Raw genomic sequence first — 72,089 nt, 5'->3', positions numbered from 1 at the left:
ATTTCATTGAGGGCTGCATCAGGGTTGTGTTTGACCTTGGTGGGCCAGGGTGGGTATGGCCACCTCAATGTCACTCATGGTGGGAGCACCTGTGGTGGCCCAAGCACTCTTCCAGGGAAAACGGACTCCTGAGCTCCTTTTTCACTGGTAGAAGCACCACGGGCCAATCCTTCGCTGTTTCTAGGGAGGCCCCACGGGCCAGACCTAAGTACCCTGTGGGCCAGATCTGGCCCACAGATCTTGTGTTTGACACCCCTGTCCAGTTGGTGATTATTGAAGCAGAGAGATCATCCAGGTACACATTCTCCTGTGGGGTATTGCAGGGTAAAGCTTATAAGGGAAGTCATCCACTGACAAGACTTTATATCATCAAACAAGACAGGCAGGAGATAGCAATAGCAATAGCACTTAGACTTATATACCACTTTACAGTGCTTTACAGCCCTCTCAAAGCAGTTTACAGAGTCAGCCTATTGCCCCCAACAGTTTGGGTCCTCTTTTTACCCACCTCAGAAGGATGGAAGGCTGAGTCAACCTTGAGCCTGGTGGGATTTGAACTGCCAAATTGTAGGCAAATGGCTGCAGCAGAAGTAGCTTGCAGTACTGCATTCTAACCACTGCGCCACAGATGCTGTCAATGTCTTGAGGCTCTAAGAGTCTAGGTGCATTTAAACAGATTGAAACTGAATCCCGGAAAGATGTTCATTAATCTAGACATTTCTATGGCTATAGTATTATCTTTTGAGGGATTGGGACTGGCCTGAAAATGCAGGTCCAGGATTTGGAGTTCTCTTGGACTCATACTTTCTGTACCATAGACAAGTGGAGTGCTTAGCCAGGAGGGCCTTCACCCAGAGCCAGTTGTAGCTTCACCTGCGATATAAGGGTCTTTTATATCAGTAACTCAAATCCTCATCAGCACTCAGCTGGACTTCTTCAATGTCCTGGACATCTGGTTGCTCTTGAAGATCATTTGTACTTTCAATTTGTCAAGAACAAAGCAGACATTTGTCTCCATGAACATATACCACTGCTCCGTGAACATATTATACCACTGCTCCGTGAACATATTATACCACTGCTCCGTGAACATATTATACCACTGCTCCGTGAACATATTATATCACTGCTCCAAGCTTCCAATTAGCTTCCTAACGTAGCTCATGGTGATTATTTTGGCCTTCTGGAAATTATTTAAAAACAGAGGGCTACGGTGATGCATAATACCTAGAATGATGGCAATATGAAAGGGAGGGAGGAGGAGAGAGAAAGATGCTAACCATTTAACTGCCTCTTCTTTTGAAACTTTAAGCAGGTTGATCAGTATTTTATCTGAGTTTATTGGTATTTGGCAGCTGGCCACTTTTTAGAAGAGTCCTTTCCTGAATATATTTTTTCTCTGAAAACCTTTCTGTAATTTTATAATCCTGCTAGCAAAAAGTTTCAGTATATATAAATTTTCCCTCTTCCTTTAACCTCATTGGACTATATTAGACATTTTCCATGCTGATTCTCAAGTATTATAACTAAGCTGTAATTTTTTCTGTTATTTGGTTGATTTTTTTTTTAAAAAGCCTTCTCTCATTTTTTTCTTTTTAGAGTCTCAATTTACCAATTTCTTGGCTTAGATGTCTTTTTCTTACTTTCCTTGCTTAAAAGAAGTCTGCATTCAACATTCATGTATCATCTGAAATGTTCATCCTCTGCCTTTTGTTCTGTAATAGCTTATTTTGAAAGCCCCTTGAATTTATCTTCTGCTTGAAATTTTGGGCATATTTTTTCACTTTGTTTTTCATAATGTCTTTTATTTCTTCCCTTAATTTATCACATTCTCTTTTACAAAGGTTAAGCAAACTGAACCCATTTATTACATTGATCTTTATATTCTGATCGTATGTCCTCCAGGTCAAATTTTCCTAGCACACCAAATCTCTAACTTTAACCGATATGTTTGATCCCAATAACTCAAGTTCTGTTCCAGACTACACATAGAAAGGTCCTAGCTGACTCAATTGCATTTCTTGATTTTCTGTTTCCTATTACATATTTGATTCAGTTCCAATGCTGTGCATCCAATGATATCCATATATAGAATCTATGTTTATGCTATTTGTTAGTCATTTCACTCTTTCCAACAAATCCAGGTTTCTCCATATTTCCATCATCTACATTCCAGTCATTCTTAGTAATAGTAACTGTCCTTACTATTGCATTTAGCATCTCTTGTAATTTACCATTCATTTATAGACATACATGCACAGATTTAACACTAATATTAACTCAATATCATTAATTCTTATAAATATGCTCCTGCCATTGATTTTAGTCAAGCCATATATACTTAGTAATGCCCTTTTTGAGTATTATTGCCACTCCATTCCTTCATATGGCCTCATGTTCTGAATAGTGTATTATAATCTGATTTAAAGAAATCTATTTTAGACCACCTAAGTTTATCTATTCACCAAACATGAGGCATATTGTGCTTCATATCTATTTAACAATGACACATTTTTATTTGTTCACCTTTGTTTACCTTCCATATTCCAATTGTGAACAGAAAAGACTCCTGTTTCAATATCAGCATCAGTGATGGGATCTCCTTATTCTGGAGTCACCACATCTGAGAAAATATTTTCCTCAGACTGGATTATCTCATCACAGGCACATAATTTGTTTCAGCCACATCTCCTGACAATAGAGAATCGATTTGCCATTGCCTTTTTCCATGTATGATTGTATAGCTCCTTCTCATAGATGGGTTGGCTACCTTCATATTTGTAGAAACTCATCTCCCATTTTCCACTGTAGATTATTTTGAGATATGACGCTTTTCTTTTGACCTAATCCACAAGAGTGGATTTTATCAGAAATCATCCTCCTGTTGCCATCAGTGATTAGATCACTGGAGTTAGTGAGTCCCTCTACCATATCAAAATGGTAATCTCATGAGAGATCATAGATAAAAATTATATTATTATTTTATGCGCCAACAATATTAAATTTTGTTTTTGTTGTATTTTATGTCACTGTTATTCATTGTAGAATATAGTCTTGTCCAACCTTTCCTACTGAATTCCATTATCCCCTAACCAGTAGAAAAATTAAAGTCTAATATATTGGAAGATGTAACACTGAAGAAATCTGGCTAGCCAGTGCTAGTTAGCATATTTTGAATCAAAATTGATTGAATGTGATCACCAAGAAGTTAGCTTAATAATTAGAATTCAAGTCTTTACAAATGCTTACCTTTATCTAACCACATATATTTCTATTATTTCATTCATTTGCTGAATATAAAAATGTACCAAGTGAATTTCTGAGGAATTCAGAAATTATTCCACATACACTGATAAGAAAAAATGTTCTCTTTTGCTTGACATATTTTTTTTGAAGATTCCATTTAGCATTTTCACTTTTTGATACAGGTGACATACATAGGGTTCATATGTGAATTCATACACATCATTATGTATGTGTGAGAGCTTTACAATCATAATTTGTAATCCTTTATCTTCATCTTCTATGGCATCATACACCACAGACTGACACAATTTCAACCATCATTTATCTTATCAGTCACATTTGATCTTTTATGTTATTCCATTCATGCAAATCTAAATGTCTGTTTCTCAGATTAGCTCCTTACTTTACATTTTAATTCTGTCCAGAAGAAAGTATTATTGACAAATGCTTGGAATAGTTTTACCTACAGGATTGTTTTCCTCTGCCTCTAAGAAAAAACAGAGGTAAGAACAGTCTAACTATTAAGCAGAATGAAGTGGTATTCAGGATTTTCTTTAATTGTTTAGCACAAGACTTCAAAGTACTGTCGTTTCTATGTAGAAATACAAATGTGTATCTAAACTGTTATTTCCAGATGTGGTAAAAGATGTGCCCCACCATCAAAACAGTTTGATAAATCCTTCAAAACAGATATTTGAGAACCATGGATGAGCTCAGGCAACAGGAAGGAGAACAAGAGAATTGTTGCACAATCAAAAGTTCTGCTCACATAATATTGGATATTGTTATAAAAACCGAATTGTTAAAAATGAACACTTATAGAGAAGAAAGGGGTAAGAGGCAGAAAAAGCAACATGTGAGATATTGTTAATTAAGCACTTTTCCAATGAGGTTTTTTTAAAAGCACAAGCAAAATAAGCATCTTGGTTTCCCCATCACATTTGGATGTTTTTCTTTCTTAATTGTTTTGCAAGTACTTTATGAATTGTAAAAATAATAATAATCTAGTTTTACCCAGATGTGCAAAACCATGATAAATAAATAAAAAGAAATTTTAAAAATCTCAGGACGCCTAAAAAAAGGGATTTCTCCCATTTTTATTTGACTAATTCTACTAATTAAATGAATGCACTGGAGGGACATAACCACTCCTTGAAAAGGACTATACCATTTAGAAACAAATAGTCTAAAAAGCCCCATCGTATTTATTACATTATGCATGCAGCGAAATAATATACATAATTTGTCTATGGATTTTCCCCACTAGGAACCATGGTATAAGGATGCTTTGACATTTAGGGGGAAGGGACATTTTCCCCATGAGGTTGGCCTCATCTAATTCTCAGCTCATGAATGACAGAGCCGTAAGTTGTTCTTATCTATAGAAAACCACTATAAATGACAGTATTGCATTATTCTCCCTCTTATTCTGGCAGCATTCAAGGGCAGTGTCCAAGTGTACAAAATCTGTTTACGCTTTGTCACTCATTACCTTGGAGGGAATTGCAGCTTTGTATCTACAAGGCCCAAATCCACTAGGCAGGATAGGAATTAACAGCAGTGACAGCAAATTTCATGCCAGTATAGTTTTGTACCAACCCAATTCAGAGGTAAAAAGGCCCACGAAGCAAAGGCCAGGGAAATCCAGTAACATGTGTAGTAGCATGATCATAATGTAACTGGGAAACAGAACCCCCAATACATAGCAGAATTTCCATGAAGGAGAGCATTGAATCTGAACCAAGAGATTAATTATGAGGCCGTTGTGCAGGGCATTTCTTTCATACTAAGAAGAAAAGGACAACCCAAGGCAAGTGTTTGATTTATATGAAATAATTCAAATGTTTTTTTTAAAGAAAGAATGCACTGAAGAGCTTCCTTCCAAACAGCATAGTTCCTCCAAGTGATTGATCTGAAGCTTTTGTCTGTGAGTCAAACGCAGCAGAGGGCTGCAGAAGCAGGAAAGAGATATTTCTGAATCTGTTTGAAGAAATCTCATCCATGAAGAAACCAAATTACCATGGTAATTATCGTCTTACTTATAATTGTAAGTATATCCTTACATGGTTCATACAGCTCTTATTCTGAGGGCCTTAATCCTCCCTGGAAAGAGATTATCTTTTATGGAGTAGCTGAATTAAGTGTGTTCTTTCAACCAAGAAACTATAGTGTATTTGGGCTCTGTGTGGGTACAAAGCTACTTAACGCATATTTATAAGTTTCTTTTCTGCTTTAGTACAATGATACATGAGACAAAGGAAGACCAGAAAAATACATCTACATATAGTCATCTTAAGAATTCCTTACAGTAGTGGCATGTTAGCTATAAAATGCTTCAGCAAAAGTCATTTTACACTAAGTTCTGGAACCAATTTAATATCTGTGTTTTTAACCTTACAGCCCTAAACAGAATCTAGATAATCTTAAGCATGTACTCTCTACATTCTCTTTCATGTGCCCTACTCAACTTCTGAATTTCCATTCCAAACAGATGAAAATAAGAGAGTGCCTATCTGAATGTCTATCTGCCCCCATCATGATTAATTTTCCAGATTAAAACCTGTTTTTGTACAAATGGTTCATAATAATACCTACTGGCTGTATTTCTTCATATAGCTATATCAGTTTTCCTTGATTGTTTTTTGCTTATTTTTACCTGCTACAAAGGTAAGGTTTTATTGACATTGGTTGATTGTAATTTATTTATTGTTTTTTATGTTATGATACCATTTTGATTATTTGCCATTTAGTTGCCTTTATTAGAAAGACTTTTTAAAATAAAGAATTTTGTGATAGTGCTAGGCAGAGAATAGAAAATATTTGTTCCATGGTGTGAGGTCTTCTACAGTGTTCATGTTTGCATGATTAAACTGTGGTCCTAAACATGCCAGGTATAGGTTGAAGTGTTTCACTCTAAAAACATATTTGAGAGTTTGAAGGAAAGATTAATATTTTTTATTTAAAAACAAGATTTTAAAATACTTTTAAAAGATTGAACAGAAATTCCTCTATTATTGTTCATTACTTAAAATTATAAACCGATCAAAGCTCTGTAAGATAGTAATGCCAAGGCTTTGGAAATATTCTGCTTCTATTTAATAACTTGTGTTCATTATTGAAGGAATAAATGGCAATTTTCTTACCTACAGTTTGATATTGTACCATTATAAGGACTTATGACAATGCTTTAGGCACTTAATTGACATAGTGCAATTGAAAAAAAACATAGGGAAACATTTGATGATTTTCAGCATGTTTGAAATATGACATATTTTCCATGGTAATTGCTGCAAACAGGAATAATGAAAAGAATGTGTTTTTAAGATAACTCATTAGCCATCAGGAAGAGACAATCTATACATACCTCACAGGATTTAGTCTCTTGTTTAAATTAATTGTAAAATACTACATCTGAATCAATCAGTTCTTTTTAAAAAGTATTTTAAAATAGTTTATATGTTGCAAATAGGCCCACTTTCCTAAAACTAATAACTACCAGATAAGTTGAATTACAGTTCCTATCATTCCTATAATGTTTGTGGTTGTACTGTACCAGTTCAGGTGCATAACTAGTTGGAAAAAAACTAATTTCAACAGATTGAAATGACAATGCATTAAAATATATTTTAAAATTATTAGGATGATGTATCATTAAGTGAACAAACAACCACAAAAATTATTTCCAAGGTGAAAAATGATAAAACCTCCCAACTCCTACAGGTAGTCTGTAGACTAACAAGCTCTCCTGTAAGGTCTATTCAGAAGTAAGCACTCTTGGCCCATTGGGATATGCTTCCAAATAAGCAAGGGGGAAGGGTAATCCGTGTTATTTGCAAGTTAGGATGCAATGTTATGCATACTCTAAATTTATGAGATTCTTTATTAAAATTCAAAAGCTTCCTGCAAATGGTCAAATGGAAAAGCATATGTCCCCATCCTTTGCAGTCATTTTTGGAGAGGGAGGCACGGATATCACAGAGGGATAAAAAGGAGTGATGCCCCAATAGATAACTCCTAAGAGAATACAATCCACAATTGTCTACCTCAGATACCTGTTTTGATTGAAACACATATTCCAAAAGTTTAGTAAACAATATCAGTTTTCACAATACCTTTCACTTTTGTGAATTCCTTCCCTACATTCAGGTTTTTTTATTATATGGAAGATACTCTCACATCTTGTTCATCCATTTCATGATTTTGGTCCTATTCTTCTTTTTTTCCTGCTATTATCAACCTCTTTATAAGCATGGTTTTATAATCAAAAGCAGAAATAGACACACTGGTGCCCTACAGATGCTCTGCATTACCTTTTCCATCAGCCATAGCCAGCATAATCTGTGACAAGGGATGGCGAAAGTTGAAATCCAAAACATCTGGAGGTTATAAGGTTCTCTGGTCAGTCCATAAAGCAAGAAGAGAAATAATTTGTTCTATTTCTAAATGCAAAACCTGAAAATGGGAGCCAATCCCTAAAGAAAGAAAGTGAAGCTATCTGCCAAGTTCATGTTCTCCATTTTTTTAAATCAGCAACAAAGCTAAAATATCTATTTCTATTTCTCTGACAATTCCAGTTGCTAATTAGCATTCCCTCTCAGAGTTAAATCCTCTAGCCTCACTCAAGTCAATGGGAGCTTCATCTGAATAAGAGCTGATTGACTTTAGCCCTCCAGGATCTATTATTTTCCATTAAAAACTCCTAGCTGGCAACGTGGTTCTTGTGAGAATTCAGTGCTGTGCCAGGGCAGTCGGCACACTGCTTTCCAGAAGCCATATTCATGGCCTCTAATACCTTCACATATCATAATCATTTTGAAAGCTTCAACACATGTCTTCTAATGGTGTCACTCTATATAATGAGATATGCAAATCAGAGTGTTATAGAGAGTCTTAATTGCATTATATCATTCAGAGCTGTAAATGTTCAGCTAGTTACTGTCCAGGTAGAGCAATGAAGGGGGGTGGGGGGAGGGTAGACTGAAAAGAAGAAATATTCGTTTTTGCTTCCTGACCCCCAAATTAAATAGGCTTCCATTCCTAATAGGCAAATTTATATGTTCCACAGATACTGATGCAATAGTAGGTAAATAGTAAGAGCCTGGAGAGAGAGATTCACTTTGGCTCAGAAATGCTTTCTGAAACCTGACTTCAGGGTTTGGGGGTTCCTCAGACCCCTATTTCTTAAGCTTTTAAAAGCTGGTCATCACACTCTGAGGAAGGAAGCTTAGATTAAATACAGTTTGCAGGAAAAAGGCATGAGGGAACTCTACATAGAGTTCATAATAGAAAAAAACTTTTCCTTGCTGTGCAGATTAAAAACATTCTTCACAATAGGTATTTCTTTTTTCTCTGCTTCCACGATAAATATCATTTGACCGCTAACTAATTTTAAATTTCTTAAAATATATTAAATATACTAATTAGTGCACAGACCCATATGAAAGAAGCAAAGGAAAAAAGGCAAATCACAACATATTAAACAATAAAAAAATATATATAGGTAAAACCTTAAGAAAGTAAACAGAACTATATATGAAGATTTAGTTATGACATACAATTATACTTCAATCTGGAAAGGCCTCTTAAAAATTCAAAATGTTAACTATGACCTAGAATTCAGTCAAATGTTGCAATACTAATATTGGTGGGAGGTTATGAAGCTGCGAAATATTAGAGCTGCTTCAATATATTATTATCAAATGTGGAAGGAAGTCTCTTTGCGCAGTGCTTTCCAGGGGGTATATTTCTTTCTTTTTTATTTAAAATCCAATGTTAATTTTTTTGCAGAAAAAAATAGCTTGAGTAGTGAATAAGTAGAGCTAAAATAAAGTGTTGCTAGTGGGCAAAGGAAGTAACAGAAAATCTTTCTTGTAGAACAGCCACTTCCAACAGTACCATTGGCCTATTGAACAGAACAACCACTTCCAACAGTACCATTGGCCTATTGTAACTACAGTATATTCTCATCAATATTGCCTTTTGTTTTGTTATTGCAAACCAGGATCTCCAAATCAAGGAAAGGGAATTTCAGCCTTTATCTTTCCCAGAATCCCATCTCTTATTTCTCTTTGCTGCTTATAGTAATTAGCTAGAAGGCCATTTCAGTCAAGTCCAGTTGTGATTTAATTTTACTTCATCTCTGATCACTAGCTAATAAAAAGCCAATCTAAAGATAAGGCAGGATAAGGCCACCAAATATTATTTCATCCCCTCCCTCAAAAATTGGGGCCAGCTTTCATCACTTTTCTACAAATATTCCAGCTTTCTTAATTGAGCAATAAGGTACACTGAGAGCAATAAAACCAGTTACAATGTTTAAAAAACCTATTGATGTTTGCCATGAAGATACAAATTTAACATAGATACAAGTTTTTAACACAGGGAAAAACTCATGGTTCCCAGAAGAGCCCTGTGAGCCTCAATTTGTTACTGATGACCATTTCCTTCTGGGTTTCAAAGATACATCTAACTATATATAGGTTCAAAGATACACCTACTAAATATAGGTTTTTGTTTGGATCCTAAAAGGGACATTAACATTGAAAGCATGTTTCCTATTGCTTCTTCTCCCTCTTCACAGGACATTGCATTTCCCCCAAAAAATTCTTCAGAGGATTTCAATCACTTCGGGGCATTATGGCATGGGCAAAAAGAGGAAGAGAAGGCAAGAAACCTCTTTAACTCAAATTGAATTAAGGCCTAAACCCATATTTCCAACTTTCATCCTTGGACTGATGTCTGGATCTCTTGATAAATACAAGCCTTAGACTACAAAATGTTTGGATTTTCATCACAAACTAAACCAGGGGTCTCCAACCTTGGCAACTTTAAGACTTGTGGACTTCAACTCCCAGAATTCCTCGGCCAGGTTTGTTGAGTAAAAGCTGGCTGGGTAACTCTGGGAATTGAAGTCCACAAGTCTTAAAGTTGCCAAGGTTGGAGACTCCTGAACTAAACCATGCAGGGGTGGGCTTCTACCGGTTCTGTCCACCTCTGTAGAACCAGTAGCTCTGAAGAGCAGCAGACATAGAACCGGTTCTATGTCTGCTGATGTTTTTGCCCACCCGCCCATCCGGGCTCTTACCTGATCTTTATTTCCTGATTTTTCAACTTCAGCTGCCAAATGAGGCACAGCTGCAGTTAAAAAAACAAGAGGGCTGTTTCAAAGGCTGCTTCTTGGTAGGCAGCATGCTAATGACGTGCTAATGACAATTAACAGGCGCATGGCTCACAGTGGGCAGGGAAGCTTGTAAATCCCGAACCAGTAGATAACCCTGTCGTATCCCACCCCTGAAACCATGGCTTACTTAACTATTAAGCCATAACTGACTAAGTTGACACACTGTGCTCAAGAAAATCTCAGCCCACCACATTATACTTTAAGTGTCAACAACCTATATTATGCACTTTTTAAACTGCCTGAGCAGAGAACACACAAAGTGTTTAGGACATGGAACATCTACCCTAACTTTGTGATAACTTTTGCCTTTGGTGTTATATATAGTCTGATGCTGATATTTTATTATCTCATGCTATATTTAAATTATTATTTATTCTCCTAGTTTTTACTTCTTCTACTTAGTTGATGGACCGTAAGTGGTCGCAAGATCTTTGGATAATAGGAGGGCTATAAATACATAAATGCTGCAGAGTTCTGTAATGGCACTAGTTTTGCACAAGGAATAACCAATGATGGCATTGATTGTGCACATGCAGTCTCTTCTAAAAATGAAAGATCACAACAGCAAACTGAACTCACTGAAGTCATGGATGTGAGCAATATGTGGAGAGGGAAGACATATCCTAGAATTGAAATAGATCTGATTTTGATAGACTGGTTTATTTTCCAAGCTTCATAGATACACATAGCTTGGCAAGGGAAGCTAGAAGAGACCTTTTTCTACAAGCAAACTTAAAAGTAGACAATGTCATAGCACTATGTGTGAATAAGTACTAGCAGTTTTCAAAAGTAGGCATTGCCAAATGTTACAAGTTCACTACATGCACTCTTAACATTTTATAAAGAATAGCTTGAATGCTAAACCCTGTATTCTCATACAGGGAGTATAGCATGAGAAGCAATGTCAAGAAGCCAGATAGGAAGTAGGAGAAAATATACTAAAAGTCTTCATACATAGGAACTTGTGTCCACAGACACAATTTAATGGCATGTATGGTAAGAGAGTTATAAGAGAGTTACATGCTATGTACTGAAAATAATGAGAAAGTTATGAATGGGGTCTTACATAGATGGATGGATGGATGGATGGATGGATGGATGGATGGATAGATAGATAGGATGATCGATAGATAGATAATGATAGATAGATAATGATAGATAGATAATGATCGATAGATAGATAGATAGATAGATAGATAGATAGATAATGATAGATAGATAGATAGATAATGATAGACAGATAGATAGATAATGATAGATAGATAATGATATAGATAGATAGATAGATAGATAGATAGATAGATAGATAGATAGAAAGATAGATAGATAATGATAGATAGATAGATAGATAGATAGATAGATAGATAGATAGATAAATAATGATAGATAGATAGATAGATAGATAGATAGATAGATAGATAGATAGATAGATAGCTAGATAATAAATAGATAGATAATGATAGATAGATAGATAGATAGATAGATAGATAGATAGATAGATAGATAGATAGATAGATAGATAGATAGATAGATAGATAGATAGATAGATAGATAGATAGATAGATAGATAGATAGATAGATAGATAGATAGATAGCATCCTGATGCTTTGGTTGTTTTCTTTGACTAAAATCCCTATTCCCAAAATCTGCTGCTTTTCCCCCCTTACATAGATGAGCAGGTATAAAAATAGTGGAGCTGTTTACACTTAGCTGCAGGTAAGGCCCACTGAACTCAGCAGGTCTTACTTCCAAGTAAACATACATAAAATTGTGCTGGAGGATAATTATTCAGCTCAGGAAACAGGACAAGGATATTTTCACAAGACCTAAATGATAAGCCCAGGAGCCGCTATTAACATTTCTTACAACTGTGGGAGATCTGATTCATGTCACTCCCTCATTCTGGCTACTTTGGTTATTAGTACAACTTGGCAGGGGGATCGGGGTGGCTGGAAAGGAGTTTCTACTTGGTTCTGCACTTAGAGCAGCTTAATGTAATCTCACAATTCATGGCCATTTGCAAATCCATTGTTTTCCCTCTGGTCCTGAGGTTCTCGTGGGAAGTTTTAAAACTGCCTAACAATAATGCCATGCTCTGACAAAATAGATATCATTAGTTTATCTGTTATGAAACTGTAGTAGGCAACACGGAGCCTTCGGGGCCAAATGCAACCACCAACATATTGTATATTTCTCAGAGTCCTTCTCTAAGGGAGATGGGCAGGTAAGAAACAAGATGCAAAATAAATAAACGCCCTTCTGCCTAATTTTAGGAGTAGAAAGTGCTTGCCTGATAAAGCTACATATGCATTGACAGAAGCACATTGTATATTCCTTCTCACCTAGCATATTTGGGTTCCTACATTAACATGCACACAAGAAACTCTCCATATGTGATACAGTTTCATTCCAAGGGAATAATCATAGCATTGGAAAGGATTCTTCTACCCCAGTCCTACAAGCTTGGAGTGGAATGTGTAACCTAGCCATTACCTTATCCTCTAAAACAAGGACAGACAATGCTACTTTCTTTTGGGGACCGCATTTTCTCAAAAGAAATCTTGTGTGGATCACATAGTGGTGATAATGGGCCAGTCCAAAACCTGGGATGAGTGAAGAAAGATCTAAAATGTACAGGACTATCCCTTCTCCTTTTTCTTCTACCTTTTTCCTTTGCCCAGAGCTCTGAACTACTTGCTTGCTTGCTTACAGGTCTCTTTAATTTGACTAGGGGCCACATACAGCCTTAAGGGCATAGGACATCCATCCCTTCCCACAGTGTGGCAAAATGTTTATACTGGAAGTTAAACCAGAAGCTCATTTCCAGGAGAACACAGCACCGAATTTTCAATTGTCCTGGAGCCACACACAGTTATGCAGCATCTGAAGCAAGTATTGGAGCAACCATCTGGAATGAGGAAGGGCCAAAACACAATCTGTAGTTGGATTGTGTAACTTTAACAAAAGCCAAGTTGCATCGGGCCAAACTAGAGACTCCAATACTAATAACATTTCCAAGAAGAAGAAAAAATAAGGAAACTAAAAGGAAACAATCAAAACAACAGCATTTCACCCAACTGTGCTGCTAACTTACACTTACCAGACATGAACAATCATTCTCTATTATACTTTCCCTTACACAATACATATTACATTCAGTCTTGGATACCACTGGACATTTAGAACACTTAGAACTGAAGTTAGTGCTGCCCTTTCCACAGGAGGCCACAGCTGAACTACAGATTAAACTTGGGTTGAAAGCAAAGCACGGAACTTATTGAACAATGTTGTGTTTCTTCCTCTGTGGAAGACAATACTTTCTCAGAAAAAAGTCAGAATATAGCTGGAAGGGACCTTGGAGGTCTTCTAGTCCAGGCTTGTGCTCAAGCAGGAGAAGCGATATCAGGGGTGTCAAACTCAAGGCCCAAGGGCCGGATCTGGCCTGCAGGACGATTAGATCTGCTTAGACTCTAGAAACAGCAAAGGACTGGCCTGTGGTGCCTCTACCAGTGAAAACAGAGCTCAGGAGGGCCGTGTGGAGAGGACACCCCCCCTCCAAGCTGTTTTCATGGGCAGAGGGCGGCAGGAGGCCATCGCACCTGAAAATGGAGCTCTGAAGCCTGTTTCCATGGCCACACCAAACGCCTCCAACACGAGTGATGTCATGTTGGCCGCGCCCACCCTGACCCCCAAGATCAAACACAACTCTGATGTGGCCTTCAATGAAATCGAGTTTGACACTTGTGCCGTATATCATTTCAGACAAATTGTTGTCCAGTCTCTTCTTCAAAACCTCGAGTGATGAAGCACTTGCAAATTATGAAGGCAAGCTGTTCCACTGGCTAATTGTTCCCATTGTTAAGAATTTCCTCCTTAATTCCAGGTTGCTTCTCTCTTTGATTTCTTTCCATCCACCGTTTCTTGTCTTGCCTTCTGGTGCTTTGGAAAATAAGTTGCCACCTTCTTCTTTGTGGCAGTTCCTCAAATACTGAAGAGTGCCATCATGTCCCCCCAGTCCTTCTTTTCTCTAGGCTGGTCATACCCAATTCCTGCAACTGTTCTTCATGTTTTTGTCTCCAGGCTTTCAATCATCCTAGTTGCTCTTCTCTGCCGTTTTTCCAAAAGTCTCAACATCTTTTCTGTAATGTGGTGATCCAAACTGAATGCAATATTCCAAGTATGATATTACCAAGGTTTTATAAAGCTTATACTCTTTGCTGCTATAGAATAATAACTCACTAAACAAACAGGTCTTTTTAATATCTGACTTCCAAAATGTAACAAGTACCAGTTGGCAAATAGTCATTGTGAAAACTGACTTGACCTACCAGACCACTAGTGCCATACAGAATAGCCCCCTCAAAGGATAACCTTGCAAAAGGAATTGAAAGTGAATGATACAATTTTGCCAGGATGATAAGGAACAATACAACTTAGTGTACCATGGATACTGCCTGGATGCTTGACACTTAGAAGAACAAAAAAAACAGTCATTTTAAGTAGATAAAGTAGACATTTACTAATTTGGCATTGATTGATTTGAAGTGTCCTGGAATTCTATGCTAAACACAGACTGTGGTTTATTATTGCATTAAAAAAACACTTGCTTTCATTGACCAAGGATTCAAATTTAATCACTGACATTAGCAATTAAAACAGGGTGGGGATGGTGGGCTGATTGACAAGCTGGTGGACCAAAAAGGGGGTTCTGGTAACATCATATTCTGTGCCTTGTTTGTGAAGCTTGGATGATAGAAAGGGTGAGGATGGAAATGGGGGCACTTGAACTACAAGAAGGTTTCTGCTGTGGTCCTCAATTTTATTTTCCCAGTTTCAGCTGAGAACTACATTGCTACAGCCAGTCAGAGGATACAGTACTTTGGCTTGAGTGGGGAAATATTGTAATCTGATCTGGTGTGAATCAGCTTCTTACATGGTTGGTTCATCCACATACCTGATAATTATAGCCAGTTTTGGCCATAGGCTCTTCCTGGGGGAATTGGGAGGTGGGGAGAGAATCCCTTGACTAAACTGTTTTGGTTGCAAAGAAGAAGAAAAACTGTCTGCAAACAAAAGGTCCACAGTCTTGCATTGTTGGGAAGAAATAATCCCAGCCAACTGGTCAATGAATATGTTATTTTAAAAGAGAGGACCAGGGGTGGGATTCTATCGGTTCTGTCGACTTTTGTAGAACCCGTTGCTATGAAAAGCAGCAAACAGAGAGCATACATAGAACTGGTTCTATGTCTGCTGCTGTTTTGGACCACCCGCCCGCCCGGGCTCTTAGCTGACCTTTATTTCCTGCATTTTCAACCACAGCATCCTTGCGTGACACAGCTGCGGTTGAAAAAGCACAAAAAAAGGGGCTTTTCCAACCTCTGCATACCCACACGCAGCACTGCACAGCTGTCCAGGCAGTTAGATGACGATGATATACACACTAAAATCACCAAACCGGTAGTTACATCGGTCGGATCCCACCCCTGGGGGAGACAATGTAAATAATTGAAATGCTATCCTTAAGAACCAGGAAATCTAAGGCACACCAAATTTAAGGCAAGAAATTCAAGGAACAAAGCAAGCAGTTCTGAATTATAATGAAAAACAGAATGAAAAAAGCAAGACATCAGAAGACTTGTGAACAAAGTCAGATGCTCCCAACATTCTTAGCATGGGATTTTTTTTTATTCGCAAGCCAAACAGGGTATGTACATGTGACAGCTACTGTAATGTGTAAACCATAATTTATAACTTAATGTACAATGCAAAACAGCCAATATGGCTTATTCAGCAAAGTGGTTGTTTCCTGGTGTTGTTGTTTTTTAATTTATTTGTTTATATTTATGAGCTGTCCAACTTCAGTGGACTTTGCCCATAAGCTCCAACAAAATGGGTGTGCTTTAGTTCCTTTCTTTAAAGCAATGTCATCTGATGGGCCCTAGGATGCTTGCCTTTTCTAGGTTGTGGCTGCCAGGTGGGATGATCTTTCTCTCTTTCCTGGAGATTCAACTGTTAGCCTTCAGGAAGGCTTTTATAAGCTGGCTGTTCCTCGGGTACTGGTGCCAAGATGTTAGATGAGCTTGTCCTGGGAGACGTAATATTCATCTGTATGTTTTGTTTTCGTTTTTCCTTTGTGGCCATTTTTGCAATTGGCCAAAATAATTAATTATTAAAAAAATTAATTATTCCTAATTTGTTTTTATCACTGTACACCATATCCGGGGTCACATTTTTATGAGGCTACATAAATTTATATAAATAAAGATAAACCAAGGATTAGCATAACTTAATAGTATGTTAACTGCTCTATAAGTTAACTATGATTGGATCGTATCCATAGTTTATGATGCTTTGTTTGAAATATTTTTTTTTCTTTAACAGGCACCACAAGAAGCATTTTGTTATTATTTCTCATGGGTCTCTAATATCTAAACTCTACTTCATGCACCATTACTTATAGATCTATTATAAATGTTAATGTTAAAAAAAGATAATCCCAGTCCCTGGTTAGACTTCTAAGAGTCTCAACGTTTTTTCTTGTTTTGAAATTCCTATAGATTTCCTAAGGAAAGTTAGTTGCAAGCCAGAAACCCCACTCGATATGTAACCTCACATTATCGGACATTTTATCTATAAGAAGTATCACTAATTTTGTGATGACATTAGAATCAGAATCAATCTCCATTATGTATTGTGTCACAAAATAAACAATAATTTTGTATTAATTAAAGTTCAATAGGGCAGATGAAAATTTGATGTTGGGCTTTACAAGGAAGAGAATCAAGATTGATAAGACACTTACCCCAGATATGTGTAGACGAATTGTCATTATCCTTTGAAATCTTACTTCTAATGACCAAAGAAACAGCTTGAATGCTTCCTAAAATTCAATGTCTATTTACAACACTGCCAGTACCTACCTGTTAAAAAAGTTAAATGTAACTTGTCGCTCTTAGCATGCATATAATTTGTTGTAAATTCTAAGAACTGTTCAAGAAGGAAGAATTGGGGGTCTATAGAATGGCAACAAATAAGAGACAGAGGATGAAGAGGCTCCAAGTAGGTAGTAGGCCACTTCGGTTGGCAAGATTTTGTCAATATTGTCAATAAAGAGACCTGCTTGGAAGAATAACCATGATTCTTTTTTGGTTTTGGGAGCCTGACATCAATCTTGCCAAACTGAAACAGCCTACTACCTACATCAAGCATATACTCTGGGAAATATTAGAAAGGAGCTGTCTTCATCCTCTTTCTCTCTCACAAACTACCTGAACTGAGTTGCCTCTTACTCCTCTGGAATGCACCAATTCCCTCCTGGAAATCCAGCCAAGGTATTATTCCACCACAATAATACCTTTTCATATATTCATACTTTATTCCCTGAAATATTACTGATATTCTATATTCAAGGTTTTTTTAATTGCTACTTGACAAAAGCCATTTATGATGCAGGGGAAATTATAAGTACTTATATTAGTCATTAGGAAAAAAGCAAATGTAGCAGATAAGTAGGCGTCAACAAGCCTCTAAGTTCTTCTCAAATTCTTCATCAGGACATATTAAGCAAAAAGAGGAGAGAAGACAATGGGGAAGTTACCCCCAGGTTTTTCACTATTTCTTTATTTTTTTTACTTAATATTCAAATTAATTAAGAATTCTGTTCTCTACTTTGTGACATTTAAGTTGGATCCAATAGAGGTAATTACTCTACTATTACTTTTGGATTTATTATTTGGATTATCACCTATCACTTTTCATTTGAGGTTTTTAAATTTGATTTCATTCTGCTAAACTTTTCCATTAGACCATACATATATTATAAACTGAAATGAACAAAATTGGCTGGAGATGGAGGAGAGGAAGACAAAGAGCATATGCACTGTTAATCCTGCAAGAAGGCACAATAGGCCTTACAATACAATCCTGCAGTCACCTTCAGAAATGTAAATGCCAGAGAAAAACAATCCCAGATAAATCCCAGACATAAGATTACAGTTTTAGGATTCCTTCAAATGAAGTGGAAGGTTCCTGGTTCTTGGATAATTACCATCTTTAAACATGGATGGGGTTGCACTGTCCCAGACAGACCTGGTTCCATAATCTTAGGATTCTCATGGACTCGTAACTCCTGTTCAAGGAGCAGATGGCAGTCACGATCAAGAGGGCCTTTGCACAATTGTGTGCTATGTGCCAATTGCACCCATTTCTGGACCAATAGGCCCTTTCCCACAGGGCCCATATTCTGGTCACCTCCCATTTGGACTATTGAAATCAGCTCTCCATGGGCTTCCCTTGAATACTGTCCAGAAGCTTCAATGGGCTCAAAATTCAGGAGCCAATTGTAAATGTGATCGGAGTGAGGCAGCCCCTCAAATACCCACCCTCATGCCATAGTTCCCTCATAATGGGATTTTGGGGATAAAAGAAAATAGTAGGAATTAATGGGTGAAAATATGAACATTCATGGTAGAAGATGAACGATATGTTAAAATTTCATATCAAGGGCAAGGCAGTCTTGGAAGCATTTGTAGAAGACATGTTGGATTAGTACAGATACTGAGGCTATTAACTAAGCGCAGGTCTTTTTATGTTTCAAATTATTGTGAAACAAGATACATTACAATAGCTACCTATAAAATTCAAAGACAATACATTTCATAGACAACTGTGTATTTCTATTAATTTGGGACACTAATACTAAACACATCATAATAGCATTATGCTCAGATCTGGGGAGGGAGTGCAGGCAAAACTGATCATGGAACCTCCATGAAGCAAAACAATCTTGACATCACTGACAAAGAAAAACATGCAATACTCTTTCCACCTGGAAGTAAGGAGTTATCGTGGCAGCTGACAACAAAGGCAGAGAAATAAGAACAGACGAAAGATCTAGGACAAAGTAATGTCAAACCCTGCATGGCTTGGAATATTGCTTAAAGAGAATAGCATTTAAAATGACCCCAGAGAATTAGTATTATCAGGGTTAAAAGAAATAAATATAATAGAAGTACATCAGTGGGCAAGGAGTTTTTCCCAAGGCTGGCTAGAAGTTCTAGCAGAAAGAAAAATTGCAGTCTGTCTGTCATGCCCCTGTAAGAATCTGACTCGGAGGGAGAGGAGGAACAGCCAACAGGGAGTGGGAGTGTGGTTCCAGAGGTTGTGGAGGAAACTAGGGAAGGGCACAGGCCAGCTGGGCATTCAGAGGAAGACCCAGGCCCATCCCCTCTTCATCCTAGGGCACGCAGGGAGGAGTGGATAAGGGAGAAATGTGAATGGCATGGTCTATGGGGGAGGAAAGGGCCTTGATCCCCTTCATGGGCTACAGCTGTGAGGACTGTTTAAAAGGACAAACTGCACATGGGCCAGTGCTGGAAGCAAAGCATGAAAATATTTCTAGTCTGTCAGTTCTTATCTGATTCTGGCGTCCTTCCCAGTGTGTATTTTTATATCTGTGGACGTCTTCAAGCCCTTATCCTGCCTTGTCTCATAATTATTCAGTGTGGTTTGTGTTGTTTTTTTGCTATTTATAATTTATATGTCTTTTGAGTTTGAACGGAAGGTCTTCTTTTTCGCAACTATTTGAGGGGGAGCTTTTTCTCCAGTCAATGATAATTGGACCTTTAAAGCCAAGTTGAAGGAATTAAAAGGACTTCACCTGTTTTTGTGACTTCGTTGCTTTTGTATCCCACCCTGGGTCATTACACTGTCTGTCTGTCAGGGACATGTTTCAATATATGTGACAGAATATCACTGTAACCTTTAACTGAAGGGAATCTCAGCAAATGAGAAAACAACTTCTTGTATTATTATTTAAATTGTTTATAAACATGTAGAACAGCATTTCAACATGGCGGTCAACATAGGTTCTCATTCCATATTGACAATGAGCCATGGATGAACCTTTAGCTAGATATGGTTGTTCTAGATACAACCACTTAATACAGTAACATGTTTTAGGAGAGTGTCAATGGAAAATTTAATTAAACAATTTAATGAAAATAAAATATGCTATATTAGCAACTCTGACAAAGAAATCTCATTATAAATTTCTATTTCTGATCAATAAAGTAGGGTATTAGGTACAAGTAGTCCTTGACTTATTACCACAAATGAGCCCAATATTTCTGTTGTTTAGTGAGAAATTTGTTAATTGACAAATTATTAAGTGAATCACTGCAGTAGATAAACTAGTAATCCAATTGTTAAATAAACCTGGCTTCCCTTTGCTTGCCAGAAGGGCATAGAAGATGATCAGATGACCTTGGGACATAGCAAAAGTCATAAATAAGAATCAGTTGCCTGAATTTTGATCACATGATCAAGGTGGTGCTGCAAAGGTTGTAGCTGTGAAAAATGGTGATAAGTAACTGTGAAAAACAGTCATAAATCACATTGTAACTTTGAAGGGTCACTAAATGAATTGCTTTAAGTAAAGGAGTACCTGTATCCTTCTTCCAGTTCATACCTTTATTTTAAAATGCTCAAGAGACAACTGATGAAATGCCAATCTTTCTACTTCTACACCTAGAGCTTTCACTACAATCAAAAACTGTTTTGTGTTCATGCGTGATTATAGATTTACTGGATAAAGCAGCCTTCTCCAACCAGATCTCCTCAAGATGTCTCAAAACTTACAATCGTCTGGGGAACAATGTCCCAACACATCTGGGAAGCAACAAGTGAAAGTTAAAATGGGACATAGTGAAAACAAGGCAGGTTTCCATTCCTCAACTTTGTCTTAAACCACAGTATCTGGCGGCAAAAATGGTGGACCCCACTGAAATGTAAATCACCCTGAAGTAAGACAACACTGCTTTCTCCATTGCATTTGCTACATCACTGCAGGGAAAGGATAAACAAGAAAGTGATTTTATGTAAAGGAACTGTTAATTCTCAGTGTAGGCAGATTCTACATGCTATCTGTCTTGCTTTCTGTCATGCTTTCTGGTTCCCTAGAAAGAACAGTCCGAGGGTATCATACTGTCTCATGATATTGTAGGAAGTTAGCACCCACCCCTCTCCTAGAAGAATGAAATATTCTAGGAAATATTAAAAAGGCAGAATGTTATATTTCCCTGGATGAAGAAAAGGAGAAACATGTTTTAAAGACAAAGCAACTTCCTGCAGTCCCTACCCCACCCCCTTCAGCTCCCGGGTGATGGGATTGAGACACGGCCCTCAGGACAAGATAGAATTACCCGTCTTACCACATGACACCTGGGAAGATTGCAGTAGCCAGCACTCAGGTGAAGCTGTCCAAAGTCTACAAAGTTAGCTAAGACCCCCCCCCACCCCCACTCCTGGGAGTCTGACATCCAGTGGGATACATTTCTTACACAGGAAAAGGAAACTCTAAGATGGGGCCCAACAGAGGGTATGAAACCAAGGGACTCTCAGCAGCCCTGCCCTTTTTCGCCCAGTATCTCCCAGACATGTGGTCCTGTCCACCATTAAACCTTCTTTCCAAGCATCCAATGTCTTTTTCCCCACTTGGAACTGAACCCAGAAGGATATTTCTTCCAACAATAGTTATACATGAGCTCCATGTGTTCCAGATACTACCAGACACTTAAGACTAGGATTCAATCACACACATTTTTGATCCAGAATATTCTCTAATACTGTGTTGATTGTTAAGGCAGAGCACAAGATATATCTGTTTTCCCAAAAGCTCTTTCTGGACTGGTCAATCATCCATCTTTACTGGAAGTCCAACTGGTATAAATATAAGCTACCCATCCCTAAACAAAATCCAGTGACTTAATAAGAAAAGATCTCTCAATTTCCTTTTGTTTTCAACTTCTTTTGAGAAAACAGCTATATAAACGTATCTGTTCATATCTGAGTCATATAAACTCAGTTCCCTTGTTTGAAAATTGAAAAGTTTCAGTCCAGAAAGCTCTTTCTGGACTGAAACTTTAAAATTTACAAACAAGGGAACTGAGTTTATATGACTCTCCTGGGTTAGGAAGAGTCCCAGAATAACCCCAGAAGATCTTCATAGAGTAGCAGTTTGCAAGGAGACTCTGAAGTAATGTTCCAAAGTAGCTGGGTGAGTTGTATATGAGCTTCATTGTTGAAAAAGCAGTTATTTCGAAATTTATTTTTCAAACAGACAATGTCATGCCTTTCACTTCCTAAACAATTTGATGATTATCTTTGCTAAGCTAAAAGAGACACTTTTCAGTCACAGCCTGTTACTCCTTTTTGAAGATCTGCACCTTTTGGGGGACATGGTTATTGTTGAACAACAAGGAGGAGGGTTGCCAGAGGTGAGCTAAAATAAGTAATTTTTATTTCTTATGATGATGGAGAATCATAAAGATTTAAAAAGTTGTGATTTTATTTTGTCATTTTCATGAAATTGTCCCTTTATTTGTTGCTGAGAATTATAATTTGCATTTTGAATTGTTTGTTATGGAAAGCTGCAGTCTTTTTATTTTAATGGTTTCTGATTGGCCAGGAGATACCAGCTGATATACAAAAAAGCATTTAAAAATTCTTTGACCACAAGAGGGAGTTAAAAAACAAAAGAAGCTGAAGAAACATAGAAGGCATCTAACTCAGATCAAGATTACATACATTATTTTAGAGAAGGAGTTAAATAAAACAATTCACTTTATAGATCAAACTATGTTCCAAGCATGTCATGAAAAGGAGTAACAGGAACAAATTACTGAAGTAATTGGAAGAAAGATAAGTAATCCGGAGACACAACCAAGTACAGAAAGTTATCAAACCCCTAAGAATTTGACAATACAAAGGACTTAATTGTAATTTTGGAATATAAATCTCACACCTACTATGAAAATCGTTTCATTATAAGGCAATTGAAAGAAGAATTGCAAGCAAATCTACAATCCTTAAGAGAATAAGTCTGGAATCTCCACTTCAAAATCAAAATGGAAATTGACAATATTGATATAATTGTTTTAACAATCATATTGGAGAATATCTTGAGAAAAAGAGAAGTTTATTGATACAAGGGATTGTATTTTAGCTGGAGAGAGTGACTTAAATTTAATAAGTTGATTGGAGTTGGGATGGATTTTCTATTGGTTTGGCATACATAATTAAAAGAAAGTGCCAATGCATTGTTTTGTGCTTATAAAATGATTTTGGAAATGGATTGTTTATATATATTATTTCTAAAATTTGTATATATATTAATTCCTAAAGTTTGAAAAACATTACTGAAAGTAAATTTGAAAGCATGTGTGTCAAAAGGAAGCTTAAAAGGATGCAGTAGAATTAACTGATTTTAACTGAAACTTTAAAAGAAATGTTTGCTGTCTTAAAAAGAATATAAAAGAGTTTTCCCTTTAAAGTTAAATAATTTGTAAGCGTATAGTATTTTTTTTAATATAAATGATGATAATTGGCTAGAAAGATTAATAAGTGCAAATAGAAATATATATCACTTCCCACAACAGGCAAAAAAAAGGAAAATGGATTTGGTTAAGATGACGATGTAAAATATTGTAAACAAAGAGATTTTATTTAGTCTTGTTTGAAGATGTAATAGTTGTGCAGTTATAGAATTGGCTCATAATAATTATAGGTAATGTAAAAAGTTGAAGTTATAAATGTATTAGTATTTTGCTGTGTTGAAAAGAGTGGGAAATCAACATCTTTTTTCTTCTCTTTTTTTCATCCTGTACTCTTCGACCATTTTTTAAATTTCATTGAATTTTATGCTATAATAAATCTTAATACATTTTTAAAAGAAAAATTATATTGTGTGATTTGTACATATAAATTTAACAACTCCCAAAGATTTGGATTAGAGAGCTGTATTTAAGAACTAGATTGAGACTGTTCAGTTCTATTCACTTAACTAGAAGTTAGTGCCAATGAATTTGACAAGATTTACTCTTCAATAGACATAAATAAGATTGCTCTCCGTGTGATCCATTTGTATTATGCTTTAAACTGTGATAGACTCTGACAGACTTCGATGCAATATATAGAAAGGACACCACTCCTTCACCTTCATGTGAAGAAAAAGCCAATAGTCCCTTAAGAATGAATGGAAGACACCCTGGCAACAGTTTAAGATTTCATCCAAGGTTCAAAATCACTCAGTGGTGATATCGTAACTTCTATAAATCCATCCATTAATTTTATATATCACAGTGATCTTCTCTTTAAAGAGTTACAGGCAGAACGCATGGCATCCTTTTTTAAAAAAATCCTACAAGGCAGATTAGACCCCAAAATGTTATTATTTCTTTATGTAATGCTTCTACTTTGTGTAACTCAAAGTGGTATACACCTCCTAATTTTCTCACAAAAACAATCCTATAGGAGGGCTGAACTGAGAGAGACTTGCCATAAGTCACACCGCTGACCTACAGTCTCCCAGTTTCTGATCCAACATCTTAACTACTACACCAAATAATTCTAATTAGATTAGTACAAAATTAAGATGTTTCAGTTGATATTTCCAGCCAAATCACATATACAATGCACTCAAAGATAGATAGGTAGATAGGTAGATAGGTAGATAGATAGATAGATAGATAGATAGATAGATAGATAGATAGATAGATAGATAGATAGATAGATAGACTGACTACCATAAACATCTCTTCCTAATCATGTTATGTCATCAAAATATACACTGTGGCATCAACACTACAAGCTGCATCATTTCATACTTGCATTTCAATGTTGCATGCATATGTGAAAAGGTAGAATATGCATTGCAATATTGCAACACACATTCCATCAATCTCCTCATTTTCTCCTCCTTACAGTCACTCACACTCCATGTGAGTGAGGATGAACCCTTTGAGGTAGATCAGGTCACAACATCAACACCACAAGAAATACTGTTACACTGATACAAGCTATAATAAGATAATCTTGAAAACCTTTTCCTTCCCTCCCTCTTACAGCTAAAAGGGTCAAAATGGGATAACACTTTTTTTCTCATGCTATTTTGGGGTGTTTTTTTTATTAAATTCATGTTTGCTAACAATCTGTGCATTTCTTCTCACAAGGTCATCTCTATGTTCCTCTGCTATGAGCAATCTTGGTGCAAATGCACTATGCAAAATACATAGTACTGAGTACTGAGCAAAAGAGCCAGCAGATAAGAAATCAAGTCTTAACCATATCTGCCCACTGCAATCCCATTCACTATACCTCTCCATATTTCTCCATCCTTGCAGTCCAAATTGCTTCTATTTCATCTTTACACCACTTCATATATTGTATTTATTTAAAATGTTCACTATTCTGCTTTTCATAATCTCATCCACTCTATCCAACCACCTTTTTTTCATGTTTTCTTCCCCTCCCTCCCTGCCAATTCACTCATTCTTCATGCATTTGTTTTACAATGCAATCTTCATTCATTCTCTTAATAGAAGCAAACCACTTCTAAGTACTTTTTTTGTAGGTAACTCGCTTATATATTCACTCTACATTAATTCAGGACTCATTGGTTCCTGACAATATCACTTCCTGTTTTAGCCCATATTTCTTGAGCATTCACTCCCATTACATATGACTATTTTTCTATTTCTCCTACCACAGCCAAATCTCATACCCATCAAATAAATTAGGCAGGCAGGCAGGCGCTTTTATACAAGTAGTCCTCAACTTTCAACAATTTGTTTAGTGACCGTTCAAAGTTACAACGGCTCTAAAAATGTGACTTATGACCATTTTTCACAGTTACAACCTTTCCAGCATCTGCATGGTTACATGATCAAAATTCAGATGCTTGGCAATTAGTTCATATTTATGACTATTACTGTGTCCCAAAATCGATCACCTACTGCAACCTTCGGACAAGCAAAGTTAGTTCAATGGGGAAGCCAGATTCACTTAACAATTGGGTTGCTAACTTATCAACTGTGGTGATTCACTTAACAACTGTGGCAAGGTCATAAAATGGGGCAAAACTGACTGAACAAATGTCTCACTTAACAATAATGTTGGGCTCAATTGTGGTTGTAAGTTGAGGACTGTCTGCATATTGTGCTTTTTTGGGGTATCTTTTGATAAACATTCATGAATGAATGAAGGCACATATGCGCGTCCTAGGATAATGTTGCAGGATATAATCTGGGTCGGTCACTGGGACCAGAGGTTTTGTCTTCAAAGCTTTTGGACTCATGCTGGAGCCCATCTTTAGGGAACTGACATTCATTCATTCTAACAGACCACATGCTACCATTACCATTTTCCCAGCACTTGCCTATCTTAAAATTTACTCATCCACTTCCCCATTTTTAGTAAATGTGCTACTATGGTATACACAAATTCATGTACTTGCTTTAATTTCTCTCAATTTATATATAATTTTCAGTCATTGATTTCATGTCCCTGTCATTCCTGGACGTCAAAAATTACAATCCATCTAACATTCACTGCAAATCATTCTAGTTCCCAAACCCTGACACACTGACATGGGCTGCAGACAAAAGGCATACATGTTCACATCTCCAACCAACATACATTACTGTCATTACAAGTAATCTTAAGCTTTTGTCCATAAATATATTAAACATTAAACACCCAAAGAGACACATTGCTATTTTTCTCCATGCTTAAATGTTGAACCAAACATTCCATTTATTTTCACCATGTTTTACTTTCAGAATGTGCCAGATTTGACATAGTTCAAAACCAACCTTTATCTCCAAATCCACACATAGTTCATCATTCAAGTCTATTCATTTATCATAGACTTTCTCCAAATCAACTAAAGTTCAACTCTCTCCCGTTCACATATTTCTCAATGACCTTCTGTAGGATCTCCATATCCACTTCCTTGCACAAAGTCACACTGCACTTCCCAAATTTTGCTTCCTGTCACCTCTTTTAGCCGTTAAATCAGACTTCTAATCTTCACATATGTTAAATCTTCACTCCATAAACAAACTGCTAATATATTTTGACATTTATCCAGTAACACTATATATGCCTATAGTTTTACCATTTTTCAACATTCCTACAGTATTTATGACCTAGTTTTCATCAGTTCTTTCCCCTGGACATTAACTTTTATAGCATTTGTTTCTGTTCTAATCTTCAACATATCACTATCATTTTCTTACAAATCTCTGAAATGTCTAGTCCATCATTCTCTAAGATTGATCTAACCCAATGGACAAAGTCCATTGTTTTAGCCACTCTCAAGACAATGTAAGCTGCTTCAATAATTGCAGAAGGGTAATGTTTCTTCTGAACATATGTAAACATCTTGTTTCCTCTTCTGACAATGCAAACTTCCTTTATAATCTACAACAGATTTTAAGGTAGTCTAGAGATACAAATGAAAGTATAGCACGTGCAATATAAATCAGGGTTGGAAAACTGGTAGCATTTCAGATATTGCTGCACTATAACTCCCAATAATCCACATGCCATGGAAAAATTGAAAAATAATGGGAACAAACATTCGGAAATATCCATAATGCTGTTGTTCCCCCATCCTTGCTACACCTACTTATTCAAAGTTCTATTAGGTTCTATTAAGCTTGCTTTCAAAAATTATTTTAGGAAGACAGGTTTATGGCTTGCAGAATTGTTGCAATTTATCTGCCAAAAGCTGTATATTCTTTAAACCAAAACACGTTTACATTTACTTAATATCTTTCTTACCTTCAATGCATTAAGTATAATATTCAGATACATAATGAAGTTTTGAGTAGATATTACTCCCCTTTCAAACAAGGTTTCAGGGAGACCTACATTATCTTATGTAGTATTTCTGTGTGTCCAAACATCTATTTCTAAATCTGAAAAAAACAGATTGGAAAAAAGGAAACAGAATATTGGCAACCTTCTTCGAAAGGCAGTGGATGCTGAAGTAGATGCTGAAAAGGAGAAATGGAGCTGGATTAAAAAATAAATTTAGCACATAAAACACTAAAGTACAAATTAGAAAATAATTTATCTACACACTCCTGACTTCCTGAAGCAGAAACAAAACATTAAGGAAAAGTCACTAAGTATTTATGATGTTCTACATATAATTTTAGGGAATAGCCACAAATACATACATTAAGGAAAACAAAATACTTCCACAGAGTTGCAAATCCACTGCTGCTGCTTTAAATTTTGAGAGCTTAAATATCTCTTTATCATCGTAATATTGTGCATATCTAGTCAGAAATAAATCTCACTGCCTTCAACAGATTTAATTCTAAGAAGCATAGCTTCCAGACTGCAGATTACATTCTCTGTTATGCTATCTACTTCTAGTGTTGTTTTCCTATCCAGATCTACCTTTCAAGATTGGGGGAGATGAGATGTCACCTACTCTGTTCACTACACTAGAGAAATTGTCTGCTGTTTAGAGAATGCCACTTGCCACATGAAAAGTGATCTGCCTAACAGAATACAGCTAGTCCTTGACTTACAATAGTTTGTTTAGTGACCGTTCGAAGTTACAAAAGCACTGAAAAAAGTGACACGACCATTTTTCACAATTATCACTGTTGTAGCATCACCATGGTCATGTGACTAAAATTCGGATGCTTGGCAATGGACTCATATTTATGATGACTGCAGTGTCCCAAGATCATATGATAGCAATAGCAGACTTATATACCGCTTCACAGAGCTTTGCAGCCCTCTCTAAGCGGTTTACAGTCAGCCTATTGCCCCCAATAATCTGGGTCCTCATTTTATTGACCACAGAAGGATGGAAGGCTGAGTCAACCTTGAGCCTGGTGGGATTCAAACTGCCAAACTGCAGGTAGCTGACAGGCAGCAGAATTAGCCTGTTGTACTGTATTCTAATCACTGCACCACCATGGCTCTATATGATCCCTTTTTACTACCTTCTGACAAGCAAAGTCAATGAGAAAACCAGATTCATTTAACAACCATATTACTAATTTAACTGCAGTGATTCATTTAACAAATGTGGCAAGAAAAGTCATAAAATGGGGCAAACCTCACTTAATTAGTTTCTCCCTTAACAGTAAAAATGTTGGGCTCAATTGTGGTCCTCAGTTGAGGATTCCCTGTATCTGGGTTCAACCCTGAGTTAAGGACTGGCTATCTTACTACAGATATTTTCTTTCCCCTCCCCTCTATCACCTTGGAAGTTGATAGATGATGTAACAATGGATGGGTAGAAAGCTGAAATGTTCATTTATTTGTATAATTAACATTAAGCCACAAAAGATTTTAAATGCTTATTTCAGCATTTATTTTCTTTATAAAATGAGCAAAAAAAATCACCACTGCCAAAAACCGATAATTTATTATCAAATTTGATGATGATTTGGGTTCTGCTTTATGTCATTGTGCCAAAATATTTTGTTTTGTTATTACTTGGACTTGGTATAGTAATTGAATTCAACAGTTTAAGTTTATAAATATATTTATTATTATATCTGTACAATGTTCAACAAGCTATGGCTAAATTTAACTGTGACTTAGTGCAATATGTAAACCTAGTCATGAATTAGCTGTTTAGATCTGATTGGCAGATTTTGTTAGAATTCATATCTATGACGCATAGGGTTTGGTTTGGTACCTCCCTTTCTAGGCCATGAACTGTCTATCATGACAAAAGGCTTGGAACCTATATTCCCCATGAGTGGAAGTGTTAGGTTTTGATACCACATTATAAATATAACAATAGCTATGGTCACCCATGCTAAAAACTACCAACCTTGCATGGCAAGCATGCCCATAAGACTTGTCACGTGGAGCAGTAATTGATTACATCATCTGAAACAAACTTGGAGGCCCAGATACCAAATTCTGAACCTAAGATTTGTCAGAGCTTGCAGACTAGCTTCATAACCTTGAGATAGCGGATCTAGGTGCCATAGTAAGTAGCAAACTTCATGCATGACCATGGGAGAAGAGGGGGAAAATGCTAAGTAAGGTGTGTTGTGGAATCACGATCTACAATTACAATGGCACTTTCTCCAGGGAAAAAGTCCTCTTACATTAAAAAAAAATGGGATTGAAACAAATCATACTATCATATTTGTCTCAAAGTGATACCTTTTGGGACATTGGCACAGAAGATCAGATGCTCAGCACACACTCAAAAATAATAATTATTTGTTATTGTCTTACATCAAGGAACTTCAAACTTGGCAAGTTTAAGACTTGTGGACTTCAACTCCCAGAATTCCTGAGCTAACATGACTGTAGGAGGAATTCTGGTAATTGAAGTCCACAAGTCTTAAAGCTGTCAAGTTTGAAGACCCGTCTTACATATTTAAAGAAAAGAAAAATTGTATTATTATACATTGTTTATTGTTTGTATTATTATTGTGTTATTATATTTCATTCTTCTTGCTTTAGTAAGCACTTACTTCTCTCTCTTCTTTCTTTGTAAACTAGGAGAAAAGGGAGAAAACTTTCTCAGCAGTAAAAATTTGCTTTCCCCATCCCATTTTACTCTATTCGTGTATTAGTTTCTACTTTGTCTTGCCATATATTATTGGCCTTGCTCCATGATCTGGGCACTGTTAAAAACTAAAGTGTCCCTTGAGTCAAGCTTGATTCCTTTTGGCCCAACAACCATCTCCATATGATTTTCTTGACAACAGTAGAGAAATGATTTGTCAAGGAGTTGTGTTTTTTTTTAATTTCCCAGTCTAGTCCTAGAATTTCTTGATATTCTCTCATCCAAGAACCAGGCCCAACCTTGCATATTTCTGGAGATCTGACATACCTAGCCTTTGGTGTTAAGTTGAAACACTACAAGAAGAAATTAATCACTGTCAAATAATAGAAAGAGAAATGGCTATCATTCTGTTATGATCTTAGTTTCATCAAGACCACTTCAGATCTACCTGCTTTGTTCAGCCCAGGGCTAGTATCATAATATATTTCCATAAAAATGAGGTAGAACTCTGATAACACAGCAAATGCTGTAACACTCAGAAGTATCCCTGCACTCCTGCTTTAACCACATCCTTGCCATTGGACCCATGCATTTTTAATAGGCACAGGATACACAAAAATCCAAAAGATCCCCCTGATCACGGCTCTTTGGTGGAATGGGTACCTACTGAATTTTATGCTGACATACAACTGTTACAGGAAGGGGAACCCTGCCTTAAACAACACAAGCCTTTTTCTAAAAATTTATGCCCACTACTGAGCAGCATATTAATCCAGAAGGAATATGTCTCACTATTCCTAAAAACTGCATGACAGCCTGCATGGAAGCTCTCTCCTGCATTATTTTGAATTTTAGTTAAGAAGCTTGCAGACATTGTAGCTTGTAGCACATTTTAGAACTATTCTGTTTGAAGAGTAACACCAGTCCTAAGCAGAAAGCCTCCCAGATCAAGAAATGTGCCTAGACTGTCTGCTAATTATCAGTTCATTTCCAGTTGTTAACTGTTGCCATGTAAGTGTTCCTCTTCAATCTCAGGGAGGTTTCTACTGGACAAACCGAGGCTGTGCCCAAACCAGGTTTGCACTATATATGTTCAGTAAACTAAAATGTAAGCTGACTGTTTCATGCTTATTGAAAATTTAGCCAGTGGTAAGTTAAGGCAAACAGTAGTTCATGTCCTGTGTAGTGGCGGGGTGGGGTGGGGAGTTGCTGAAAAAAAAATCATATTGATTCAAAAAAGGCACCCGTACCAATTAAAATTGTCTAGGATCCCAATCCAAAAGCCACAGCCCCTGCAAACCTGCAGATATTACTCAGTGATACTGTAACTCACCTACTACACATACAGCCCCAGGCTTGCCTGGATCCCTAGAGGCCCATCACTAGTCTGAATAAACAGTATTGAGCTATATGGACCAGCTTTTTAGGTTCTACTAATTTCAAAGCAATTGATCTCCTGTTAACATCCAAAGGTTTAAAGTCCCAGTCTATGTATAAATATAAATCAGTTAAACGTGTTTTCTAGCACTGTACACTGTACAACCTCATGGATGTATAGTCAGAAATCAACATGATGAAATTATTATGGCTTTATTTTTCTTTTCTTTTTTTAAATGTACATTTAGGCTCTAATTGCAGTCCCCAGAAAGGCTTGATCTGGTAGCAAAAGTCAACTGAGTATAGTGAACTTACACTGGAGTAAAGCATGCATGGATGTTGAAATCTCTAATTCAAACTACTTGCTTTTTTTCAGGAAAAAAAAATGCTTTTCTGATTCACTAGTCAGAAAAGTTCAGGAAATGCAAGGCAACTAACTATAGTTATTGAGTAGAAAGTACCAGTAAATCTAATTGCCTCCCCTCCAATCCTGTGTCTGTCCCTTCCACTGACCATGTTGTGTGGTGCTGCAGCCCTTACTTATCTGAGACTCCTGTTGGGAAGAGTGAATGAGTGACTTAGGGCTAGTGCCAAAAGATCTTTCTGGTTTTTTGCAGTCTTGAGAAGTACAGCAGGAAGCACATTTGCTTAGATATGAGCTCCTTTTTTTTTTTTTAAGTTCTCCAGTAGAACTTATATCTAGGTAAGAGGTGTGAGCATTCCAGATCTAGAACCACCACTCTTGTTTCTTGTTTAATTTATCTCCTTTACTTCTACTCTTAAGAAGTATGCTGCTTTTTGTTTGGTAGATGTCACACAAATTTCAAGATGTATTCCTCAGCAGGAACTTGGCAGCTGTTCTTATTCAACTACTACTTTATGGAGCCAAATCCAGAAAGAAGTCCAGGGAAACTCTATCCTAAAGAATGAAGTGGCACAAGAGATGTTTTTGCCTTTAGACCCTGTCTATGGATGGAACTTCTAACCAAGGAGAGACACTGGCTGTGCTTCTCTGGTATGATCCTATGCTGGATCCTAAGAATCCAATTGCCTCTCTGTGGGGCTTTGAAACAGAAGTGTCTATATGAACTGAAGAAGCTTCTTGGATGAGAAGCAAAACATCTTCAAGCAAAAACAAAGGAAGTCCAGCTGCCTTTTCAAAAAGCACCTTTGAAACAGCTTACTGTTATCATACAGTAGCCATATCATACATGTCACTCATTGTTGGTGGGAGAGTTTTAAGATGGGGGGAGAGAGAGATGGTAGGATCAGAAGCCCAGGGCAGTTAGATTTTCTTCTGCATTTCCTTAGGTTTTCCAAGGTCTCCGAAGCCCTGACAGGAAATCAGAGTAGGCAAACAGCTCTCAGCTGTTGGTCAATCTGGACTTGCAGCTTTGCAGTCTGCAGTGTTGGTCCTGCTAGCACTACGCTTCCAATTTACAGTATGCTTTCTCTGCAGCAGTGGGTCACAGCTGAAAGGAAGCAATGGCCACAAGTTTTTGGAGCCTGAAACGAGGAGAGTGAGCCTCCTGTTTGTGCAAATCCAGTTCTAAGCAAATTCGTAGGACACACCGAATCAAAATTTCAGCAGCCATCTTTTGCCCCAGCGTACTGTACATAGCCGAACTCTACTGGAATCCCAGCAGGCTTTTAACTTGAGAAAACTACGATTAAGTTAGCCATGTATACAAGTCCGTGGGAAATGCATCCCCTTGGGTGCGCTAGCTAGACAACGCTAGTTGCTTTTTTGATTGTTGGGCAGAGAGGCTACACAGCTGCAGATCTTACCAAGCAATAAGTCTCCATCTGTCGAAGAACAGGGCTGAACCCCCACGTGAGTTCAGCGCACTTCACAATTTCAAACTGATTTTCCTCGCTGCTTTGTTGGGAAGCCGGGCAAACCGACACAAGCAGACGCTTGTCTTTCCGAAATCGGGCTGAAATCTTGTTTCCTTTCTGAAAGCAAGGGCAGGGCAGGGCAGGGCTTAACCTGTTGCAGAACCCAGCCAATGAGGACTCATTCAAGAAGCCATAATTAAGAAATCCGTGCCTCTCCTTGATCCGAGAGTCCCTTGTCCTTGGGATTGCAGTGCCACGCTATTGTAGGGTTTGAAACTAAGCATCGCTGGTCCTGTGTTGCGCCACGAGGTGGTCAACTACATTTTATCTTAATATGTTGTGCGATAATTGGTTTTCAAGACTTCTTGCATGGTACCAACTGAGAGAATTGGCACGTCAACTCTTCGGGGGGAATACAGCCTGAAAGTTATTCGCTGGCTAAGACCTTTCGGTCAAGGGAGGCAAGCCACCTTCAATGGACTTATCTGGGAACTTGGGGCCAGTGGAGTCTCCTTCCAAGGCACAGCAGCTGGCACAAAAACGGAGCTGGTATAGTAACAGCCAGTTCAACAGCCCCCTTCCAGCGCCATCCTATTCCTGACGGAGTAGAAGATGGAAGGCCCCCTAATGTCTAACGCCCCCGGTATGTAAACAGTGAAAATCCACCAAAGACAAGCTTCTTGTGTTTCATTACGGGGAAGAATTAAAATCATTTGTTTACTTCTCTCCTCCCCCTCCCCCCCCCCACCCGCAGTCATGGCTCGGAGTTCTTCTGGGCTCCACATTGGTAGTCTTGGTCTTCATCCAACCGGATCTCTGAGGACCAAGGGAAGTGCTAGATACTTCGCATATAGCGTTGCAGCAAACCCATATTGGGACTTGTTGGGATTTGTCTTAGCGAATGCTTTATTGTGATTTGCAAACGAAGGCTTGTCAACCAGTTATGATTTCTTCAACAATCCTTTGATTAAAGAGATCCAAGAGTTGGCCGGACTTTAGAATCTAAATCCTGACTAGGGCGAAACTACTGAGATCTTCCTGAAGGGTCTGAGCTTAATTTCTGGCTTGAATCCTCTCTATCAGGTGGCTGGAAAATAGTAGAGAAGTAGGAGTCAATTAGGAAGCGCAGTGGAGGAAAAGATGCAGGCAACTGAAATTAGTTTTATCTTTCAGGTTGGTAATGAGGTATTAGGATTTTTTCTGTTTAAAAAAAAATGAGATAAGTCTGTCTGGATTGCTGAAGAGCTTTGAGTTGCGGAGCTTGGCTTGCAAAATAAATATCTTCGACATGAACTGTGAAGGGCTGGGAGGTTGCAGATTGGACTTTCAGTTCAGCGGTTTTGAAACTCATTGTGGACCATCTTCTGGAAATCGCTGCCTTGCGCTCTTGCAGCAGCCTGGTGATTTGCAAAATATAAAATGATGCGAAGGGGCGCTGAAGTGAATTATTATCAATATATTTTACTCCTGATTGCAGCAGCTAGAACAAACCTAGCCTCAAGATTTTTAGGTCGATGTACCAACTTGGAAGCAGGGGAGGGGATATTTGTCTGCCTAGATGTACCAACTTGGAAGCAGGGGAGGGGATATTTGTCTGCCTAGAATAGATGGAAAGATGAAGAAAAATGTTGTCGAGAAAGGAAGTGTTTGAGGTATCCTTGCAGTTGAAATGGTCGGCTTTCAGGTTGCAGAGCTATTCTCCCTTATCTGAGAATATCTGCCAGTGAAATCAGATGATTTACATTTGAGCAGATACCCAGAAAGGGCACTGGCACTGATTCCTTTACATTACAAATCTATGAATTACCAACATCACTCCCGAAGTCAATCCCATTGAATTCAACAGAAGCATACAACCCAGTTAAAATGGGCATCGGATTTGGAGCCTTCCTACCACGCAATCAAGCTGAATTCCCCAGTGATGGGATAACCTTCAGGGCACGGAGCAATGGATTGGCTAAGCCTACAAAACGCAGAACAGGTGTTATGAAAGCAGGTAAGAGAAGACCATCGGAGGAGGCAGAAATCAGCCCAGGATTTCGCGGGTTGAAATAATTTTCAAATCAGTAAAACTCTGACGGCGAATCGCATTTTGCATTCCGGCCACCTCAATCCTGTTAATGCCTCAGCAGTGAAATATTTTTCAAAAAAAAAAAAACCTAAGGAGGCAAGTGGAGGAAACGGACTTAACCTACGGGACCGTAATATTTAAGGTGCATCCGGTCCTTTCGCAGAACCCCCGGGGCGTGTCTTTCCTTACGGTGGAAGAAAGAGGAGGGGGAGCGCTAGGTCCGGCCTAGCGTCTTGCAAGCATCCTGCCGATCAGCCCACCTGGGATGCGACGGGCCACCCTACAGGTTCGCAGGGGGTGGAGAGTCCCCCTCGGGAACTGCAAAGAAGGGTTGGGCAACGCTAAAGTAGCGTAACAGGTAGGGCAACCTAGGCTGCCAGTTGCAAAACTGGGCATCCTCGAAAGGAGCAAAGTTCCTCCGACCTCCTTTCACTCCTGGCCGTCAATAGGAACTTCCTGTTGCTTACTTGGAGGGGGAGTGGAGGGGGGAGGGAAGTGATGGCCAAGGGCAGGTGACTCAGGAAGGAGCTAACCACAGCACGTCGCTTTCTCTCCTATTGAGATATACCCGATACCAGCGATGCGCCAGCTACAGGCCACTCCAGTCACCTTATCCCCAAATATTCTTGCTCAAGTTCGGGAGCCAGTTTCCTTTCCCTTAGGTAGCCCCATTCATGTTATTGGGCGCCACGTTTCCCCAAGGCGTCGCATTCGAATGAATGGACTTCTAATTCCCTCTCCGGGAGTCGCTTTCCCCGCGTTAAGTCCCGCAATCGGGGCTATTTCGACGTCTACCGAGGACTCCGTGGAAGCCTCCCCAGCGCCGCCACTTCCCCAATTGTCTCGAGAAGGCGCTAAGCAGGGACGCCCGCGACGGCGAGAACCGGCCTGCCTATTTCCAGCCGCTGAGAGTCTGGCTTGCGCTCAAACGCGCCCTTAAACCGCGCCCATAAATACAAGCCGAGCCCTACTCGCTGCGTCCCCAAGCTTCGGGCCGACCCGCGCCGAAAGCAAGCCAGCCGAAGTCCAAAGGGACCCCTCAGCAGAGGCTTCCCCTCCAGCGACGGCACAGGAAAAGCTTGCCAAGGTCCTAAAGCGCCCCAAGAGCTCTCGGAGGCGGGAAGGCTGGGAGGAATGGAAGCGCCCCAATGGCGGGGCGACTGGGGGAAAGCCGCCTCTCCGCTCGTCCGTCCCCTCCCCCCCCCACCTCGCTCCTCTCCTTAATTCTCTCAGCGGAGAGGCGGCTTTGCTTTATTTCTGGTTAAACTCCCCCCGCCGCGCCAGATGAAAACCTCCATCTCCGCTGAAAGTAATGCCTGGAAAATTCAGCCGCGGAGGAACGCAGATTCCATCGCATGCTTTCTCCGCGGCGCGCCCCGCAGTCGCCCATCCAGAGGAGCTACCGCTCGCTCCCTCCCTCCCACCCCCCACGATTATCAGCGAGGCGTCGCTGGAATTCACACAGACACACACATACACACACACTCACAACCTAAACGCCTCAAGAAAAGCGGGGGGGACGACAACCTCCCCTTTCCACTCCCGTTATAACAGCCGGGCTAGGCTGGCGGAGGGGCACGGAGGGTGTAGGGGGGGGACGGTGGTGCCCGTCCTGCCTGAAGCAGCCGTTGCGCCTGAGCCTCCTGCCTGCAAATGGGCGGGAAAAGAGAGCGCAGCGTCGAGTTGCCTTACGCTGGGCGCGCTTTCTGTGAAGGAACCGCTACTTTTCGGGCGGGAAACTTTCAACCCCACCCCCACCCCCCTACCCCGAGGCTTGTCCTCCGAATTCCCTCAGGCTTGTCTGCCTGAGGAGATTTCTCGCTTCTGGTTTAAGAAAGGGTCTTCCTGAGAACCGCCTCGCTACCTGTTTCTCCCAACTTTGTATCATTTCCTTTGCCTCGAAAAATAAAATGAAATTAAATAAAAAACCGGGACGGTCCGAAAGGCAAACTGCTGCACGCTTGACCCTTGTAGAGTCACAAGCTCAGGTTGTGGGCTCGACGGGGTGGGGGGGGGAGTGGGGTGGGTGAAATCTCTGGGGAACGTTGCCCCACCCCCAAAAAGAAAACATGATTCCAACCCAAGGCCGAGTTAGCGCACACACACACACGCCGGGCCCTTCTGCCAGATCTAAACGTGGCCGCCTCCTAGCCCCGCATCGTTTCTGAGCTCGAGTTACGCCGGAAAAGAGGCCTCACCTTCGCGACGGTCCGTCAGGGCCGCCGAAAGAGCCAATCTGGAAAGAAGAGTGAAGGGGCGCCGGCTCTGAGGACCGCTCGAGCGTGGCAGGCCGCGCGCTCCTTCTCCCCGTTTCTCAAGGCTAAGCCCCGCTCAAATCCCCGGGGCCCACGCCCTGTCAGGCTCGCGCCAGCCGCGCAACCTTAGGAACCTTTCTTCCCTGGAAAGCCAGCTGCTTTCCCCCGACCTGCCTCCTGCGCGCGACGCATCAATTTTAAGATTAGGGATCCGACGGATTCCCTCCTCGGACAAGAATTGTTATAGTTATGGTTATCGTTATTTATCTTGGATGAGCCTCTTCTTTCCTTGATTCCAGCAATCAGGTGTCTCGTTTTAGCCGCCCCCTCATCCCCCGCCTTCCCCAGCCGCTTTGATGCTGGTAAGCACAGGAGAACGGGGAGAAAACGTAAAACTACGGTAGCTACTACTTCTGACTCCCGATTCTAAACAGCCACAGCAAAGGAGTCGTATGAATATGAGAAATTTCTCCCGCCCCCAACCCCTGCAATTAAATAATAATAATGGGAATATTAACTTTGCTACCCCCACCCGAAAACATATTAATTATATTTATTTCTTTATTTTAAAAAAACCTCGCAAATGTGTTTGTATCTAAAACACGGATCCTCCTATCAAGTTTTCTTAGCTGTACCCCGCATCCGGCTATATATTTTGGTTTGAAATAAATTGAGTTTGAAGTTTAATGAATCGGAAGGAGATCCAAAGATACCGTTTCCTTGCTTTTGCATTTAATGTTGCTTTTTTCCCCTCAAATATATATTAAAAATCCTACTATCCTAACAAAATCCATAAATTATTTCAAAAGGAATGAAAGTATTGTATTCAAGTACAATAAGATGCACACTCCCAGATGAATCCACAGCATGTGCAGCTTTAGCAAATAGGATTGCTTGACTTCCACTTCCTAAACCTTATTGGGGAAGGTTCAACACTGGATTTCCATCAGCCCAAACCTAAATATACCTAGTCTGAAGAAAATTCCATTGAAATAAACCAATTTTCTTCCACATGAAGTACAGAAGTATTAATTTCCTATCCAAATTTTAACAGCCCAAACCTAATTCTGCCGAAATGTTCTGAAATCGCACTGAATTCAAATTACATTTACATTAGTAAACGATTTAGGAATGTAACCACATGCTTCTCTGGAAAAGAACCCTGTGAATTCAATAGGAATGTATTTGAGTTGTGTCCTTAGCATTTCATTGTAAATAAATTAAGACTGCAGCCTTTTGCAGTTAGATTCTCAGATTCTTTAAACTCTGTGGAACTTGCTTTCCACTAAACATGCCACAGGTTTATGGTGTCCACACACATGCATGCACACTGTTAAAATCAATTTCATCCAATTTAGCCTATTTAAATTTCAGCAATGGACATGAATGCTCCAGTTCCAAATACCTTAACTTATTCCAGCCTCTTTCTACCCCATTTCTTTTCTTTTCTTTTTTGCTACATCTTGCCACTTGCTACTCCATTTGGTGTAGAACAAACTCATTCAGAATCAGAGACTAATGCAAAGATTACTCACAAAAGCTAATTCCTTTAGAATGCATTGTAGGACCTATTTAAATTTTTAGAGCCAGATAAGGCAAATATTTTTGCATTTAACTTAGGTTCCCAGAAATTTCAAAGGAAGGCTAAAATGGTAGAAACAACAGACACTACATGGTATTGAAGTTAGAAAAAGAAAGTAAACTATACATCTTAGCTTTGCCTCCTTTTGCCACTTAAAACAGCAAATTCCTTTTCCCAGGTCAGAAAAGCCATCATACATATAGCACTTCTTTAACCTGCTGTTTCAGTGCTATGAATCATCGTCACCATCCTCATCCGAGTAACTATCTATCATGGGAGGCTTCTGGGACTTTTTTTTTTTCCTAAAGAGAAAAAAGACGGGATTCTGTTCGTTGACATGGATTTATTTGCTGTAAACATTAAAATTATCTTTCTCCAAGAAAGGGTTTGGGAGAAAGGGTCAGCTTCTAACTGTCATATACACCACATGGAGAAATTGTGGGGTGGGTAGAATGGGAGAGAGGAAAGGGAAGAGGCAGTGATTTCAAAATATGCCATACTGGAAATATACAAAGAAAAATAGATATACTACATAATATGGCATTAAAAAACATGGTATTGATACGTAAAATAATATATTAACAATTTTAGGCATTAAAAAAACAACTCCCTCCCTCAACAAAAGAAACTTGAAATAAAAAGACAAAGTGCTCAATAATTTCCAGGGAGATCTATATATGAGAGAAACACTCTGGAAATAGTCAAAAAAGCTTGTGCATGCAAGACTGGTTTCTCCTCAGACAACAAAATGATCAAGATATAAACTGTTTTCTTTTTAATCAGCATCAACAATACATACGACACTTACAAACAAGGAATGCCAAACGGTGTTTACAAACACGGGAATATGGGTCCCTTTTCGGAAGATTTTCCAGAAATGGATGTGGGTGGGGAGTCTGTTGTATTTGTGTAACACCTGTGCCCACCTATTTTACAACTGAGAAAAAAAAAAAAGTTTGAAGCTTCTTAGAGAACTACCAATCTTTATAAAATCTAGCAGACTACATAGTGTCTGAAATAACTATTTATAGAATATAGACATTACTGAAATAGCAAGTGCCTATAATAACATTGTCTTCCTAGAATCATCAGACTTTCTTTTGATTTAAATCTTAAATAATCAAATCTTTTTGTTCAAATCCCTTTGATTTAGTCTCTTTTTCTTTCTCTCTCTTTCTTTCTCTAATTTTATAGTGGTTTGAATAGCTTATTCATAAATAGGCACAGAATAGTTTTGCTCTGTATTTTTAGAAAGAAAAGGCCAAACTGCATCTGATAAGTGTACAATCCTTTGCCTTCTGTCGATTCATGCTGCACCCTCTCCCTCCCGCACCCTTAATTTCATCTTCTAATATATTACAGCTTTCCCTTTACAGCAGAAAACACTTTTAAAAGTCTTAAGGAAGGGGGGAGGGGAGATTGAGTGGGTCATTTTGAAGTACTCTTGCCAGTAACAGCAGCAGCAGCTAAAGCCTGAGCAAGACTCAGCTTCCTAACTTACAGTCCTTGGTCACAGCCATCCTGACAATCAGAGTAATGAACTCTTTTTTTTTTCTTTTCTTTTTTTTTAAACTTGTGTGTCGTTTTGTTTTTGTTTTTTTGCTTTGGGGGAAAGGGAATGGATGGGAGCGAAAGAGACTTTAGTTTTCTGGGGTTTTTTGTTTGTTTGTTTTGGCAAGAATAAAAAGCTGGTACCATGGGAATCTGTGTGTGGTCCAAGGGGCGGAATTCAGCATGGCCACAGCCCCCAGTTTTCAGTCACTGTTCTGCAGGGCAAGCTAAGCCACAGTCTGGAGGGGTGGGAGCCTGCAGCAGCCGGAGATGCTCCTTCCTTATGGAGAGGGGACAGGGGCCACTTGCTTTTCTCCTGGGCTTCGATCTCCTTGCTTGCTTGCTGGCATTCCCCCCCACACACACACCTTAGAGGCTTCCAAAGTTCTTCAACTCTGAGAACACAGCAGCATTGTCTTTCTTTCTTTCTTTCTTTCTTTCTTTCTTTCTTTCTTTCTTTCTTTCTTTCTTTCTAGGTTTCCCCACCCCCACCATCCCCTTGCACTTTTTTTTTTTCTCTTTCTCCCTTTCTCTGTCCTTGTTTCTAAAAAGGTAAAGTGTCCAAGAAAAGTTTGTCAATTATTGCTGGTGGCGGCACCAAATCTTCCAGTTTCAGGTAGAAAATACGCTGCAGGCCTTGCGTGCAGAGGGTCCGCAGTTCCGGGAGCTTGCCCAGGAGTTTGGACAAGTAATTTGGCCTGTTCAGGCCACCGTTGTTGAAAGTCACATGGTCCTTGAGGCAATTGACGATCTTGTTCTGTAGTTCTTCCACCCGCTTGGGCTCCTTCAGGCCATGCCTCTCTGCAAAAGGACAAAAAGGTGCTGATTTAGACCCAGGGGGTGGTTGAGGGAGGGGTAGTTCAACAGGAGGGTACAAATTAGGCATTGGGAGACCCTTCCCCTGCTTTAAAGTCCCAATGCTAAACAACATAGTTTGGAATAAACTGAAGTTTCTGAACTCGGTGGACTTTCTTTCATGCAGCTACAAATTAGACAGCATTGTGAAATTACAGTTGTGGCTCAGGTTGCAACCCTTCCATTTGAGTCAGACCTCTTGAACTTCTAGTGTGCAGCAGAACGATCTGTATTGGAGCAATTCAAACATGAATGCTCTCCCATAAAGCCTCTGTTCATAAGAGCCCCTCCGTGGTTGGATCAATTAACCCAATACCTTGGATTGGCAGGCACGCTGAACCTTAAGTTAATCACAGGGGTTGGATGTCCACCATATTAACATAAAATATGATTGGCTACTTTGTGATTCAGTGTGTCATGTGAACATAAACATGTCTTCATGCATATATCTTGATTTGTGCCTTCTATTCCCTATTGCCAATGGATGGATTGTACAAAAGGGCAATTGCTCTGGATTACTTCATATTCCTTGGGGACATAATGATAAACTCTAGTTTACTTTAAACAGGAGCTTAGGAAGGTTAAAGAAATAGGTTTACGTAATCCAGAATGAAAGCCACGAGTTTATGGAAAAAGAAGCGAGAAAACCCCAAATGCCCTACAGAAGTTCTAAAATGAAACAAGGGCAAGGAGGGTGGCTGTTGTGGATTTTAACTCTATATTGGAAGAATGGGCATCTTTTCTAACTGAGAACTCTCATCTGCCCTGGCAAGTTGAAACAGGGGCATGGGGCAGCGATTTCCTGCTTGCCAGAAAGACTAAAATTCCTTTAAAAATAATCAGAATCATCATAATAATAATCTATACTCATCTCCAAGATGGAGAAACTGGTTACTTATTCCAGATCCCTTAATCTGAAATAAAAAAACACCCCTGGGTGATCAGAATAAAAAGGAAGAGCCAGAAGCTGGGTCTCTCTCACCTGTCACCATGGCTAGGGCAGCGATGCAGGAGAAGGCAGAGATATCGATGTTCATATTCTGCAGGCTGGAAGAGAACTCCACAATGGAATCGATCCATTCCCCGAACCCACGGACACATTGTAGGCGGTGCAGGACCACGCCATTGCAAAAAATGAGCTTCCCTTCCACGGGGTTTGACCTGCGGAGGGTAGGGGGGGTTTACAGGGTGGCCAGAAAAGGGGAGGGGGTGGAATAGAGGAAGGCAAACAACTAATTATTCACCAAGCAATAAATGGAAGGCTTAAGAGGGACCTAATTACTGAAAAGTTAATAAAAAACGCAGCTCAGCGGACCTTGAACGGCGCAGGTTTGCTCATCACAAGGATCGCAAGGGATGCGTCTGGGTGTGCACATATGGACACATGTATCCCACAGGCCTGCACATCCAAGTGTGCACTTGGCAGGTGACCTTGGCAGGAGAGTACTTCCTACTTACCTGTAGGCTAGCCGCAGGACGAAAAGCTCCAGGAAGGCGGATTCAAACAGCAGATCTTGGTCTTGTTTGGGAAGGTCAGTGAAGCTGGGGATTTTTCTGCCCAGCCCCGAATAATATCCATGGAACCAGTTAAGAGGTCATAAAACTGCTGGATGTGCTGCGTGTCATCGCCGCTCATCTGATAATCTGGGTTTGCTTGGAACTGGGATTCCACAGCAAGGAAGGTGGGAGAGAGAGAGGGAAGCGGGAGGGAAGTAAGAGAAAGACCCCGGCAATTTAATGAGGCTCTCTGAAATCTATAGCCCGTGAAATTGCTAACCCCATTTCCGAGGAGGGGAGCCAAGTTTTTATAACAATTAAACCTCGCTCTGGCCAGTGAAGAAATTAGATATCCCGTGGCAATTAATTCAATTAGGGTGGCGCTAGGAGGGATGGCCACTCGAAGAGTTGAAATGGCTGTGGCCAAGAGGAAGGGCCAACTTTAAACACTCCAGAAAGACACACCCCCCCAAGCAAAAATTCCAGGGTTTGGCTTAGCTTCTAGAAAGTCAATTTGGGGGTGGGGTGGGGTGGGGAGTGGGGAAATGTGCTAATGAAATAATAAGGGGAAGGGAAATGTGCCCATCCATTCATCCATACACACGATACAAACATGTGAAACGCATTCAGCACAAACGCCTATCATGGCTCTCTATCCTATTTCATTTCTTACGTATTAAAAATGTACCTCCGCACGTGGTTCTACTGTGAGAAAGGGAGCGCCTGATCACGCCTTGCAAAAGAGGTGACTTTCTCTCCTTACTTGATTCCTATCCTGCGTGTGTCCCATAAGGCAGAAGAGAAGGGGATAAAAAAACCAAACCCACATCCTTGTGGTAAGGAGCTGCAGGTTAGTTTCCAGGAGGCAGGGGCTCTGGCCATCTCCTTTGGGAGTGTCCTGCCCAGAGTTTAATCTTTCTCAAACTGCTTTCATTTCCCTAACATGTCTGAATGGGGAACATCTTCTTTTCAAACTGAAGCATTGCTTCAATTACTGGCAGGGGGAAATAACTTCTAGTATGGAAGAAAACAATCCTATATACATTTAAGTAGCAGGAAACGCTATTTGCAAACGTAGCCCACAGCCCACAGAGAAGTGTATATAGGGAGAGAGAGAGAGAGTTGCAATCTGCATCTGCTTCAAGTTCACCTTCCACGTTTCAGCAGGCACACAGGCGTACACATCCACACCCAATTCTCGCCCAGAGATTCTCCGAGCCCTCTGGGACACCAACCCCTTGGAGGTGTCTGCGCAATCACATCAGTGGAAGGGAGAAACGACCCTTCCTCGGGAGGACTAAGCGGGGATTTCATTTTGGTGGCCCGCGAGGGGGACCCCCGTAGGCAAATATTGTCTCCAGCTTACCCTGGAATAGTCCAGGCTGGTCATAGCCGGGTTGGAGTCGACATGAGCTCTCACCAGGGCACTGATCAGACTCACCGGGGGCGAAGGGGGAGGAGGTTCCTGGGGGCTCTTCGGTTTGGAGGGCAAACGACCCCTTCGGCCTTTTAAGCTGTCTGTGCGAACCACTGAAAAAGACAAGACGCCCCCACTCAGAGAACGGGGCCCGCCGGTCGCCCCCGGCCAGCCGGAGAAGAAGGAAATATGCCCCCTTCTCACCCACCACCCACAACATTGAATGCCCCACTTTTCTAGTGGGGGTCAAAACTTCGTGGCTGAATATATATCAGCCCAGAGAAAAGGCTTCCAAGGAGAATTTGGGGCTGCTTAATCGTGTACTATTTTTTCCCGGACTTCCTTTGGCTCCTACTGAGCTCAGTTTCCAGGAGGTTTGGCTCCAAACACGAGGCTGGCTTTTCAGAAACGAGGTTAGAAAAAAAAAAACAGGCCCGAGAGCAAAACCCTCCCGGCGTTGCTTCGCCTAAGCCCAATCTGCCTCGCTCCCGGAATCCCTTTCAGGTTAAAACCTAAGGCAGCCCCCGCAAGCGCCTCTTTGCTCAGGAAAGGGTAGCTTAGGTCTAGTCCGGGTTTGCCCGGGCCTTCGCCTTCCTGCCACTTCCCCCCGAGGGTTGATGCTCTGAAGATGAGCCCGTGGGAGCTCTAGGGAGTGGGGAGGGGAGCCCTGGGCACCCCGAGGGTCTGGAAGAAGCCCGCCCGCGGAAGCTCAGCGGGAACTTCGCCGCGCCTCCTCTCGCCCGCGCCTGGGGACGCTGCCTGCTCCGCCTAGGCTCGTGGCCACCCCAACGGCAGGCTCTACCTTCTTTAACCATGCCGACCGCAAGGCACTTCTGAAAACGACAGTACTGGCACCGGTTCCGACGGCGTTTGTCCACGGGGCAGTTCTTATTCGCTAAACAAACGTATTTGGCGTTTTTCTGGACGGTGCGCTGCAGAGACAGGGGAGAGAGAGGGTGCGGGGGTGGGGGTGAGGAAGAGGTGAGGAGGAGCGGAAGAGAGCGGAGCTGAGCCCCGGAAGGCGGTCCGAGTTTGAGGCGCTTGGCGGGCTGAGAAGATCCCTTTTTCTTCTTCCTCTCTCGCTCCGGCGGTCTCTCCTTTCCCAGGTCCACTAACACACGCAAAAAAAAACCACTGGGGAGCGGGCCCGCCCAGCACCCTCTGGGGGAGCCTGCTATGAGCTGAACGACTCAAATCCAAGCTATTTCTAGGAGGGGTTTTTTTTTGTTTTTTAAACTCCCTTTTGTGTTCAAGGATGCGGTTACTCAGTGAGGAAGTTACGGGTAGGATTGGGGTGGGGGGGGCGGAATAGAGAAACAATTTAATTCGACCATCAGGATGGCGGGTCTACTTTATTAGCTAAGACGGAGTTCCCTGTTCTAACCAGTCCTAAGGCAAATGGATTTGCAAAAAAGACACATCACCACCCCGCTCAGCTTAGTTCCTACAGAGACAGGACAAGCCCCCCCTCCTCCTCCTCCTCCATCACCACCCCCTGATGGGACTGGAACTGACAGAGAGAAAGGTTGGGGAGATCAGGAAAAGGGCAACAGGCGTTGGGCACTTCAACAACTCGTCCTCCATCGCAGGTCGTTTTTGTAAAGTAATCGCTTGGGGAATCATAGGCCTAGTATAAACCAGCGCATTTTAAAAGCCTCTTGGGCCGTGGGGTTGGGGTATGAGGGAGGAAGGAAGAGAAAGAGAACCGGGGCATTGTGGCACTTTCTCTTCCGAGCTTCAAAGCTCTGAGGGAATTTTAAAAAAAAGCGATTCCCGGTTCCTTCGACCGTCCTTTCTTTCCCCACAAGGCTCCGAGAAAGGATGCAGAGGAATTCCTCCGCTAAAGCGGCCAGTTCCTCTTCTGCTGCACTTTTATCTCCATCCATATCTGGGGGCAGGGAGAACGTGGGTAAAAGGAAAGGCTGTGTCATTTGGGGGAGGGAGGGTCATGGGAATGCAACGTTATTCATAATAAAGCAAGAATAGCTAGGCCTCAAATCTAGATCAGAACAATAAAGCTGAGGGTTGTTGTTTTTTTCCCCCCTGTGGTTGGTGAACGGCATATTCCCATCTAGTACAAGGAGTCCGAACTATTTTAAAGGATTAGGTGACAAACAGCCTAACCAATATATGTGAATATATGCCTTTTCATAAGAGGAGCGCCCTCACCGGCTTCCTTCTTCTCGAGTTTTTTGTCTTTCCCTATCAACTAAAAACCCGGTAAGTAGGTGTGGATTTTGATCTAAGACCCCTCGATCGTTCTGAACTCAGCTAAGATCTGGAGGCAGGAAGGGGGTTCAGACTAGATCCCCAAAGAGAGACCCTGTTCTTTTCTTCCAGACGCCCAACCTCAAGGCAGCCCTAACAGCAGCCCTAGCCTGAAGAAGCCAGTGAGTTTCTACTCAGCAGAGGCAGGAACTTGGAAGATAAAGGGAGACAGTTGAAGGAGATGGACGGAGCGATGGGAGGTCAGCGGCATAGCAGTTGGCATCGGGGAGACAGACAGACAGACAGAGACACACACACACACGAGACTCACGCCCAGGAGGCAGCACGAGCCCCGGCTCACCTTAAAGAAGCCTTTGCAGCCCTCGCAGGTGCGCACGCCGTAGTGCTGGCAGGCGGCGTTGTCTCCGCAGACGGCGCACAGTCCCTCGTTGGAGGGCGAGCCCCGCGAAGGCGGCGAAGGCACCTGGGCGTCCAGGAGCTGGGAGGCGTGCCCGATCTGCAGTCCGGGGAACCCGACGGCGGCGGCGGCGGCGGCGGCGCTGGCCTGCTTGCGGATCGGGTTGGGCAGAGCGAAAGGCTGCCCGTCGTGGTGGTGGTGGTGATGGTGGTGGTGGTGGTGGGCGCCAGGCCCGTGGGCCGAGGGCTCCCCGTTGAGCGGCAGGGCATGCAGGGGCCCGTCAAAGCGCATCTGGCAGCTGCCCACCGGCATGCCGGGCGGCGATTGCTTGAAGGAGAAAAGCGAGAGACGCGGCACCGCCGTCGGGGCTGCCTTATGCACGCCGCCGCCGCCGCCGCCGCCAGCCGCTCCTCCTGCCGTCCCGCCGTAAGCCTGGTGGTGGTGGTGGTGGTGGTGATGGAAGCCGTGCAGCGGCCCGGCCTCGTCCCAAACGCTCTGACCCGGCGCGAAACCAGCGGCCGGGGTGGGCGGCGAGGCGCAGGGTTTGTAGTAGACGGCCAGCTCATCGGGCGCCTGGGGCCCGCCGGCGGCGGCGGGGGGCGGCGGCGGCGGCGGCGGGTAGCCGTGGCCGTGCAGGGGCAGCTCCTCGACCTTGATGGAGGGCGCCGGTGGCGGGGGCGGCGGGGGCTGCGACGGCATTTGGTAGAGGCAGGGCGGCTTGACGTCGTAACCCGCGGCGGCGGCGGCGGCGGCGCCGTAGTTGTCCATAAAGGTACTGAAGCTGGGGAGAGAAGTGGTGGCAGTGATTTCAGTGTTGGTCAGGTCCATGCTAAACTTGACAAACTCGGGAGTTAAGAAGTCCGAGCTGTATTCCCCGGCAGCCGCCGAGTGGTGGTACGAGTAGCTCTGCGTGGCCGGGCTGGCTCCTTGTGGCGAGGACCCGTACTGAGCCTGGACGCAGGGCATGGCTGCAAACGAAACACGGCACAACAAGAGCATGGCTCAGCTTTCCTGGGCAACAATCCCATTCCTCGCCCGCCCACCCGCCCGCCCACCCACCCTTCCCCACCAAGAGGCCGAGCCAGCAGGGGAGGAAGATGCCAGGGAATGGGACGGGGAGACGAGAGAGAGAGAGAGAGAAGACAGGGTGGCACAAGCGGTGGAGGTAAAAACGCGAGCCGAAGAGAAGGGAGGACGGGGGCAAGCGGGGCTTTCTAACAGAGGGAGGGGAGAGACAGCCGCGAGCTCTCTCTGTTCAACGTCGGTGGGCGGAGGAGACCGGGGGTGTCTTCTAAGCAGAAAGCGATGCCCCCGCTGCCAAGGACAAGGGAGGCTAGATGGGATGCTGAGCTGCTGCCCGCGTTAGAGCTGCGGAGAGCGGAGCCCAGCACGGCCCCCTCCTCCTCTCCACCCGCCCGGGCGCAGGTACTTTCTTTCTCTCCCGAGTTCTCTCCAGCCCAACTCCGGCTAAAGGCAGAGGCCGCTTTCTCCGCGTTGGAGAGAGTTTGATTTCCTGGTTGACGGCGGGGCAGAGAGGGAAGGGGTGGGTGGGGTGGGGTGGGTGGGGGACAGGTGAGGAAAGGGTCAACCCGCGTCACCCACCTTCAGCCGCGTGAGTGGCGTTTTCGGGAGAATTGAAGGCAGACAGCGTCGGAAGTCAATGGAGAGACAAGTTGCCAAGACTTGAGCGAGGCGCTGAGGACTCCAGCCTGTCCGGTTGCTCCCTGAAAAAAAATAGACGGGCAAGGTGCGGAGAGGGAAAGGGGTGACTTTTTTTTTTTCAGCCTCACCTGGATCGCGGAGGTAACGGGGACTAGCGGGCGCCACAAAATGCCTGCTTCTGCCAGGCCCAGAGGTGGCTAGGAGAGCTGGGAATACAGCCTCCCCAAAGCCGCTATAGGCAGAGAGCTTATCTTCCGCTGGATGGAAAAGTGGCGGGGGGAAGAAACCCTTTGCGTTGCCGTTTCGCTAGAGACCCCCTCCTGGTGCAACGAAAGTATTCAGACCTTCAAGTTATTTCCCCAATCCTCCCCCACCCCGCTCCCTAACAGCTTGTCCACACGCATCTGCCCGCAGAGATGCGCGCTCACAGCAAACTCTTTTACACTCGACAGCTCCCGCAAGCCTCACAAACGCGTGTTTGCCATGCCCATTGGGCTCAACTCCTCTCCCACGGCGAGCGGGCTGTCAAGTGGCGCGGGCTAAGGACGAGAAGCGCGACGGGAGAGGAGCGGGGGAGGGGGAGGCAGGAGAAAGAGTGTGTGTGTGGGGGGATGTCCCACGCTCCCGTTTCCCCTCGACATTCCGCCACTACCTTCGGCTTCCAAACCTTCAAAGGGGCGGGGACGGGGGTCCGCAGAGCGGCAGAAACGGCCTTGAATGAGAGCCCGCAGCCGCTCGCACGCGCGCGCACAAAGGCTTGTCAAGGCAATTCAAAGGGCCAGAGGAAACAGCGAAGCCGAGCCGCGCGCGGGGAGAGCTGGAGGGGTCCCGAAGGATGCGCGGGGCAAAGTAAGGCAGCTAGGACTGAAACGGGAGAAGGGAACGCTTCTGCCAATCTCTTCCGCATCCCCTTCGGAACTGACGCAAATCGGTTTTTTCCGGGGGCTTTTCCAATGATTGCATCCCTCAGATATCGCCCGCCCGCCCCCTCCTCGCCCTCCCCAGAACAGCTTTCTCAAGCGGAGAAGTAGCCAACCCTGGGAAGTTTCATACTTGGGCTGCTCAGCTAGCCTCTCTCGGCGGACTCCTCTTGGCTTCTTACTCCGAAGTCTTGGTGCCCCCCTTCATTCAAACTCCGCTCGAAGCCAACAATCCAACCCCTCTCACTCTGTACAACCTGCTAACTAGGCCGATTTTCCTTCTTTCCCACCTACATCAGGCAGGTAGGCCGGCCGGCCCCGCTATTAGGCGACGTGCTCTGGAGTCATTTATTGCAGTTCTGCCCACCTCCGCCGGCAATCAACCTTGAAAAGGGAGCGTGTGGCTCCAGGACCGAGCGCCGGTCCTGCCTGAGCTCAGACCTTGTCGCTGACGGAGATCAAAAGTGTTCCCAAGTAGCCCAAATCCTCCGCCCCATAACTTCCCCCCTCCCCGCCTTCTTCCTTCCCCCCTTCCTCCGCGGACCTCTTCCACGGGCTGGAACGCCGCGGCCCTGAGCCCCGAAAACCCAAGCGCAGGAGCTGCGCTCAAAAGTTTCCTCTTCCGGCCTTCTGTCGGAAAAGCCACACTTTTTTGGGGGGGCGGGGGGGGGCGGATGGAAGTTGCGAGGTGGGCTGTTGGGAAGGTCTCCGGGGATCCGAAGGCCGCTAGGCGAGGCCCTTTCACAAGGGGTGCATTTGGGATAAGCCTGCACGGGGCGGCGGTGGGTGGGGTTAATATTTTATATCTGGCAAGCGCGATCTTCCCCGGTCCCAATCCTCCCCCACCCACCCTTCTCACCCCCCACCCCCCCACTCCGTCCCATCTCCGGGCTACTTTACTTTGCCTCAAGACTGGGGGGAAGAGGTTGCATCATCCAGCCCAAAGACAGAATATATTTCTCCTTGTCGCAGTCAACGGCGCGATCCACTTACTTGTTAGGTGGCGTGTCTCTTTCATTCATTCATTCATTCATTCATGCAACTGTTGGCAGTTCGGATTCTCCGGGCGAGCGGGCGAAGGAAGGAAGGAAGGAAGCGGAGAGGCGCTTCTCGCCGCCGCTCGCTTCGTTCTCGCTTTCCTTTCGCCTTCCCCCCTCGCCTCTGCCGGCGCGCGGACCCACGCTCTCCCTTTTCGCTCCTGAAGGGAAGTACAAGACGAGCGAAGCGCGGGGCGAGCAAAGCAGGACAGACTGGCCCTTCCCTCCAATGTGCCTTTGTTTATGTGGGTTCTGTATTGCACAGCCAAATGCATCCCAAGTCTTCAAACGTCAGTGTACGTCAGTGCCGCCTTGCCCAATCAGCCAGTCAAGGGGCTGGATCTCTCGGTACAGTTGGCTAGATCTTGCTTTGGTAAATTTCCGACGTGACATCACCAAGAGTGGCGCTTTTAAGGTGGGAAACGGCTCTCACTGCTTTGCCTTCACCTTGGCGCAGCTTTTGCCCAGATCCTCCTCCATCCTTTTCCTTCTCCTTTCCCAGGTCTGGGCTGGTGCAACCGGAGATCCGAGGCCGTAAACAAAGACTGAATAAATACTCCCTTTCTCTTCCCTCCCCCCACCCCCCACCCCCCGGTTGTCATAAAGCGGTCCAAGAATCTCTAGGCGCTGTCAATCCACCGCGCGCTCTGCCCCCTCCCTCTTTTTTCCACATTATACTTTCTCACCAAGCGGAACCGGTGTGTGTTTTCCAGGTACGTTCGCTTTCAATAAGGAACGTTACAATCACCCGGGGGCAATTTACGTGGGATGTCCACCTATCTTTCATCTGTCTAGAACTGCGACTTCTTGCCCGTCCCTTCCAAGTACCACCTTATCTCGGCGGTCCTCTCTGCAGAAGGCACTTTACAGGTAAAAAGGCAGGAATGTATTGACGCACCCAGTCCATCCTTTTAAAGCAGAGACAACGCATTCAACAAGTTGCACAATCGTTCCCGAACCGATTTACGTCCCGAAGCATACTTCTGTCTCTTTCCCCCTCTCCCCCCGTTGCGCTTCAACTGCTTAAAAAAAACGCCCACGGGTGCTATTATATTTGGAGGGGGAAAGAGTGTGCGTGCGTGTGTGTGTGTGTGCGTGCGTGCGTGCGCTGCGGCGTGCCCTCAGGACAAACATATAAACTAGATTCTAAATATTAGTATTTTGTTATTTTATAAGCATACAACCAAACTACCTGCAGTCCCGTTTCTGCAGCCGAGTAAGAAATAAGTTAATGGTCAAAGTCCAAGGCGTGCACGTGGGTCAGAATCGCTGCCACCCAGAAGGAACCGCTTAGAGGGAAGTAGTGCTGCTATTCCGAGCGCTCTGATCTGGGGTGAACCCTCGACGGAACCAGTGGGAGTTACTTCCGTGTAGATGGGCAGGAAAAGCAGCGAAGCCCCGAGGATCCTTTTGCTGCCTCGGCGGGAAACGTCGCTGGGATGCCTCCTTATGTCCTGTTTCCCGCGTGGACGTTGCAGACGCAGGTAATCGACGGGACCGGCCGCGGGCGCTGGGGGGAAGGAACGGGGGTGCGTGTTCCCGCGACCCTTTCCCAACAGCCTGCGGATTAGGGGGCTTTAGGCAGGCGCGCGTTTGCTGCTCCCTTGCCCCCCTTCCCCACCCACCCCGCCCACGCGTGTCCATCCTCAGCGTGTTAAACGGAGAAAATTTGCCCCCACCCCCACCCGAACTTGCTTTGGCCGTCGATTGGAGATCTTGCAGGTGAAGGGACAAAAGGATTAACCGAGGACGCGGAAGGTAACTTCAGAAGGTGAGTAGATGTTCAGTCAGAGCTGTCATTGGGTCCCAAAGGTGCTTTTCTTTTTTTCAAGAGGCAACTGGACTTTCTGGTTTGCTTTTTTTCTTTGAAGACGTTTCGCTTCTCACCCAAGAAGCTTCTTCAGCTCTGACTAGGTGGTGGGGAATGGAAGGCTTGCCCCTTGAAAAAGCACCCTTGGGACAACCATGACCTGGATGACCGAGACTCTCCATAGGCATGGAGCCGTCGTTGGGGTGAATGGGGCATGCACGCCACAGAGCTCTAGGAATGCACTGCTACACCCCCCACCCCCGCACTCCCCCACTCCCCACAGTGGTTCCGTGAAGGTAGTAGGTCCTGCGCGGGTCGGTTTCAAAGCAAACCCCGCCGAACGTGCACAGGGGCTTGTTTCGCAGCAAGCGCAGCCTTCGAGAGAGACTTTTAATCTCCGAGTTTATTTGGGGGCAAGCCTCTTTGGCTTGCCTCGGCTCCCCTTCCGGAGCGCTTCTCTTTGTAAGTTGAGCCAATCCATTAGGATTTCCGTCTCTTCCAAAAATGTCCCTGAACTTTCGAAGAACGCCTTGAGTCAATGGGATTCCCTCCCAGAAGGGAACTGTCTCCCCGCACCACCACCACCACCACCACCACCACGGGGCTATTTTTAGGAACCGTATAAATAGAGGGGCGGGGTTGGCTGGTTTGTTTGTTTGTTTGTTTTGGTTTTTTTAGGGACAAAGATTGGCAACGAAGGCGGGAAGAACCCCGAGCGGCCACCTTAAGTCCTCCTCCTCCTCCTCCGGCTGCTTGGCCCGGCGAGAGGCTGCCAGAGGGCTGGGAGGAGGAAAGCTCGGGCTCATTAGCATGAGAGCAGCCGCGTCAGCCGCCGCCGCCGCCGCCGCCGCCGCCGCCCGTGGGCTGAAGCGCACGAAAAGGAAAAAGTGAGAGTTGGGAGGAGGGGAAGGGGAGGGGGGGGAAGAGGGGCGGGGTGGCGCGTGACGCAAGGGGACGGTGCCATTGACGCAACAGGCTTGGGATGCTCCGAAAATAGCAATCGCAAAAAGCGCCCAGTTTGCCCCGGCGGTGCCTGCTCCATTGCGCTGAGAAGACGGGGAAGCAACAGCCTGAGAGTGGGCCGGGCTATTTTAAGGCTCTGCGAATCGGAAACTCGAAAAGCAGCCAAGGGGGTTTATTTTTAAAACCCTTTTCCTGGGCGCTGCGTTTCCGAGACGGAGAACTTCCTTTAAGGCTCTAGCTCTGGGACTGAAGTTGCTCCAAAGACAAAGATTGGGCTGAGGCTACCAAGGGGGTAACGCTAACTCCCTACTCCTTTTGTTAATGCTGTTTAAGCCCGTGTAAGAAAAGGATGTCGTTCTGTTGGGAGTGACGCGTAGTAATAAAAATCATCTTGAATAAGCGTGGGTGTGAGAGGTGGTTCCGAAAAGAGGAGCTCGCAAATAACTTTTTCTCTCTCGCTTGAACCACCACTGTTTTGCAAAGTCAGGCCGGCATAAATGATTCTTTGCAGCGATGGAGAGGAAAAGCAGGGAAGGCCTTGGCATCCGCAGGCAAGGTGACCCCAGTTCTGCCTTGCCACCCGCGCATTGAAACCTCCGGATTGTAGCGAGGTAAGCCCACATCTGGGCTGCAAAACTACTGGCGACCACTAGATCTCAACCCATCGACTTGCCTGCCTCTCTGCTAAATGGTACGGATTTTAGCAGCCCACACACTTTAACCAAGAACAGGGCTATGGTGAAGAAAAAAACAGGGACTCTACCTATACCTCCACCCAGTATCACTTCTGCATCAGCTACCAAGATTCAGGCGGTTTTCTGTTCTTCTCTGCCTAACTACAAATATCAGTACTGGGAGGATCACTAGGTGGCAGCAAATAAGATTTTCAGTTTTTCTTTGGTGCCATCTTGTGGTCATATGGTTTTCTGTTGCCCATCTGAGAGCTTGCTGAGGCCCGGATAACTCCCACGCATGGATCAAGGCCATTGCTAATGTGTCTCCTGTCCTAATAATTGGCCAAATGGAGTGTATTTTCTTTTTCTTTTTGAGGCTTTAAATGTTTTTGCTCAAAAATGCAGTATTAATTTGGACAGCATGGACTATAAAACAATGAAAACCAAACAGCTCAATCATTTTATATTAGTCTAAAGCTCTTCCAAAGTTGCCCAATTAGAATAATTTAGTATTGCATTTCTCCAATCATGTCAACAGGGGGCTGGACTCTGCAGTCAACATAACCAAGAACATTTTAAGTAACATTGGTAAAACCTTGATGTATTTTTTAAGGTAAATGCATAATCACTCCCAATAATTTGTTGTATGTAAAGTCTCCTGTCTTCAATATTCAAGGTTGATCTTTCGAGTCCTTTGCCATTAACCACAATTTAATGTGCATGTGCAAAAATAATGTAGTGTATAATTTGCCTCAAAATAGTTGTATTCTTTAAGAGGGCTAGCTGTTTCTATTTATTTCAAGGAAGTGGCATCCTATTAAACTATTTTATACACAAGCACTTGAAATAATGTCATTTTTCTATATTACATCATGAATGCTAGCAATAAGACATTATGGGTATTTAATTTCTTTATATATTTTTTCTAAATCCCTAGGGATGCTACAAACGTAAGAATTAGTATGGCCGTGGAATTTAGAAACTATAGATTTATGTAGGCATCTTTTAACTTCACTGCTACAAAACCATTTTTACAAACACAGACTGTGACATTTTGTTTGAAAAGTACTGTTCTAGTACTGATTTTGATATAGTTATTCAGAAACTTTCATGTATTCCTTGATAACACATAGGGTGAAGTTATTTTCATCACTGAAGCAGTGGATGTGGATGAGAGCTATACTGAAACATAAGCTTCTACAATTTGGAGGAAATGAGGAGTGAAAAAGTCGTTTTATAACTATATGTATGTACTCACGTTTAAATTAGAAAATTAATTTCAGGTAAAAAAAATATTAGCATTCAAGGTTGATTCACAAAATGAAAGTTATCCCTCTGTGTTTATATCATATTAAACAAAGTTAAGAGGATAAGAAAATTATTTTATTCTTGTTGCTGAATTTATACCTCAATTGATATGTCAAGTTACTTGCATGAGTTCACTAAGTGGGAAATATGTTCCTTATATCATAAGCATCATTTTTAAATTAAAATCTCCCTTTAAAAAAAATCAGAGGGGGGGGGTTCTGTGGTCAGATTTTCTGTCAAATACCAGATGGTGCCCTGCATAATTTAAAACACTGCATTTTTTCTTCTTCTACCCAATCATGTCTATTTCTCAGAGGCTGCCTGGAGAAGGTCCCTGCAGTTTTCTTAGGTTTTCAAAAGTGATTTGCTATTCCTTCTTTCCTAGGGATGAGAGAGACCGCCTGGTCCAAGGTCACTCAGTAGACTTTTGCTTAAGATAGAATTAGAACTCACCACCTCCAGTTTCTGGCCGGATGCTTCTTAACCACTATACCAAATTGGCTCTCGTGTTACATTACAAAGCTTCATATTATAAAAACTGCAGCTTATAAAAGGGGATGTGATAAAATATATAAAAGCACTACTCTGTGTGTATGCTTATCCTATTAAGTTCAACAACTTTCATGTAAGGGGCTATAGGGGAAGTCTAAATGAGAAGTATTATATATAAGAACACAGTGCTCATAATAATTTAATGATACTTCTGTAATTAGGATTGAATCCTGAATGTGAACACATTTACTTACAACATGGGTAGCAAATTAATTTCTTATATTGGAGGTCTAAGCGCATTTATTTGTCAATATTATTCCAAGAATTCAACTAAAAAGACAATGAGGCTTGAGGCATAGATATTTTTATTTCTCGAACATGGGAAATACTCTGATTAGGAGTATAACAAAATGAATAAGATGCTACTTCTCACACCAACCTAGATAATTTATATACCAAGAATAAATGAAAATATGGATGATGCAGTTTGTAATATGTAACAATTATTTTGTTTGTAACATTCAAAATAAACAATATCTCTTAATTTAATGCAAACTGCTTCTAAGTGTTTGAAAATGAAAACAGAGTCTTCAAATGTTGCTTCATGTGGAAGAAATGGTATAGGTAACTTTACCTATATTAGAGCTGAGAATATTGATTGCCAATTTAAAACATGCTGCAAATTATGAGCTTTCCCCCAGGAACATGCATGAACATAATCTCAGGAAAGATAATAAAACCACCAACTGAAAAGACTGTGATAATAGCCTATAAAAAGAAAATTATGTCATAATATGTATTGGCAATAACAAATAATTTTAGTTTTTAGAAAACGTGTCTGTATTTTAAGCAAAATTTGAGTAAATTTCCTCCATCTTTTTTTTTTAAACCATATTTATGAGAACTGAAAACTAACATTGATAAGATGGAAATGGAAAAAATGTTCTTGGACTATTAATAGTTGAAGAAAGAATTTAACTATGCACTTTTTTTTTACCCTCTCCTCAAATACCATGATAAATCTGCCAGAATGCCCTATTTAGGGCAATTAATCAAAGACACAATGGATTTAAAAATCCATTCATGCAAAGATACAATACTATAGTTTTAAATATTAGTTGCGATTTCTGCTGATGCCAACATCTCAGTATGGAATGAATGTTAATTACAAAAAAAGCAACAATCTCTTTTTGCATCAATATTATTTCAGTTACAGTTCTTGACAAAGTAATACTTTCCTCCTGTTTTAGTTACACTCTCTTTAAACTGTTATTTGCATAATATCCCCAAGACATATTTACTTTTGAATATGATTTATTGATTTAAATGCTTTTAAAATAAGCAATATGCTTTGCTTTTCTGATTATCATAAAGAGTTTCCCATGCTATATTTGCAACATTATAGAAGAAACATAGTTTGGCCCTTATATTGTTAGGTACATATTTAATTACCATAGCTTTAGAATCCAAGTAATATAAAATTTCATTGCTCATTTTAAAGTTTTGAAGTTAACAACATAAACTTCAAGTTGAGTAATTAAGTAATCCTTATATAGACACTTATTAAAGTATTTATACATATTATCTTAAATCTACATCTATCATTTTGCCAATTAAAATTAGGACTTTAATTGCAATTAAGTAATTTAATTGCCAATTGAACAGCAAAATTGCTAAGTGACTAATTTTAATGCCTATTTTAATTACCAATCATGACTGGGGAGGGAGCTAATCAAGCAGTATCAGAGTAATGATGTGAAAAAAAGAAGAGAGAGAACAAACATCCATGGCTCCAGGCCTCAGAAAGAAGTCTACGTTAAATGAATGCAAACAGTTTTGTAGATGTAACAAAATCACGCCTTTGGATACCTAAATACTTGTACAGAGAAGTCAGTGTAAGAGATTCTCTCTCTAGACCTGGAATGATAAAGGAAGAGCAATTTGACCTTTTGTGGAATTCCTGCAGAAGAAAAACATCTCCTTCATCTCCACACTGACAGCATCTGGAATTCTGGTTGCGAAGAACAATTTTAGCCCCAAATGCCACTGTAGGTTGAGAACCACTCTCGTGACCTAACAGTATCTCAGCAAAGCGTATTTCGGAACAAGTTAACTTGGGAGATTAAAAATAATGTTAATCTTCTGGATTGTTTTGAGGAAAAGCTCTTCAATTTTCTGTTCTTAAAACATAAGGGTCACCTATGATTAGGAATATATAACAAAAAAGAGTGTCAAAATATTAATATCAAAAAGACAGCAACTGCAATAAAGCCAAAGTAATATTTACAAGAAAACATTAGAGTCCATAGCATGAAGTATTTATTGTATGTTGCCTTTGTAATGAAAGGCGTATGTCATTGTGTTATCAGCAATGATAGTATATAGTGACAATTGAGCACATGCAAAGATGAATGAATAGAAGACACATTTTAGAAGATCCATATTAAAATATATTTCACTGAAAACATTGTTTTCTTGGATGTTTCCAACTAGTTTTTACCCTTTAATGTTTCCAAAATTATTCTTATTTAGATAATAAGAGACATCTTCAAATTAACAAAGTATTTTCCATGTCGGCCCTTATCATAAAATCTAATATAAGAACAGAAAGGTAATTGGAGCTTTTATGGGGAATATTTCTGCATTGCTTGTAAGCAAAATATTTACTTCTAACAGCAGACAGTGTATCAGAGCTTCTTAAAAGGCTTATACTGAATTGTGGTTCAGAAGGAACCTTTCTCATTAATTGCTTTCTCAATTGATAGAAAACTTATTAACATTCCCTTAGCTAAACTACACATTACACTGCTGATATATGCACTATTAGTGACTAAGGGTTTCCTCTCTATAGCAAACTTTGTGGAAAGGTATTTTATACTGGCAGGAGTTGAGAAGGAAAGGTTTTAAAGTCCCAACCGACTGCAACGTGGTCCCCGCACCCCCTGGACACTCGTTTGTAATTGCAAGGTGCAGGTGCTGGGGTGGGGAAATATTGGAGTAAGATTACACATGATTCCATTTAAAGTTATATATTGACTAGAAGCATTTTGTCTAGAGATGCTGACTTACATGTGCATTTGCACATAGGCAATTTTAGACTGCTAATTTAAATTAGGCTACTGAAGGCAAACCTACCCCCCCCCCCCGTTTTCATATCTATGAATGTTAAACCATTCTTTCAATGGTTCAATATATAAATGGTAGAGGTTTGGAATGATTATAAGCTCATCTCAAAAAAACCCCGAAATGCTAGAGAACTCAGGAAAAAGAACTGATTAAATCCTAGAAGTTGCAGCCTAGGATAGCTTCATCCAGTCCGTTGCAGAAATAAAATACTGTAATAGGATTATTTTTTTCTTATTAAATCTATCCTTTAAAAAAAACATTAGATTGGTTTGCATCCATAGTTTGCAAACAATAATTAGATAGGAGAGCATATGCTCTGAAACTATAAATAAAAAGGGGGCAACAATATATGGTTAAAAATTTCTTGAAATGTTTTCTACCTCTTTTATGTCAGAATCAGACATTATGGATAACTACAACATTTAGAAGCAATATTCAAAATTTAAACACAAAAATACTTTCCCCATTAAATCTGATCTCTGTAAAGCCTTTATGTAAAAAAGCATTTTTCTAATGTAGTTCAGAATGCAGAACCTGAGGCAGGCATAGATGATGCAGACAAATCCCTTAAGAATACTATTTTAAGGCCCATGCATGTTTTTCTGAAATCAACTTTGTAGGATTCAACAGGATTTCCCTCCTAGAAATGCATGTTTAAAGCTTAAAGAATGCTATTCTACACCCGTTAGATTGATTTCAAATTTCTCAGTTAAGATTAGCCTTATTAAACTTTGGGACTTTGTCATATTGTTTCATTGATTTCAGTGAACGTATTCTATTACTTTTGGAAAACTAACCCATCAACAAGAATCTGAAAATATCGTGTATAAGGTTCTTAATATTTTACATAATGATATCTCTAACAAACAAATAGGAATTGCTAAAGTATACCATAATTCAAAAGAGGATAACTAACCCTTTTCTATAATTGTTATGGAGACTGATTAGGTAAAATAAGTAATTGAGATAAATATGCTTTTTAAAAAACCACGTGAAAAAGTAACCACAAAATACAACAAAATACAAATTATTAGCTTCCTTCAGCTTTAACTGTACATTTACCTTATAAATAAACTGTACATTTATTTTCTGGAACAGAAAGAATTGGAGAGTACAAACACACACAAATAGAAAGTGATGTTAACAATATTTTAATAAGATATTATAGTTTTAAATGCATATAATTCTTCTTTGTCAGGTTATAATATTAAGGGGACTAGGCCATATAACATATCTGACAGTTTCCAGGGTCCCAGCTGACAAATAGATGTTTGCAGGTTTTGAAATCCTTCTGCACTTTGCTCTCATTCTTACTAGGCACTCTGTAAAATCCACTCTGTTCAATACCGTACATATTTCTCTACCAGCCATCCCCATTCAGCGCAATCGCATTTACTTCTCAGGGAAGGTAGCCACTTTGCCTCAGAGGCGAAAGGTTGCGCCCCGCATAGGATTACCACCTTATTGATTTTAAAAGTCTCCGGTCAAGGAATATAAATTGTCCAAAGCAATTCATCTTCTTGTTCAGAGTCATTAAATTCCCCCTCACCCCCCCACAAAGAATATATTTGATTGATATTCTTGGGAGGTGAAAAGGCTAAAGGGGGACCATATGGCAACATGTTGCATTCCATATGTTATCTGCCCATCCATGCTTAAGCTGCCATTAGCAACATCTGCACCTAGTGGAAATCCAGCTGCGCTGAAAGCTATTGTCAAATTAAACGAAGAAAAAGAGATTGTCACTGTCAGCAGAACATAAGACTCGTTTTTCTCCGTCTGCAAAGGCATAAACGAGTGGATTCAAAGGGAAGGGAGGAGGGGGGATACCAGGCGAGATTTCTTTTTCCTTTTTTACAGGAAATGTGCTGTACAGTGTAAAAAAAAAAGAAAGAAAGAAAGAAAAAGAAAAGGCACGGACGGGTAAAGCAAACGGATCGAGGAAAAAATCTGCCAAAGCTTCCACCACGACACCGCAGTTCCTAAAAAGGCTAGTGGTGGTGGTGGTGGTGGTTGTTTTTTTTCCCCGGAAGCTTTCAAAGGCGTAGAAAGAGCTTCTCTCCGCCCCTTAAGGTCTGCTCGAGCTACAAACAGCGGGTTCATTTAGGGGTGGGGACAAAGGTGAGAAGCTCCTCCTTCCCCCCCACTCCACCCCACCCCAATGGATTCAAACGGAGAACTTACTTTTCCGGAAGCGCGGGCTTCCTGCAGCTTGGGTCAAACGATGCGCCTCCCCGCCTCCGCCCACGCACGAATAAATAATACTAGTAATCGCCCCACGCGTACGCTAGGCCGCTCCATTACGACTTTCGTGGAAAAGAACTCGGTGCGCGCACGGAAAGCCAATAGCGGCTACAAGAACTGGGCAGCTGCGGCTTCACATTGTTGCGAAACGGATGAGGAATAGTAATAGTTACCTTTTTTTTCTTTGCCCTGGGGCTCCGCCAGAAGCCCGGTGTTTTTTTTTTTCTGCCAAATGCCCGCTTCCCTCGCCCTCTTTTTCTTTCTTTCTTTCTTTCTTTCTTTTTCTTCCAAACCGGTGGCTAAAACTCTCTCCATTCCAGGGTGCAACCTTTTCGCTTCAGAGGCAAAGCGGACTAACAACACCTCCGGGAAGTGGGGTGGGTGGGTGGGGAGTAGTGGTGGGGGGGGGGGATGACGACTCTCCGCCGCGGCCAGCCTCTTCGGAGGAAGATTTCGGGGTTGCAAACGGGGCGGCCAAAGGGCGACGGTCTTCCCCCCTTCCTTTCCCCGCCGTTTCTTCCAAGCCCCCGGAGTCGCTTTCACACAAAAGCGCCCTTTGTAACCGCAAGCGCGGCTCCGGCAGCCAAGAGCGTCAATCCCTCGTCAGCGAAACGGCTCTCCGTGACGGCAGCGCCAAGCTGTATAAATAGCCCGGCCCAGCCCGGGCAACAGAAAGGAGGGGTAGGGAAGGTGGAATTTCCATTGAGGCCGCCAGGAATGGAAACAATAGCTTTGGGGCAGGAGAGCGCGCTCGCGTGGTTCTTTGCTCGCGCCGGGCTGAGCGCGCGCCACCCGGGGGACGGCGCCTGGCTCTGCGCCAGCTCGGGCGTCGCGAGGGTTTCCCCGTTGTGGCTTTCCCGCCAGAAAGGCCGTTCTCATTTTTTTTTTTTTCTGTCTCCCGGGCACAATCTTTGTACTGTTTTCCTGTCGCCGCCTCAGCATCTATTTAAAGAAAGCGGGTGGGAGGAAATCGACCGCCCCGCGGTTTAGATTTATTCCTTGCGGAAAACCTTTCCTTACAGAAATACTTTTGAGACTGCAAACTTGATGTGACCGGGTTTTGGATTCTTTTGTGTATGCGCGCGCTGTCAAGTCAGCTTTTGCTCCTGGCGACGTTTGCAGAAATGATGTGCCTAAAAGCTCCCTTACCTAAGCTGAGAGAGAATGACTCACCTAAAATCATCCAAGCTGGTTTTATACCCAAAACTGGAGTAGAACTCAAAAGTCTCGAGGTTTCTAGCCTGGTGCTTTCACCCCTACACATTAAACTGGCTTTTGCTGAGATTCTAGAAAACTAAATTTAACAAGGAGCCATTTTGTCTCTCATGCTTAAAAAACAGTTATATTATTGTTATTATTGATGGTGATCTAGCCAAAAGAGCTAGTCTTCAACTTACAATCATTTGTTTAGTGACTAAAGCAGAGGTCTCCAAACCTGGCAACTTTTAAGACTTGTGGACTTCAACTCCCAGAATTCCTCAGCCAGCAAAGCTGGTTGGAGAATTCTGGGAGTTGAAGTCCACAAGTCTTAAAGTTGCCAAGTTTGGGGTCCTCTGGCCACAATGGCACTGAAAAATGTGGCTTACGACTATTTTTCACATTGCTACAGCATCCCTGTGGACAAAGGGGTTCATATTTACGATGGTTGCAGTGTTCTGGAGTCGGGTGACCACTTTTTGTGACCTGACAAATAAATTCAGATTTGCTTAACAATTATGTTGCTAACTTAATTGCAGTGATTCACTTAACAACTGGGGCAAGAAATGTCATAAAATGGGGTAACACTCACAACTGTCTTACCAACAGAAATTTTGAATTCAGTTATGGTTATCAGCCAAAGTCTATCTGTATTACTTAGGTAATACTACAGTGTAATTTAAATAAATGCAAGTTATTCCCTTTCCTTTTGCTCAACCCAGATAATTAATTCAGCCTTGCTCCCTTTTTGCAGTCATTTTTTTCTCCCCAGTCCAAGCTTGTTCCAAGAAATAAAGGGAGACTCCTGCTAATTGTTGGCTGCTGCTGCTGCTGTAGTAGGCATACATTACACTTTAAGCAAGTATAACAGCATCTATCTCATTTGTAATTAAAAAAAAAAACTAGTAATCATAATATTTTGTCATGCCCTTTTGACTAGACACAGCTCAGTTTATAAAATATATAAAGAAATTGCCAAAAAACACCCTATTCTATAACCTAATTTAAGATCACCATCAAAATATAAAGGTTTGGTAACATGAAAGGTTAATACTGGTAGCTTCTAATGTAGTGATTAGAATCTGTATCTAAATAACAAAATAGTGACTGGTTACAGCTTTGTGCTTTGTTGGAAAACTGCCTAGCTACCCAGAAAAGAGATTAAGTAAAGTGGCGGGCCTTAAAATCATGCTTAAGATTACCAGAGTGTGATCCTAGACAACCTATTTAGAGGAATGCATGTGATACTTCTCTAAGACTTTTTTAATGTAGTAGTTAAAGAAAATATAATACGCTGCATATCTACTCCAAACAACAGCAACGCCATTGCAAGGTTGACTGCTTGCTTGCCTTCTGGCTTGATCAGATAAAATCACATGTACAGTATAAAATACATGCTCAGATACTAAACATATTTCCTTTGCTACTGGATAAAATGCAGCCAACTCAATACTTCGGTGGCTATACATCAGTCAATTTCCAGATAACTTGTACATCTTCAAAAATATTACCCTGCCTGATTTGTTAATTCACAGATCAGCAAACCAATGCATCCTGAGATTGCCCCATCAATGTTCAGTGATTAAAATGGTTGAATTTTTACAGAACTACTTTTATTTCCTGAAATTATAGCCAGCCACAATACAATCAATAAAATGCGCTTTTAAATTATATTGAGAGATTTGGTGGGGTTTTAAGAGTGGGAATAATTGTGGATTGTCTTTTGTATACCTTCCACTCTCATTCTCAGCTTTAAAATTGCATTGAACTGAAATGAGTATTTTATTTGGCCCAATGTGATTAGATACACAAGGAATTTGTCTCCGGTGTAGAAGCTTTCAATTTACAGGCAAAGCAACAGAATAATAATCATAATAATACCAATAAGAGGGTATAGTAAAGAACATAATAAAAAGGATAATAATACTGTGTAAGTAAATATGCATAGACATTAGATAGCACTGTGAAAATTAGGTGTTCAGCAGAGTGATGGCACTAGGGAAAAAAAACTATCTTTGTATTTAGTTGTTTTGGCATGCAATGCCCTTTACTGCCATTCCTGCACCACAGCGAGCAGGGGCATTTTTGCCCTCCTCAGGCTCCGGAGTTTTTTCGCCTCCAGAAGGGCGAAAACGGCCTTCCTGGGCTCCAGAGACTCTCTGGAAACCAGAAAGAAGCCCATTTCTGGCCTTCCTGAACTTCCGGGAGGCCCGGTTTTTGCTCTCCCCGAACCTCCGTGTGCACCCTATACTTAACTACATCCAAAATGGCTGTGTGGGGACTCCTGAGAGGGGTGGGGTGGGCGGGGCCAGCCAGGAGTGGGATTTGGGGGTTCTCTGAACTGCATAGAATCTTAGCACAGGCTCTCCGCAACCCCTGCGAACCCCCAGCAGCTCACCCCTGCTTGCAACAAGTACCTGATAGTGCAATTAAAAAAACCACAGTCTGCCTTAACTTAGTGCCCTATGGATGTGTTAAGATTATATTTCTAAAAACTCCCTAGCAAAGCAGCAAGGGGTGGAAGGCGTTTGTTGGCTACAGGCCTGCTTGCCTGCTAACAAGTAGGGCAATGAAGAAAGTGAGTGAGGTCACGTTGTGGACTTGATCAAGGACAATATGTTTCTTCCCCAGTTTTATAGATTTTCAGAAATTAAAGTAAAATTAATACTTAGCTATTGCTTTCATGTGTCAGAAATAGTAAACAGGCAAATTGAATTCAGATTTATCACCCCGATACAAATCATGGTCAGCAACAGAGGTGGTATTCAGCAGGTTCTGACCAGTTCTGGAGAACTGGTAGCGGAAATTTTGAGTAGTTCGGAGAACCAGCAAATATCACCTCTGACTGGAGATTTTACAGTATCCTTCCTCTGCCACACCTACCAAGCCACGCCCACAGAACCGGAAGTAAAAAAAATTGAATCCCACCACTGGTCAACAAGAAGGTGGATTGTTTCATCAATTAAAAATGTTTTTCTGCAGTGAAACATTGCGAGTGGCTATAAACATTGCTATTTAGAACTCAAATTTAAAGAAAAATTTAATTGAGTGGCCAGCCTGTTTAGAAGTGATATATTGGAATGATGTCGCTATTTATTAACATAAATATTTAATATGAATCTCCCTTCCATATTATATGTAAATAATATTCATTCAGATTGGCTGATACAATGACTATACCACTGGTATAAAGACATTGAAAATAGTCCTGTCCATTTCTGAAACAAATGTAAAATGCTGATATTAGCCAGATAAGAGCCAGAATGGATTAAGAGTGAATTGTCTAAGGATCTCATCTTTCTTAAAACCATATCTAAGATCATATTCTGGCACTATTGTTGATATCTTTCAGCAAATAATAAGAACCAGATGCTAAGTAAAAGAAACTTCCAGTAGAACTCTCATATTGGTTGGAATCATTTTCCTAAAGAGTCCCAACTGGGTGGTTATTTTTCTGGTGCCAGAATTTTTTTTCCAGGTTTTTAATTTTAGGTCTTCTAAGGTTCTTTCTGATATTGTTCCTAGTTGCAGTTTCCATATATACTTTTTTCACACTTCATTTCCATTTTTCAATATCTACTCTTTATACTATGAAAAAAAAATATATTCCACATTTAGGACCTTAAATCTTCCTTGTATCCTTCACTAATTCTTGTGGCCTTTCATTATAAGAAATAAAATCTAACACACTGTTTGATATATTCTTGCCTTTGCTTTTTATACATATGAATAAGATAATGTTTCAGGAAAAGTATAAATAATAGGACAATGCTTCAGGAAAAGTATAAATAATATAAACAGGCTGCTGTTTTCAGACCCATTCTTTTATGTGAGATGCTACCATGATACTTTCAACCTGGTTGGATTTTGTGTTGATTAACGATTGAGCCACATATCCTTAATCATGTAGAAATAATTCTGGGATGTGTTATAGATCATTGTCTGCTAGAGCAGCCACTAACTATACCGCTTGCGAATGGATTATGATTTGGATCAGTTAGCAATATGTAAATCATATTGATTTGGAGATTGTTCTGCTTTCTGTGCCAAATTATGTGATATGAAACTAGTAAGCATGTTTGAGCTTCCAGTATGTTAATAGAAGCCTAATTAGAAATAATGTGATTCTTGTTTGAATAATATAGGCTAATTATAATTGGTTATTGTAAAAATAATAACAGATTTGATTTTGCTTTCTAATGATCTTGAGTATTGAAATTTTGTGATAAGGAAACTAATGCATTCACATTTGCTTATTTTATCAATATAGTCTAATTTTGTTGGGTCTTCTATCGAATTAACTGATGAATATAACACTCAGTTTTGATTTAGTGTCATTCATTTTTTTCATTTATTAATAAGCTTCTTTGGTTTGAAGAGCAATATGTTTGTTTTTGCTAATAGTATTAAATAAGAATCAATTTTCATATCATCATTCATCTGCTTCTTCATATTGAATAGCCAGAATTCATTTAACTGAAGTATAGCAATGTAAAATGAAGTTTTTGCTTAATGCTGTACACATCGTTTAATGCTTGCAGTCATCAGAATCGTCTCATTATGACAGTATTTGCTGTTAAAATAAAATTGTATTACTTACAGAGATTTGGTATATTCTTTTACTGGACACACTGCAATTTAGTCTTCCAGCATCGCGGATCTTGTAGTAGTTCTATTCCTGAAGCGAGCTAAACCCACATTAAAAAACAGCCCAACCTAAAGTTGATAAGCATGGGAAGTGTTGTGTCATGAAGCAGGAGAGAAGCAAATTCAGGATAAAGGGGGGCGGGGGACGACCCAATTTTTAACCACAAGCTAAGGATGATTTCAGGCTACCTCTAGAGTGGGCTGGGAATCAAGGAAAGACAATGTCATGAAGACACAACAGGTAAAAAAAAAAAAGATTGTGGGAATATATGCACACACAGAGACAATTTTATAAGGTTCTTGTTGTCACGCCAGCCTTTAGAAGAAAGCAGCCACCTCAATGCTTCCTCCAGAAAGTTTTTGTTTTTTGGGAAAAAAAGTTTTTTTTTTTCCAGAAAGAAACCCTTGCAAACTTGAAGTGCTGTTCAATAACTACATGAAATCTCAGCTATTGTTTGTAAGTAAAATGGAGCTCAATTCCTGGAGATTTCATGGAGATACCTATATAGTTTTCTTGACAACAGACACAAGTGGCTTGCTACTACTTTTTTCTCGAAGTATTTTTTGACTTCCCACTTTGGCCCAGAACCCTAGGATTTCTCATCCAAGCATTAACCATGTCTGACTTGCTGTCCTTTTGAAATCAGCCAAGATCATCTAGACTCTCCAGACAGAAGAAATCAGCTACAAGAGAGGCACTGAAGGAATGAACATCACCTTTAAAGGTGGTATTTTCATTAGAACTGCAACACGAGGAAATAGAGTTAATGACACTATATACATCCGGTGCAGTTGCTGTTTAGCTGTTAAGAATTAGAAATCTTACCTGAATTTGTGCAATTAACTTCACATCTGTCTTAATGTGTTTCTGGTAGAACATTAGAGAAAATCAGGAGTCAGAAGTGTGAATCTGCTGAAATGGGATCAGACTTGCTCTTTTGAATGTTCTGTTTAAGGTTGGCTTTGTGCTTTCAACTGATAGGGAACAGGGCTGGTTACCTGAGGGGCTGCCTGCTTCCCATAGTATCTGCCCAGCCAGTCCAATCTGGTTGGATGTTCCAGATTCCTTTGATTAAACAACGCCATTTACCAGGACCCCTTTCTCTGTAGCAGTCCTCTGGATTTGAACAGGTCTCACTCTTGTAGTGTTTCAAAGGGCATGAAGACTTGGCTCTTTGCTCAAGCCTCGGGCAAATATAATTGAAAGCCCCCTTTCTTCTTCTTTGTTCCTATCTGGGTTCATTATGTCTGCCATCTTTCTCCTTTTTTGTTTTGGGTTTTCTTGGTTTGTTGCTATTTTTTTGTAAACAGTTTGTAAAGCACCCACAATTGTTGGGAATCAGGCAGCATGTGCATTTAATAAATTACTATTATTTCCTTTTAGGTTGTTGTATTTGTGCATAAAACAAATTAGCTTAAAGTCTCCCACATTCCTCATGCACATCAATTTAAACAGGTAGGGCTTCAGTTGAGTCTCTTGTTTAAGGGAAGAAGATAAGTGTTTGATTGATTAATTGATTGATTGACTGCTTGCCATCAGATTGGCGTCAACTCTTAGCAACCAAAAGGATAGATTTTCTCTAAGAGGATCTGTTTTCACCTGGTCCTTCAAGTCTTATAACAGTGCAACAGTGGTGGGATTCAAATTTTTTTACTACTGGTTCTGTAGGCATGGCTTGATGGGCGTGGCAGGGGAAGGTTACTGCAAAACCTCATTCCCTCCCCACCCCACTAACCTGCTTTCCAGCACTGTTCTCCTGTGCAGGGCAACAAAAGAAGATCCAGCCAATCAGCTGGGACTCGGGAGGCAGAGAATAGATGGGGGCGGGGCCAGTCAGAGGTGGTATTTGGCAGTTCTCTGAACTACTCAAAATTTCCATTACCAGCTCTCCAGAACCGGTCAGAACCTGCTGAATACCATCTCTGCAGTGCACCCATTACCACACTAACTGAATCCATCCACCTTGCTCTGGTCAGCCTCTTCTCTTTCCTTCCAGCTTTCCCAGCATAGAACCTTCTCCAAGAGCAAGGTCTTTACCAGGTTGTCCAAAATATAGTCATTTGAGCCTGTATATTTAAAGTGAAAACTGTAGGTTGACTTGTTTGCTTCCCCCACCTTGGGTACCTATGGGTATTTTCCAACAACAAAGTTCAAAAGCATTCCAGCCTGGTTCTTCAAAATCCAGCTTGTACTTCCAAAGAGTATCTCAGGGAAAACCAATTCATGCATGATTCTAATCTTTGTAGATAAAGACACATCATAGCATCTAAATATTTCCCCCCAGGTCTTCATTGTAACTCTACCAGTTGCTAGTCTGTGGTGTATTTATTGACTTCTGCTTCCTTTCCTATCAATAGCTGATCCTATGATGATGACACTATCTACCACTTATCTCCATTGTTAGTTTTAAAAAGACAGAAGTGTGCTGTCCAGCCAGTGTATGGGAATTGGATAGTTAGGTAGCAATTGTGAGCTGTTCCCTTAAGAGAATGCATCATGATAAATGTAGTTAAGGTATCCTGGGAAATGTAGTCCATGTCATGTGACCACATCTGTAATCTTAATTGGTCACTAAATTGACCCTCGATGGGTTGGGGGAGTTCTCCTCACTCTTGGCTGAACTCATGGACTCGTGGTAACTGTTCTACTTCTATCGTTACAAGATGGGACAAAAAGGATAGGAGATAAACCATCTTTTTACCTACAAGACAGATATGCAAAGGATTGGTCATTAAAGAAGAACTTCATCACAAATGTGAGTTATGAGGATACCTGATGAACCAATAAAAGTACTTTGCTATGGATGGTTTTGTGGAGTTTATCTATTTGCATCTGTACAGGATACAGAATAAGAAGTACACATAAAATGCAATTCAATTCCATCCTTTATACATTTTAAATTTACAAATTTGTATTATGTGTTTTACCTTAGGTCTCCCATTTACAAATCTTTGAAATAATTAGCCTATTTCAATAGAATTCCTTCTCAATCTGTTTTCAAATCAGTTTTTTTCAAAACTGTAAACTGTGTTTTATAATAAAAACTGTATTTTAGGAAATGATTTTAGTATCTGGATTATTTCATTTCTTGTCACTGTTCTCAAATTACCTTTTTCTCTTGTATAACGTTCCATATTAAAGGACTGATTCTCTGATATACTTACAGTTCTAGCATACATTACCTGTAATGACATCCAAGCTATATGTACAATTTTCAAGCTCAGATATAACAATTCCAGTTTGCCAAATTGTAGTTTAGTAAGTTGGGATTTAATGTTAGCTGTTTGCTAACCCAGTAGGAGCAGTTTGTACAACTTCAGTTTCAGTCTTGAACCAAAACAGTGAGCCTGCTCTTTCCTTTTATGAATTTGGAGACAATGATTGGTCCATTCTCTTAGTGCCAGGAACTATTCTCTCTTCCTGTCTCTGGGGCTTAAATGAGCCATTCCAATCAGTCACACACATACAGAGGGAGACATACACCTGTAGATTTGCAAACACCTCTTGTCAAAGAATTATTCATGGTAGACAGTATTTTGATACTGACTTTGGCACTGGGAATGAGAACCACTATTTTCAATGCTTCTAAGGCCAGTTATAGTCTGTAATGATAGGAGAGGTCAAGATCTAAGATTTCTATGGTAGGGTGCCATATAGCCCAATTCCCTCCCCCCTTCCCTATTCATTTTTATATATTTAGTTGTATACCTGGCCTCTGAATCAAACAGGAGATGCAATCAAGTCCTATCCCCTTGCTTGGAGGCTGGGAGGGTCTGGACAGAAAGGAACAGACTCAGACTCAGATAATAGCTCAAATCAAAAAGAATAACTCAAAGTAAACTGCTCCAAACTCGATTGCAGAAAATATGACTTTAGCAACGGAGTGGCCAATGCCTGGAACTCACTACCATACTCTGTTGTTACATCCTCAAACCCCCAAAACTTTAACCTTAAACTGTGGACCTCACTCCATTCCTAAGAGAGGGTGTGCGTAAGCGCACCAGTCCTACTGTCCTACTGTCCCCATTTATTCGTCCCCATTTATTATGTATATATTTATACCTGTTTATACTCAATATGTTTATATGATGTGTTCATACTTACACTTGTTTTCTCAAACATGCTTGACAAAATAAACAAATAAATAGCAAATAAATAAATAGCTCTGGTT

At 41.4% G+C, this 72,089-nt stretch overlaps 1 protein-coding gene and 2 long non-coding RNA genes across 3 annotated transcripts; 1 reads left to right on the top strand and 2 right to left on the bottom strand.

Moving 5' to 3' along the window:
• Nucleotides 1-40,651: 40,651 nt before the first annotated feature.
• Nucleotides 40,652-51,721, bottom strand: NR4A2 (nuclear receptor subfamily 4 group A member 2). The gene is given in 9 exon segments (XM_026697209.2): nucleotides 40,652-42,243; nucleotides 43,280-43,458; nucleotides 43,756-43,846; nucleotides 43,849-43,957; nucleotides 45,161-45,324; nucleotides 46,014-46,143; nucleotides 47,781-48,805; nucleotides 49,440-49,561; nucleotides 51,413-51,721. Coding segments are annotated over 7 exon segments (1,953 nt in total). The 5' UTR covers nucleotides 48,804-48,805; nucleotides 49,440-49,561; nucleotides 51,413-51,721; the 3' UTR covers nucleotides 40,652-41,986.
• Nucleotides 51,722-54,204: 2,483 nt separating this feature from the next.
• LOC148127985 (uncharacterized) lies at nucleotides 54,205-57,434 on the top strand. The gene is made up of 2 exons (XR_015740779.1): nucleotides 54,205-56,149; nucleotides 56,597-57,434. It is a non-coding gene; the product is annotated as an uncharacterized LOC148127985 (long non-coding RNA).
• On the bottom strand, nucleotides 57,052-62,383 carry LOC113434151 (uncharacterized). Its single transcript, XR_003373768.2, has 2 exons — nucleotides 62,247-62,383; nucleotides 57,052-58,902 (listed from the first exon to the last, which is right to left on the bottom strand). It is a non-coding gene; the product is annotated as an uncharacterized LOC113434151 (long non-coding RNA).
• Nucleotides 62,384-72,089: the final 9,706 nt, after the last annotated feature.

Source organism: Pseudonaja textilis, chromosome 1, assembly GCF_049901715.1.
Source record: "Pseudonaja textilis isolate UNSWEBS1 chromosome 1, rPseTex1.2, whole genome shotgun sequence".
Lineage (NCBI taxonomy): Eukaryota > Metazoa > Chordata > Lepidosauria > Squamata > Elapidae > Pseudonaja > Pseudonaja textilis.
This window is presented reverse-complemented; position numbering and strand designations above follow the sequence as displayed.